At 31.4% G+C, this 71,409-nt stretch overlaps 1 protein-coding gene across 1 annotated transcript; it reads right to left on the reverse strand.

The window, feature by feature from the left end:
- Positions 1-569: 569 nt before the first annotated feature.
- On the reverse strand, positions 570-59,151 carry LOC134710621 (proprotein convertase subtilisin/kexin type 4-like). The gene is made up of 18 exons (XM_063571004.1): positions 59,068-59,151; positions 52,135-52,251; positions 49,215-49,295; positions 48,594-48,722; positions 44,317-44,381; positions 42,372-42,460; positions 40,611-40,783; positions 38,808-39,011; positions 36,505-36,608; positions 35,375-35,484; positions 34,112-34,229; positions 33,256-33,560; positions 32,269-32,325; positions 31,098-31,529; positions 29,978-30,031; positions 27,577-27,662; positions 2,053-2,194; positions 570-982 (listed from the first exon to the last, which is right to left on the reverse strand). The coding sequence occupies exons 1-18, from the start codon at positions 59,149-59,151 to the stop codon at positions 570-572; spliced, it is 2,763 nt and encodes a 920-aa protein (XP_063427074.1).
- Between the last annotated feature and the right edge of the window lie 12,258 nt (positions 59,152-71,409).

A 71,409-nucleotide genomic window follows, 5' to 3' on the forward strand; every position in this document is an offset into this window, starting at 1 on the left:
GGAAAAGAAGTACAATTATAACAAAAAAACCAAACTCCGAGGAAATTGCAAAACGGAAATTTGTTCTATTAAAATCCTCCTACAGGTCATATGGATATTTTGAAATAAACCAATAGAGTGTTCAAGGTTGTTTTTGATGTTTTGATTTATATTTTTTTTAACTGTACAACATTTTGGTTAGAAACACTCATATTATCATGTACGCTCTAGAGTTTACATCAACTTGTATTAAATATTCAATCGTTGGCAACGATAAATTATAATCCAATTTGTACAGTGCTTAGTGTTTTTGGTTTTTTAGTCTAAGTGATGAAAGACTAAGTGATGGTAAAATTATTTACTCCCGTACATTTTGAACTCCGATTTAAAAATAGATCCGGAATTGTGCATAAATTTGGGATAATTCTTTGACTTACAAAAATTGTTACTCAAAAATAAGACAGTTGCAAAGTACACTGTATTTCTACATTTCAATGGTTGGAAAATATTTCTAATACAGAAAGTAATCAATAATTTACATTTTTTTTCTACTAAAAATAAGTTTTGTTTAATATTTTTAAACAATGTTATCATTGACAGATCCTTTGAACATCCATAATTACTATAAATATAACAGGAACAACCAGTACAATGATGCCGACTATGCCAATATTTCTTGAAGACTTCCTCGGATCATATGCAGACATTTTAGTGGCTTTGTATGAGTTTGTTCCTTTCTTGTCTATAGAAATTGCATTCCTTAACAAAGACAATTTTTCTGTTAGTTCTTCCTTCGTCCAAATAGTGTTATTTATTTGCATACAGTTTGCACAGGAGCAGGCGACGGAATTGTTATTTCCATCTGGTGATATCTGGGTAAATTGTGCTAAGCTGGTGATTAGTGGTGATTGAGCTGCAACAGTGGCTTTCACTTCTTGAATAACTGATGATCTGTCGCTTGTGGTTGATGGGTAACTTCCGACTGTTGTGTCGGGTGAACAATCTGAAAAATATATATAATGATAAATCATAGTGTATTAAATAAAACGAACAGAAAAGGCCAACAATTGCAAATTGAATTTAGGTATTTGACATTATTTGTTTAACTAGTACTTCCATTTTGACTTGTGTACAAAATTTTAGAATTAAGCCAGAATCAAGTTTGATTGGTTGATTATATCATTATTTTATCTGAAGCACTAGGTATATATTTTTCTTGTTTTGAATTTGATTGTGTACTTTATATCACGTTGTGTTTTGATAAACATTTTATAATGGAGTTAAAATTGTAGAGCAAGCAAAGAGCTACTCTAAAAATTTCAATATTTGCGTTCTGATTATTGTTCGATCAATATCTGTTTTGACTAGAAAGCGTTTTTCTGTTTACCAAAAGTGAATTGAAAGTAACAGTATTATAACCACATATACACTCCCCAAAATGTAAATCCATTGTTCCAAAATAAAATTATATATTTTTGTATGGATGTATTTGTCCGTATACCCTTGAAGTAAAATGAAATTACCCTAACTTAACTGGTTTTGATAAGTTTGGTTAAATTCAATGTTTTAGATGGCTTGCTTGATATTTGTTCAACGACTAAGTGAAAATATTACAGGCATATCAGGACAAGTTACTATTACACGATTACACGTACAAGCCTACTGTACTACACTGACACGAAGACAAAAAAAGAACACGTTATAAAAGGGACTTTTAGACGTACTAGTTTTCAGTTCCAGTAAAAAAAATCAACCCGTCCATAACCAACTATATTTACACAAAGCCGATGAGTAGTCTATCCAGCTTCAAAATGTCTCTCAAAATGCCAATAATTGAGTTATTAGTTTGAACTGGTCAGAGGAATTGAACACTTTACTTTACGACACAGACATAACTGGCCACTAAAGTTCAAATGAATGAATGAAAGCAATTATAAGCAATGTTCGTCCTCATCAATGAGAAATCTCTCCACCTTTGTTTGTCTTTATTTTATGAAACAAAATTCATTGTATTTAAAAGTTGAAAATCTGTAACAAAAGCATTATTAATATGTGATATCACTAGTACTTTACCTATACTATATAAGCTCAGTCTATATTTGCCTCCACAAAATTCATTTGAATTTCCACCACAGAGCTCATTGCATTCACTTAGTTGTGCTTTTACAAAACTGTCATTGTTGGGTGCATGGCTACAATAGCACTCTACACGTAACTGTAATAGATTGAAACATTGTTATACCGTTATGTATTTAAATTGTATATTAATAAGTATAAAGCTTTTGATTGATCGGCATTGAATCTATGCAGACATGAGTTAATGCAAATTGTAATTGTATGTAATGTGTAATGCAGCATTTTTTTTCATTATATGTAATTGTAATATAATGCATTACTTTAGAAAAAAAGTTGTGTAATTTCATGCATTACATAGCATAACATGGCATTACCTTTTTTAAAAGTATAATGTAGCTTTCAGAGATTGTTGGGGATTTAGCTACAGCAGGATATGAAATGTCTGGATTAATTAAAAAACAATCATTTGGATATTGACTTTTATTTTATTTGAAAAGCATTACTACTGTAAAAGTGTTTTATTGTTGTCAAAACATCAATGAATACCTTGCCATGATTAAATAAGAGAAAAGTTCACCATTAGTATAAACAGTCATTAGTTTATTTTGAAATCAATCTTTAAAATTTCACCATTTCGACACTTGGTCATAAATTATAAGCTCTATTTTATATTTTAATTAGGAAAGAAATAATCAGCTAATATTTTTCATTATAATTTATTAAACAAATGTATATATATAAAAGTAAAGTTAACATTAGTTAAAATCAATATTAAAATGTATCTCTGTAATTTCTTTTTAGAGAAAGCACAGATATGTACACATTAAATCCTTTCGAATGTAAAAAGGAGTAGGTCCGGTAAGGATCTATCAAATATGCCAAATAAACGTCACTTTTTAGATGTTTTTTGTCAAAAATGAAAGTGGCCGCATGCGTGTTCCTTCTCAACCTTTATATATGTTTTGTATTATCATCAAATACAACTAGCATTTCAATATTATGAATGAACACGAATGCTGCCACTTTCAATTTAGACGGAAACCGCTCCAAAATTAACCAAAATGCTAACATTTTGAAGATTTCAGTAATTAAGTATGACTTAATAATGCTAGAACGTTACGCGATATTTGTGTATTGTATTGTCAACAGCTCATATTTTTGTAGCAGAAGCATTTTACTTTCCAAAATATAGCTTAAAGATTACATTTTTACAATTTTCTAAAACTGCAATATTTTGGGGCCAAAAAGGGGTCTTACTGAACCTATTCCAAATTTAATAGTTGTATTACATAGACTTTAAATTTAATATGTATATGGAACAGTTATTGCATATGGTTGAATCTTTTGTGACTTTATGATGTTTTTAGATATGTTTAATTTTTTCTCACTTTATAATAACTTTAAATGGGCACTAGCTATCAAATTCATGTTCACCGATTTTGATCAAATTCTCATCTTGGATTTATAACAATGTTAAACATTTAACCAAACTATTAAAAGTCTCAATTAATCAATTAACAGGCACGAGTATGAAAATGCGTAGCTTCTTCTCGAGTGTTTTTTAGTCTAAACGCCATCTCATTAGTTATCGAGTTGACATCTAAAGTTATCCGATAACGATGTAAACATAAATATAGATATAAATAGATTAAGCAAACTCGTGCTGTTATATTGTTCTAGGTCTATTTAATTTCATATTTTAGATAAAATCAAATATTTATCATCGTTTTTATCTCTATAAAAATGGGGATTTTTGTGTGGATCGAATCAGTCAATCATATGATTTACCTTTGTTTCACTTTAAAGATTGACATTGTGTTCCTTCAAATAACTAAACACATGCAATTCACGTGTTATCCATCTCAAGCTAAGGGGTTTAATTGAAGTTCACATGAATACGACTTCAATGAGGTCGAATTATTCATTTGCTAGTGAATAATTTATCATCAATGGTTTTTATGCCCCACCTACGATAGTAGAGGGGCATTATGTTTTCTGTTCTGTGCGTCCGTTCGTCCGTCTGTTCGTTCGTCCGTTCGTTCGTCCGTCCGTCCGTCCGTTCGTTCGTCCGTCTGTCCCGCTTCAGGTTAAAGTTTTTGGTCAAGGTAGTTTTTGATGAAGTTGAAATCCAATCGTCTTCAAACTTAGTACACATGTTCCCTATGATAAGATCTTTCTAATTTTAATGCCAAATTAGAGTTTTTACACCAATTTCACGGTCCACTGAACATGGAAAATGATAGTGCGAGTGGGGCATTCGTGTACTGAGGACACATTCTTGTTTTTAGCTTATTTTGACAAAATTCAACCATACTGGCTGCTAAAAGCGAATTATTATGCCATTATTTGCATTTCATTACTGGTTGAGCTAATACAAAATATATTGATTTTTATATTTCTCATAGCTAGTGTCCATTCGTCAAGTGTGTAATTCAATACATTACTTTGCAAAAGTAAATGGAATTTAATGCATTACCCTGATTGATGCATGTAATATTAATTGTAATATAATGCTAGCTTTGTCAACGTAGTTGTAATATAATACATTACATTACAATGTAATTCGCCCCACTCCTGAATCTATGACATGTTCCTTTATCAATAAACAAAATAAAAAAAGAGGAAATTAAGAATCGTTTAAAAAATACCCTTACGTGGGGTGCCCTTATTTCGTGATAATGATTGGTTTTTCTTCTTACTCCACATATATTAAAGGATTTTGACGTGTCAGTTCTTCCTTTAAGAGCTATTTTTCAAAGCGAAATCACCAAAGATACCAATCAAAATTAGGAACGCTAGACGTGTATTTCGATTACAGTATTCTTGAAAGTGACGCTCAAATCAAAGGGTAAATAGACAACTAAAACATGTTTCTAATCTGACAATATTACACTCGTCATTATCGGGTGTTGAAAAAGCTAAAACCATATAGCACACATTCAGGTTTAAGGCTCTAAATTGACAATATGTGACTTTTGGTCAAAATTAAAACGTTGAAATGTGGCTACTTACATTTCAAATGAACAGTTAAGACAAACAAAAAATCAAATATTTTCTGATTTTGTGTTTTACATCCCTTTACGCATTAATGTCTCTAACCACCAATTGAAAATCCGTATCTGTTCAACAAAATTTTGCAAATTTCACTGATTTCAAAATACTTTCCCATAACAAATCATAAACTAGTAAATTTGGGCACAACATGGTCTATAAATATTTTTCTCTCTCAGCAACAGTTTTATTTCTACAAATTTTAAGTTTAGTTTAAGTAAACAATGACATCAACAACACTATTTTGTAGTTACTTTTACGTTTTTAATTGGAAGGAATAATTGGTGATCTGACAACTATTATAGAGATATAAATCGTCCTTTACTCTTTTAATGAGCACCTGGGGTTTGAAACCTTTACAATAACCCGAGGTAGAAGATCATAACCTCTCTAAACGGCAGGGTTGTTTTAGTTTCATTAAACAAAACTTATAACAAAAAAAATGTTTTACTACTCTAATTGATTCTTTATTGTTTAACAATTAAACTTGGTGTACAGAATTTCAATAAGTGTTCCTGTTTAATTACCGCTGAATACCCAGGGAGAATATTCATTAACATGATTATAATTAACTAAACAAATAAATTGGTTTAATTATCTGAATACATTAAACTACAAACTATTATGATTATAGTTGTTACAAATATTCTTTGCTACTTCACCAAAAACAAATAAAAAATATCTACACCAATTTTATTACGGAAATTTACAAAGCTTATAACAATATTGTTTTTTAAGAATCAATTATAAACAAGAAACAATAATTGGTAACGACTATTAAAGAACAGCTAATCAGGTAATTCGACAATTAGTGCTGCATTACAAAGAAAGAGATTTTATAAAATCTTAACTTCACCACGCTTGAAACTATACGTAGATGAGATGTCAACATATTTTATTCAAGATATGTCTAACGTGCTAACCACCATTCTATCAATAGTAATTTATAGTATTTACTAGTAGAGTAATATAAATATTGTGTTGATATATATATACATTTAGCGTTATTAGGGGAAGTGTTGAAATATTCAGGTTTTTCCCTAATAACAATACTTCCAATTTTCCAATTTTAAATTAAATATTTTTATACTCTATGCTTTACGCTGCAATTCACAATGTTTAATTGATATAGTACGGCGGCTTTGTGAAAAAATTTGCACATCCTGCTACAAGCATGAAATTTGGCAAAGACCTTCCTCCACCATTACTCTTTTATTTCAGATAAGGAGGCATTTCAAAAAAATGTCTCACTTCCGGTAAAATCCAAAATGGCGGACGTCATACTTAATTCAGCCCAATATCGAAGGCTAGTGTGTAAAAATGTGTTATTATCATTCTACTATCATAATATTTGGAACAAACCTTTGTTTTGTACTACTTTTGGATAACTTAAATAGATTAGATGTCTTCAGAAATCCTACTTCCGGTTAAAATCCAACATGGTGGACATTGTACTCAAATGAGCTTATTTTTAAAAGGGTGATTGAAATGTGTTTTAACTTTTTGCTACTATCATTGCATTGTGCAGGAACCTTTCTTGAGTGCTTCTGATCGATACAATGTATAAGACATGTGTCTTAAAAACCCTTACCTCCGGTAATATCCAAAATGGCGGACATAGAAATATCAATTTATTATTCAAATTTTCAACTTTTTTTAAAATGTAAAGAAAATTATTTTTTGTTGTGCTGGTCATAAAACTTTTGGCTTTAAGTTATCCCCAAAATCACTTATTCTATCATGTTGTAAATGTTTAAATATAAAATTGACACTTCCGGTAAAAATATGACGTAAATTTCAAAGATGAGTCCTCAGTCCATTTCTTCGATGTAGAGTTTTGGATAGATTGATTAAAACAAAATAAAATAAAATCACTATAGTACTAAAACATATATAAAAAAAAATATTTGGTCAAGAATGCATGTTTATTCACATTCACCAACACATGCACACAAGGCAGTGCACAGGAGACCCGATTTTCCACATTACAAATGACCGCGGCATCCTTTATTACATCCACAATGTACAAGCTTCTGAAAAAATGATGAGGCCTCAGAAAGATTTTTTTTAAAAGGGACCTTCTTTATCCCTTAACAATCCATTAGTTCCTGGACTAGGTAGCATAAGAGCCAATCACAACCTCGTCTCACGAAACACCTGCATTAGTATATTGCACGTTTTACTTGGTTGAAAAGACTAGACCAAGTTGTGGGAATAGCCTCACTTATAATTAGCCTACCCTTTTGTGCAAAAAATGATTTTCTTGTTAATCATGTTAGCTTCATCTGAAAAGTTTGTGCGATCTTAAAGTAAAACACTGATGATTTTGGCTGATCAATCATCATTCTTTATGTTAAAGTCACATCTTCAAATACCATCAATGTCTCCCATGCAGTCTTTTTTTTCCTTTTCAAGCAAAGAGAGAACCGTATCACAACCTGTAAAGGTAGGGGTCAGAAATAAGTATGTGTGATCACTAATTGCCTAGTGCATTTGAAAGGCCATTGATAGATATTAATCTAAGGATTTTTGCCTCCCAAAACACAATCAGTAGTTCGTCTACACCTATGTCACGGAATAGCGAAATAGTGTTGACAGCATCATCAGTGACTGTTAATCTTGACTCGTTTAAGTTCGTGTTTCACTGCATCAGACACATGCACCATGATTTTGGTTTCTGTCTCTTTATGTGAACATGGTGCTACACCTGAAATACATCACGTGGTGGATAAGATAGAATATCCTGAGCATTTGTTGCTACAACTACCATACTCATCAAAGACTTCATCCACTCTTGTTACAGTTTCAAGGTATTTTATTAAGGTAAGGACATAATACCCAATCATCATACTCGTTAGGAAAAACCTTGACACTGTAACAACAGTGGATTTAGTGTCGTATGCGAACATAGACAATACTGGTAGTTTGAAAGCTGCTAAAAGAAGCAAGAGCAACATTTAGGGGAAAGGATATACACAGACGAATCCTGGGTTAAAAACATCCTCAAAATTGGCAAAGTTTTCTAAAAGATATCGACAATAATAAAGAACTTTTAAGTTTTCATTCACAGCAGCTTGCTCAATACAATTTTGAGTCCAATGTAGTTGAAGCAACAAATGCTCAGGATGTTCACTGTTATCCACCACTTGATGATGTTTAAAGTTTAGCACCATTTTTACACGAAGAGACTGACACTATTATTAAGATCGATGTGTCTGATGCAGTAAAAATTAAAAACACAAAAATACTGAACTCCGAGGAAAATTCATAAAGGAAAATCCAAAATCAAAGGCAAAATCAAAAGTCCAAACACATCAAACGAATGGATAACAACTGTCATATTCCTGACTTGGTACAGACGTTCTCTAATGTAGAAAATGGTGGATTGAACCTGGTTTTATAGCTAGCTAAACCTCTCACTTGTATGACAGTCGCATCAAATTCCATTACATTGTCAACGATGCATGAACAAAACAAACATACTCAAAGAGTAAAAATGTCAAAAATAGGGGTACAGCAGTCAATATTGTGTTATCATCTTAATATTACTATAAAAACAACAAATGTAACGAAGAGGCACAAAAGGCATACATCAAATTTAACATAGTTACTCATTTTGTTTTTCTTATACGACTTTATTAATCTATTTAAAGTCTACCCGTAAAGGATAGAAGGTTTTCAGTACTGGTGTAAAATTGCGCGTTTGAAATTCGCACAGGTAGAAATAAAAATAATTTTGTCGTTCGGAGTATGACGGCATACATACATACAGAGTCACGTAAAGTAGATTAAAAACACTGACTCAACTGAGTCATGACTCGAACAGTCGATACTGATGTCATTGCTGTTTCGCTATTCTGTGACATAGGGGCAGACAAACTTTGGTTTGTTTTTGGAAGGGGAAAAGCATAAGATATATACCCATGACCTTTCAAATGCACTAGGCATTAAAAGATAACACGTTTGCTGGAAAAGGAACTGCGTTGGTGAAATTTATGGACTTTGAAGATGAGACATTAGCATTTAGAATGATGATTGACCAGCCAACATCACCATATAGATTTGATAAATTTAATGTCATTGAAAACGATACGTGGTTTTGTTGTAAGATCGAAAAAAAGAAACAGATTAGTTAACTAGGCAAAAAAATATGTGTTCTTAGGATTTTAATGATGTGAAAAACAATACGACAGTCTTTGTAAATGTGGGAAATCAGCTTTCCGATTGTGAATTGCGGCCTAACGAGTATGCTGATTGGGTATTATGTACTTACCTTAAGAAAATACCTTGAAACTGTAATACGAGTGGATGAAGTCTTTGATGCGTATGGTAGTTATAGCAACAAATGGTCAGATATTCTTTCTTATCCATTACGTGATATATTTCAAGTTCAGCACCAAGTTCACATTTAGAGGCAGACACTAGAATCATGGTGCATGTGTCTGATGCAGTGAAACACGAATGTAAAGGAGTCATGATTCGAACAGTCGTTAATGATGATGCTGTCACTACTGTTTCGCTATTTTGTGACATAGGGGTAGACGAACTATGGATTGTGTTTGGGAGGGCAAAATACTTTGGATTAAAATATATCATTGGCCTTTCAAATGCACTAAGCATTCAGTGATCTGACACACTTATTGTTTTCCATGCCTTTACCTGTTGTGATACGGTTCTCTCTTTGCTTGAGAGGGGAACATACTACGTGGGATACATTGATTGCGTTTCAAGATGTGACTTTAACATAACGAATGATGATTGATCAGACTTAACCACCGGGGTTTTACTGTAAGATCGCAGAGAATTAACAGATGGGTATAACATGGTTAACGAAGCAAGAAAGTAACTATTGGTGCAAAAGGGAAGGCTTTTTGAGGCTATTCCCTCAACTTAGTCTAGTCTTTTCCAGCATGTAAATCATGCAATATACTTAGAAAGGTCTTTAGGGAGACGAGCTTGGGATTGGCTCTTATGCTACCCATTCCAGGCGGGGAAAAAGGGGATAACTTTTAAAAAACTCTTTTTGAGGCCTCATCATTTTGTCAGAAGCTTGTACATTGTGGATGTAAGAAAATATGCCGTGGCCATATTTAATGTGGAAAATCGGGTATCCCGTGCACTGCAAGTAGTGCATGTCGTAATGATCGTTATTTTTTGCCGAAAATTGTAGTTATTTTAAATATGTTTTAGTACTAAAGTGATTTTTTTTTTGTATTAATCAATCTATCCAAAAATCTACATCGAAGAAATGGATTCAGGACTCATCTTTAAAATTTACGTCATATTTTTACCGGAAGTGTCAACTGTATATATAAACATTTACAACATGATAGAAGCAGATGTGCACAATTCGTCTGAAATATGCTTGTAGCCGCCGGACTAATAGATCTAATCTTTCCTTCAATAGTGACTTTCGTTTTACATTCTTGTTTCAATCTCTGTCGTTTCGAATTTGCATTGATGTTTTCATAGTATCAAATGAAACGAGTATCAACTTGTTTCCAATGATTATTTTCGTTATTAAATTGTGTATAGTTTATACCTTATAAAACAGTTGGTCATATCAAGAAATCTGACGGTAGGACGGAGTAGTGAATTAACTAACCAAAACTCATTGTTTTCTTGTGAAGTGGATAGCGATATGAAAATGCAGTAAATAATAAGTTATGTATTATTTTATTAGTTAGAATATATTAAGTAAACCACAAAATTACAAACAAATTATACACTCGCATGGTCAATATTGGTGGGGCAGCGGCAAAAGACTGTTAAATATTTAATCTCAGACAACCAAAGATTACGCAACACGAACGCTACATGGTTTTAAACTTAGATTCTTCAGAAGTATAAGAATATCACTCCTGCTCCTATCGTGACACCTGTTATGCTCACCTACTTACATCTTTCTGTGCAACAGTAGGTCTGGTAATCAGTAGATGGGTATTATTTGCAAAAAAATGTGAATGATCGCTCTAGAAATCATGTACTTATAACATATTTTATTTTAAATGCATATACTCATAAGCATTTTCAACTGATGTTTGTAGTTTGTTCTTAAGTTGTACTGTTACACCACTGAACCCCGTCAGGGGGTTGGTATCCTGCTAACATGTTTAACCCCACCTCATCCTGTATGTATTTGACCTACCAAGTCAAAAGCCTGTTTTTCAGCGGTTGTCGTTTGTTAAGTGTTACATATTTGTTTTTCGTCCATTTTGGTACATAATTATTCCGTTAGTATTCCCGTTTGCATTGATTTACATTCGTCATTTAAGGGCCTTTTATAGCTGACTATGGGGTATGGATTTTGCTCATTGCTGAAGGCCGTACGGTGATCTATAGTTGTTAATTTCTATGTCATTATGTCTCTTGTGGAGACTTGTCTCTTTGGTAATTATGTTACATTTTTTTTTATATACATATATTTATAATGCAATATAAGTTGATTAATAGGTCAATGCAAATTATCTATAAACAAATATCTGCAAATAAGAAACATTTATAATACGGAAATCACGAATATCATCATGTACAACATTAATTGATTTTAAAAGTACCTGAGTTCCCATAAAAGTAGCATCATTCAAAAATGAACAGCAAAATGATGCACACATATCATTGGTCATAGCTTCGTCATCAAGTCTTCCGTATGGTAAGGTTCTAGTTGATGATTTGTCAACATAACATCCAATGTATTGTTTTCCTGTTTTGAAATGAGTTTTGTTTATTATAAAGCAAACAACGAAACGTAAAATTTGACAAATTGTTTTATGAATCCTTGTTGATTTAGAAAATTGATGAGAATGCTTTGTAAATAGGCATTCTTAGACTGAATCAAATGAATTCGCGATATATTTGTCACTGCCCATAGCATGTTACTTATAGTTTAGTAGTTGTTATTGATTTCATATCAATGATTCACTCAATCCATTTCAAGTGGATTGAACCATTTAAAATTACTGTTTCACAGATGACGACATATATCTTCCAGATGTCACGCCCTTTTTTCCTTGAATATATCCTACCGAATAAGACTAATCAGCAGCCTTTTAATTACATGGACAATACGCATGGTGCCACATGTGGATTATGATATGATTACCCATCAAGAGCACCGGTTATCATCCACGTTTTTTTCTATGGAGTTCGTGTTGCTCAATCTTTATTTTTTCGTTGTGTTTTGGATACTGTTGTTTGTCTTTTCTTCGTTTCCTCGTATTTTGCCATGAGTTTGAATATTCCTTTGTTTTATCATATATTTAGTACAAAATACAGCTATTTTGTATATCTAATAAAGGTTGTTTTTCCAGTCTGTATCACCTACCCTGTATCGCATACCCCGTATCGCATAGCTAAACCCGTATCGCATACCCCGTATCGCATACCTGTTTTTTTTTTTAATTTTTTTTTTTACATAAAGTAAGTTTTTTGTGTTTTTTTTGCTTAAGAAAAAATTTCCTCAAAATAGGTCAATTTTTTTTAATGACGTCATTGTTTGGTATGTAACGTCACGAACGTCAAGTTTTCATATTGTATGTTACGTCACGAACATCAAGTGTGCATATTTTTTGGCACACTAAATGCAACTATAAAAAATACAAAACACTCAAATAAATACAATAATAAACAAAATATTTTTTAAACATCAGCAGGCAAATGGTTAAGGTAACCAAGATGCTTTGTATAAGCAGTTATTTTAAGGCTTTGAAACAAGACAAAAGCAGAACTGAAGGTAACCCAGTGCTAATCTATGGATCAGAAAACAGTTCAGAAGAGTATTATATATTAGAAATATATGATAAAGCGTATAATACATGGCAAAATCCGTATCACATGCCGTATCACCCTCGACTTATATCATCCCTCGGGCCTAAAGGCCCTTGGGATGATATTGATGTCTCGGGATGATACGACATATGATACGGATTTTGCCATGTATTATTCTCTATATATTCAGTCTCTCATTACCAATAACCAAAACATGTCTCATGTGCTATTAAAACAAACGTCATCGACCGTATGAGATAATAAAGTAAGTTCAATTTCGAGAAAGTGTAATTGTTCTTTTTTCGTGTATCGTTTGTCATAAATCTTCAAAGGGACACTAGCTGTCAAATTCTTGTTCACCGATTTGACTAACATTCTCATATTTTATCACCATGTAAACATTTATCCAAACTATCACAAATCTAACATAAACAATCTATAGAGCAAAGGCACGATAATATGTAGCTTATTTTAGTGTGTATTTTAGTCTAGACACCATCGAGTTGACCTCTGATGACCATATACTAGTGATGTGAACATAATTATAATAATAATTAGATTACACAACTCGTGCGACTAGATTTTTTGAAGGTCTGTTTAATTTCATATTCTAGTTTCATATATATTGTTATCATCGTTTTTATCTGTATAAGAATACATTTTTTGTGGATCAATTCAGTCAATTAAATGATGAACCTCTGTTTCACTTTTAGTATTGACATTCTTTCCTTTTAAATAACTTTACACGTACAATGCATGATCTATCCATCTCTAGCTATGGGGCTAAATTGAAGTTCACACGAATATAAAACATATAGAGAAGGCATCGATAAACTTGTCGATGGTTCAATGTTTCAAGTCCAAAAAACATGGAACATTGCAATGTGATTATGTGTGATATATGTGACGTCATGAAATAAAATACTCACCAACAAATTAAAAACGATAGTGTTTGTTCTACCTAGTCAATGTTTTAAAGATAATTCTTTGTAAGTTTGGTAAAAAGATCTTGATTTGGAATTAACACTAGAAGAAGACACTATTTTAGAACCTTATCGAACCTTCTCCAAAACACAATAGTTTGTAGTAAAACGTAAATAATCAATTGTGTGATATTTTGTCAATAATAAACATCCATCGTATGCTTGTTAAGAAAAGTATACCTCTTTTTTTCAATTTTGTCTCACTTTGATTTTTCTTTGATGTCTTTTCCTGACAATTAGCTTCATTACAGAACTATCAAGGCGGTAGTAGTTTTACCAATGTTCAAATCAAGTAAAATAATTATAAAATATATTTCAAGGTCATAGGCGAGAACCGGGGGAATAGTATGAACTTTAAAAGAATCGCGATCGAATGCGTTTACAAGGTAAGCACATGCTCTACTGTGCATCACTCGCTATATTGTTTCAAACTTAATTGAGATCACATAATAGGACACAATCGATCAACGATTATACTGGTAACTAGCTATATATATAGGTATTAGACCCATTGGATAATGGACTGAATGCTGAGATATCAATCTTCAAAATCAAATAGAACATGCTGTTGATCAAACTGTCCAGCATAGTAATGTTATCTTCGTGTATTTGTGATTAGAATCATTCTGGTTCTTTACAAATGAAGGCGTTCATGACCCTGTCTCACTTTTGTTGACGAAACTGCTTTAATAAATCAGGTGAGGTAGTCGACCTTCACCTTACGGGGCTAAATTATATTCGAATCCCGGTAAGGGAAGAACAAAACATTTGATAACACAAATTAACAAAGTTAACATTGTTGGGCTCATGTTTGGACGAAATATATACACATAATGTATTTTCGGTCGTATATCACCATCACTGGTGGTGATTTGATTAATAAAATCTATAGTAAATTTGTCACTGGTTCAGACATACTTATATATAATTATTTCTGTGACTGCATCTTACATCAATTTGAAGGATCTTTAACAGTATAATTCATCTGATCTGTAACATTTACATCTTCATGCTTTATGTATCATGTACTATGTACTGTGTTACGGCGCTAGATTAAAACTGACGAGGAAAGGAAAAAACGGCAACCGAAAGATCTTTTTTAAGAGACAAATATGTCGAGTGATCTAGCGCTTCGGACAGAGTGCAATTTGATTGAGTACCACCATATTTCAGAATCATTAGTTCGAATCCCGTCGAGGGGAGAACAAAATATTTGCTAACGCAAAATGTACATATCTAACATTGTTGGGCTAATTCCCATACGTATCGGTCGTTACGGCCTTCTTCATTGGAATAAATTACAGCATTGAAACAAAAATTACATCGCATGAAAACATTATGTTATAATAATTACTATGACGTTCATTTGCCGCTTTTCTTCCATATGAATATTTTAATTATCGTTCATACATAGTGTTGAGTCAAAAAGTCTTTTTTAGTTTTTCTGTAAATTTCTGTTCCAAATACTCTTTATATGGCTGTAACTTTTAATATTTTATCGAATGATTTTGCTGAATGAATATATATATACAATGTAAAGGGGTCGAAAGTGCGTTAACACTTTTGATTCCCGGTTTGTATATAATGCCAACGAAGTATAGTGTATATTGAAACATTAAGTAACAATAATTTAAATAGCACGACCAAATTTATGCAAACTCAAAAGTGTTCACGATTATATATACATGATATAGCAAACAAAATGTTTGTAAGTTGTTTGTTCCCTTCACTTAGCACAACCTGTAAAATTAACCAATAAACATTTGGCAAAATACTTAAACCAAAGCCATAAGTGGCAGACCTACATCATCCTGGTCAAGAAAATATGAGAGAAGTTTCAGCAACAAAAACTAAACAAAAATAATTTATATGTGTGCGCAGTACCTGATTTACTAGTTTGACAACTTACCTGTTGCATCGAAAACAATATTATTAGTTTTTTCAGAGTTTTGCCTCAAGCTGTACTGAATAAATCAACATTTAAGTATCTTGATATGTAGAAAGAATGTTTCATGTAAAATGAAAATTTATAGTTAGAAAAAGCAACAAGAGTAGTTATCAATCAAATACAATAAACATTCGAAGAAGTTGCGAACATTTTCTTTTATTATTTGATATACCTTACCTATTCCGTATACTCCAAATTTCTCTTCTTGAAAAAGTAAGAAACTAAAAATAATATATCTCATATGTAAAGGATTCATCGTCCTGTAGTAATTAGTTGACGTTGATATTATATTGCTACAACAACCTATGTTTGGTACGTTATCCGTTCCTTGTGGTTAAAAAGTGATGACAATATAGTTGTTCATATTCTTTACAATATCACCAATACAATTTGTTTCTATCATATATCTAAAAAGTTATAAAACATCTGAATCAAACCTAAACCTACATTCTAGAACAAATATGTACAGTCAACTTCCTGTAGAAACCGCACAGAAGCTTCGCCTATTGTGCTGATAATCGAAACTTTTGATAATAGATTTCAAAGTTACAATATTGAAGCAGTTAAATATAATGTAAGTTTCTACTTGGATTGCTCGAACAAAGGTTAGTTTGAAAAGTTATATCCGCAACATTTACTTATCGAGGTTTGACTAAATAGATTGATTGTAAGCTATCAGATTATTTTTCGTCATTGCACATTTAATCTGATGAAACAGCAAACTGCTATTGAAGGTTTTAAGAATTATTAGGTCTATGATTACATATGATGTGCTCCCTTTAACGAAAAGCTGACCAATAGAGTTATCAGAATGAACACGGGAAAGCAAAAACACTTTTTATATTTCTACTGTCATTTCGATGGATATTAGTTATTTAACGTCTCAACTCTTTTTCAGCGACATGTATTGCAATCCTATTATATCAAAATTGACGTATAATCTGTAATTGTATTGCTTGATTACCTTTGCGGATAGCAATAGTCACTTACCACTACGCCGCATATATTATCCCCGGCTTGGTATATTTCTAGGACTTTAATTGCTTAATGCATGTCGTAACAAAACCACTAGCCCGTGAGTATTGCTAACCCATATCCACGGACGTTGCTACTAAAAAAATTGGGGAAATGCACGCACATTTTGCTTAGTGCCATAGTTGTTCCTTATGAAATATCGAATCCTGTAGATTATCCATGATATCTGTATCCATATCTATATCAAATACTTAATCCACTAACGATTTTATCTTATCAAGTCGATTATTTGCACTAGTTTTAGTAAATGTATCAATATTTTGCCACATTTTCAATGAATAGGACTACTGACCTAGCTATGCAAATGACCCACGTTGACGTCACACCGTTTATGATGTAATCTTGCAACTTTAGACGCCAATTCGATCCAGTTCACTTTCCCTGTTTCTAGATTAAAAAGGTCTTATGTATGTCTACCTGTACCCTTCACTCCGTTAAAAATATGTCAAAATCCCAAATTTCAATAAAAATATTTAAAAAAGGAAAAAAAAATCACGTTACTTTCACGTTAAACTTTGTGATCGAACTGCTCTAAAGTTAGCCAGATTTGGACTAAGACCGGGGGTAAATTCGTTATCTACATTCATATCCGTAGATAATTCAATACTCTTCAGTACACTGTATACCCCTTGGCTGCGCCTCGGGGGGTTCTTTGATAATTTAGGGTGTTAAAATATCTATGTATATGGATATGAATGTAGCTAACTTATAGTTATCCACCAGAATCCCTCAGTTGTAATGTTTACCTTGGTTTGTATCTTGTTAATCGATTAATGAGATTTAAAGATGGATAAAATACTAACAATATATTTAGCAGGTTAAGTGAAAAGATGTGATTTGGCCGGTATCTCAGATATGTAAGATTTCGCTCTTCCTAATTTAAATCATTCAGCTCGAAAAAAATTCATTTGAATATTGATATATATGTTTTGAACCATATCCTTGCAACAGTACTTAATGAAAAATTTAACATAACAATTTGAATATTTATGCAATATTCTAAAGAAATCGTAAACAAATCTTGCATTGTTTTCTGAAAATAATAGGAATTTTCAAAGTTTTTGTAAAGCAAATATTATCTATTCTTAGGAATGAGTAGTTTAAAACATATTAAAGAATCAAATGTACTGCAATAGGAAAGATTTTAGAATGATCTCAACAACACCATACTACACATAAGTAGATATTTTCTACTGAAAAAAAAATCAATATTTTTTAAATACTTATCGACATTTTTGTTTGTTGTTTAGTTTGGAATTTAGATATCTTTCATGAATATGTATTTTACAAAAATGAATGATTGGTACTGTCAATAGTTATCAAAGGTACCAAGATTATATTTTTTTCACGAGACTCATCAGTGATGCTCAGATCAAAATAGTTATAAAGCTGAACAAGTACAAAGATGAAGAGCATGTAGGACCCACAATTCCATAAAAATGTGCCAAATACGGCTAAGCTATAAGCGACAATAGATTGAAATAGAATTGCTGGCAGATAACACATAATAAAATCGTTCTTTTTGAAAAAGATAAAGAAACGACGATAACTCGTTGTTTGGCCGGATTGTTTAGATTTTGTAAAAATAGAAGTGAAATATACCAAAGTGACATTAAGGTGGTACCTAACACTAAAGGGAGATAACTCTGTAAAGTTAGCTAAACGTTTTAATGATGTTGTGTTGTAAAAGGAATATAAAGTTTCTCAATGATCAAAGTTGGTGTTTGTCAAACTGCTATATAACCAGTGTAACTTTGACAAAATTTTATGAAAATTAAACGAGCCAAATTAATTTTAGTGAAAGTGTTGGATACCACCTTAAATTTGAAACAAAACCTGACAACGTCATTGCAAAAATGAATACTATACATTACTTAACAGGGGAAACTAAACACTGTCAAATTGTTAAAAAACATCCATAAAAAAAAATGACTTAATGCTATTTTTAAAAAGGAATCTGGTAATGTAGCTTTCAAATTTGATAAATAAGTGTTTTGTTTATTCTTTTCTGCTAATAATGTGAGTGTTTTTAAGTGAAAACGTTCATTGTTTATTCTTCGATTTTTTGGCAGATTACGTTGTGTAAAGTTTTGTTTAAATTGTTATAACAATGTAAGACACTTTATATTTTTGAATTGCAAATTAGAAACTCGGAGTACAGTTCTTTGTAAAATAGTTTCATAATTGTACTCTTTATTGCTTTTGTTAGTTTGCGGCCGTTACCAAAAATCATTGTTATTAGGCGGAATCACTTTTATGTGAAATTCATTTTTGTTCTGTAATATTTCTATAAATATCAATTTGATTGTTTGGTGCAGGAAGTTATGCATATTATCAAATGTTCTAACTTTACGTACATTTGTAGTAAGCATCGTTTTGAATCTTATAGATATGTAATGAGTGTTTTTCAGTGAAGATTGTTTAAGTAAACTACATGTATAAGGGATTTTAAATATAATACATTAAACCGACAAAACCAACATATATGATAACAATTTCACAAATATTTGGAATCAGCATTGGATAAGCAAAGTTTTAATAGTTATCAAAGGTACCAGGATTATAATTTAATACGCCAGACGCGCGTTTCGTCTACATAAGACTCATCAGTTAATTGTTTGCATATTTGTTCGTTTGCAAAAGGAGAAAAATCAAAGCACAATGTTTACTGTTGTGCAGCTGTTTTTGACATTTTGTCTACTCTGTTTGTTTGTTTTGTTCATACATTAACGTTAATATAATGGAAATTTATGTAAATGCCATACAAATGACAGGTTAAGCTAGCTATAAAACCAGGTTCAATCAATCATGAAATATATATAAGAAAATGACTGTACCAGCAATGTGACAGTTGTTATCCAGTAGTTTGATGTGTTTGACCGTTAGATTTTGCCATTTGATACATGTAAGGGATTTTTCGTTTAGAGTTTTCATTGGAACTTGGTACTTTTTATGCATACCTATTTACTTTTTGTTATATTTTCAATAATATTTGATGGATTTGATAACGTTATACAAATATCAATTTATTTAAAGTTCTGAAGTATTTTATTCGAGTCACTATTATCATGTGTAAAAGGCTTAGCCGAATATTCATTGATTTTACATGTGGGTAAATTTATCTACTGTGGGTAAATATTTGGAATCAGCATTGGATAAGCCAAGTTTGCATTGTTGGCATATTTGTTTGTTTGCAAAAGGAGAAAAATCAAAGCACAATGTTTACTGTTTTTGACATTTTTGTCTACTCTGTTTGTTTGTTTTGTTCATACATTAACGTTAATATAACGTCATCATAATTATATACATTTTACAGGTTATAGTTTTGTTTATACTTATCATGATTTGATTGGATTTTCTATGTTTTAGCGCATCTTTATGCACCATTTTTGGACTATTTCGTGCCGGTCGGTGTTTATTAAAGGAGGAAGACGGAGTGCCAAGAGAAAACCATCAACCTTTGATAAGGAAAGTGACAATCCTAATCAATTACGAGTCGAATGTACGCGCACGAGCATGATTCTGTCCCAAGACCTCGGTGTTGACTAGAAATGATTTCATTAGTCACTATTTAAACAAGTAGAGGCTCCCCATTTACAATGAAACAGAATAAACGATGTTATTAACACTATACTATCTTAATATAAAATAATATCAATATATCACAAACGACATCAGTGACGTGTAGGCTGACGGCCCTGGATAGGCACACAATTAACACGAAGTGGCACAAACATATACAAGATCACCGGCCCCCTCCGAAATCTGTCTCAGCAGAGAACAGGATAAAGTGCATTAATCAACATTTTATTCATACAATAGAAAAAGAAGAAAATACATAAAAAAGTACACAACGCATTTTTTCAAAGCACTCTTCATCGTATGTATATATGTATGTTTAACAGTTTAGTGAACTTTAGATGTGTACTGTTTTTTTCTTAATTGGGGTGGATCACTTACGTATATCACAAAATGTGCGTACTAAGAAGCCGATTCATTATCGCTTTGACAGTTAAATCTCGGAAAATGCCTTATAAATAAACGAATTTCTATTATAGAATCTCTCTGATATCCTGATTGGAATATTGGTTTCATTAAACTTGTGCCAATTTGTGTTAAATGAAGATTTTTATTTGCACCAAAGGTATTTTACAAGCATTCAAGGCATAACAGTGATATTTGGTTTTGGATACATGTAATTGAGAGGTGATAGTAAATATTTAACCCTTCATGTTTTCTGCTTTTGCCTACATTTCGTAAATTAGAACATTTTAAAGCGTATTAAAACTAAACGAAATGGGTTTTGTCCATAGCCGTAGGTCATAAAGTGACTTTATTTTGCTTACAGATAGATTTATTGGAAAATGTTGTCTCAATGGTAATTCTATTACAACTTTTCCCCTGCCGATGATCAGAAGAAAACAGATTGGGAGGAACGTAGTTTTAAAATGATTGTGCGTCTTTTGTCCTTGCAATTTTCTCATCTCGGTGTCCGATGCGTTAACCACTTCACCACTGCTCTCTTTTTACATCTTTACATAATCTAACATTGATTTTCGACGGTTTCATCCAAATCTAAATCTAAAAGCATTAAATACATTGTTAGACAGATTCGTCGCCTTCAAGTTTCAGCAAATCATGTCGTAATAGAGATCACAAGCTGATTGATCCCACTGTTATCTTAGAAATCAGTGTCAATAATCAGCAAATGTATTCAATGGCAGGATAGTGAAAATATTTATGAGGTAAGTTTGTTTTAAGTTATTATAGCCTTCTACTGTTGGTGTCCGTCGCTCATTCTATATTTTCATAAAATGTTAAATGGTAAATTCGCAAATAAGAGTTTGTAAAAAAATAGTTACACACAAAGAAACTAAAGATGGACAGGATGTTGCAAATTGGCATCGTATATTTTGCAAACCGAAATTGGTAGAATATCATCAATGATGCTGAAATAGTTGCTACTACATGTATATCATTAAAGAATTATCGCATTTGTTTTTTTTTTTACCTCGGGTGCTTATCACATTGCATCCTTGAACTTATGCAACATATATCTTATAATCATCGGGGTCAATTTTTTTCATTTAAGTGTAATTATCATTTAACATGTATGCAAGATCTCAATACCTTAATCGCTTGATTTTGCGAAACTTGGCATTTCGTTTACATCAAAAACACAAAAAACATTTTGCGCAACAATATATATTTCATTTCCACAACATGTAACGAATAATATATATATTTTTTCAATTTTAAGTTTATATTATATTTGCCATGAGATGAGGGACTTTCCGTTCTGAATTGTCCATTTTTGTGATTTTACTTTTTATTAGTCTTGTCAATTTTTCCACTATTGTGTGATCACTGGGAAAAGTTATTATGATTTTTAGAATGATAAGTTCATATCAAATAATGATTCAGGTAAAACATAATACAGCGTAGGCTGTATATTGTGGGATTACACGCTCTTATAACCCGTGTAAACCGTGGCCGGGAATAGTGTGAACAATGATGAGGCTCTAACGTAAAATAGGTGGTGTTCATCGTAAAAAGGTTTCACTATCCCCATGTTAAGGGCAGTGTTTATAGACTAACAAAACTCCAAAGAATCTATTGCTAGTATGCGAATATTTTCTTATCGTTAAATCACATCTTCGCTGATAATTGGCTAAACTTTTTTATCTTTGGTTTATAGCTACAAGGAAGCAATTGAACCATAGATTCCAATTAATGTAGTTGACGTCAATTCTTTGTGTTCTTTGAAAGAAGAAAGGTTTTATGAACGTTACCAGAGTTTTTATTGGGTATTATGGAATATTCATGTATGTGTCCCACAGATGGTAACGAATATGTGTTTTTTTTTCGAACATTTAATAAGAAGGAACTTGTGGATAGTCGTCTCATTGGCAATCATACCACATCTTCTTTTTTATATTGTCATAGATTTGTTTTGATTCCAGGGACACCGAGAAGGATAGATAAGAAGCGCTTCTTTTGTTATTTTTACATTGTACTTTTATTGTGTCTTTATGCGAAATTCATTTCTAATAGAACACAAATATTAAAGCTTTCTGTCTTAATCGGCAACAATCCCTTTGTTGGCTACTGCATTGAATATCAATAGTCGTGTTTTATTTTCGATTTATAGCACACACAATTGTTGTGGTAGTTGCAAATAGATCAACGGTTTTATTAACAAAAAATAAAAAAAATATCACAGTTACAGTAAGTAATGTACATAAAAATCATGCTTTTAAAATTGCAATCGTCACATACGTAAATATATCAAAATAAAGACTTCACGAGAACCCGCGTAATGCTTTATAAATATGTTAAAAATGTGTAAAAATGTATGCATCATAATTTCAAGCATGTCAATGTTGTTATATACTTAACAGCACAAATAACGCACTACATCGTACCATATGTAGAAGTTTCATTATTCTTGTATTTGCTACAACTTTAAGGAAATATATCATGTTTTAAGTATTTTCCATAGTTTATTGAAGATTTTACAAATTAAAGCAAATATTTTAGTTTTGACGAAGGATATTTGAACCAAAAAGTTGAAAATCAAAAGTCTGAGACTGGTAAATTTCAATTGATGATTAGACAATAACTGGATTGAAAAACTGAAACATTACATCAAGAATGTCCTGTTTTTACAGAATTATGTCTTAATGACCTCAAAAACGTTATGTAAATTTTTTTACGCATTTGCATTATTTTTCTAAAGTTACATGCGAAAGACAAGGTACGATGATACCTGTGTTTCGCCCTCCTATCTTATAGGAGCTTTCCAAATCAGAATTTTAAAAATGAGAAAAAAGTTCAAGCACATGCATGACAATAATGTTTTGCTATTTTATAAATATACATCGTACCATGATAATGTGGATCAAAACTAAAAGGACTGTTGATTTTGAATGATACCTTCATGTAGGTAAGAGTGTAATATATTACATGTAATAATCAAGAGGGGATATCACCGTACTCGGACATAGTTTTCTATTTCCAAGCCAACCAGTCTTTGCCTTAATCCTGAATGTCATGTGGAAAACAGCTGAAAATCTTAACTAGATCAGGTTACATATTTTTGCGACAGTAGTAACAATTGAATCCTTTCTTGCAAACACATGAGTGTTGCTTCTTCGCATTACACATGTATCAGTTGAACGGTTAAACTACATCCTATTTTTTTACACTAGCATACGCAAATATATGCACTCTACTCATAAATGTGTATATATTGCATTTACCATGTTTACATAATATACATAATATACGCATTTGCCTTGTTTTCAATTGAAAAGACACAACTTATATTTATGAGATTCAAGCAAATGTAATAATACATGTACATTTTGGACACCATAATAAAATATTATAAACAATACAGTATTAAATCATACCTACATATCACGATTTGCATATTATAAATAATAATACAAAGTGAATATCACAATATATAGTAAACTATAAAAATACCACAGAAGTGTTATGTATTTCTAAATATGGAATCATGTTTTTCAATGTCTTGTCAAAAGGAAATGCGTGGAAATGTTTGAGCATAATAGGATGAAACTGACCGAGTAGTGTTAAAAAAATTGAAACTTATTCAGATAAGTATAATATCTAAAACGAAGCAAACAACACATTGAAATTATCTGATAGATCGTTTCTGAAGACTGAGTATGATTCTTGCTTGTAAGGACATATTGACATTCTCCGATAAATCGTTGGCAGAAGACCGATTCTGACTACGGGATGGCGGGATAATTTTCCATTCTCCGATATATTATTTGCTGGAAAACGATCGAAACAGTACAGTGCAAATCTTCAATGTTTCTTCTAGTGCTTTACCTTAGTAAAGAATAAAAGGAAGTTTTAATTTTAAATGATGAAGTTCTTCAATTTGGTGTTTGTCATAAGAATGCAAATGTTAACATTGCAACTATGAATACATGTGAAAAGGTAAGTAAAATTATGTCTATTTAATACAAAATATTTCAATGTGAAATTGTTTATTTTCCCTTGTTAAAGCTGGTTAAGGAATTCTCACTTCGAACGGGATGAAAGTCTGTGATTTATTTTTTCATATATCGCTCCATAAAAATTTGAATTACCTATTTCTAGAAAACAAGATGTTAGCTTAAATTTAGTTACATATAGCAAATAAATGATTTGAGCAATCTCGTAAACTTATATAATAAGGTGAATTTAAACATTGTTTAAACATGTTATTTAACAATCAAATTTAAACAAAATCAATAGAAAAATAAATAAAAGTTACCTTAGAAAATTATTCAATTACATTTCTAATATAAAAAAAGGAAATATAATAAATGATTATAAAGAGAGATAGGAGCTTAACACAAAACCCATAAAACAATGCTTAACACATATTATTTAGCATGTCTCCTTATTTTCTCAGCACAATTGCAAACACATTGGTACCAAATTTACGTCTCATTGGAAACAATACTTAAAGAATTGAGCATATCTTTTTATAACAGCAAATATGTCACTCTAAAATTTATGCATAAATGAACTTTGTATGCACGTTGGTTCACATTTTAGATCTATCAAAGTAAAAACAAATATAGGAGCTCGAGCTTGTAACACTAGCTTCTAGACAACACATAACAACCAAGTGTTGCTCCAGATCAAAGCATAAAACGGTTTTAACTCTTTAACTTCAACGTCGAACATTTTATATTGTTAGATTTATGTAAATATACAGTTACAAATTATCTGATAATTGAGAAAGAAGTATTCGTTTGATATTGTCCGGATGTCACTGTTGTTTTTGATTATGTGTATACTGATAGCACTGTCCAGTGTCATCTTCTTCCTATATTGCTGGATGTACGGCAGGTGTTCCAGCAGCGGCACCACCACAAACCTAAATTAAAAAAAGAAATATGGCGCCCATGAAGGGTTTGATGTGAATTTGTTACAAAGAGTTTTCTGTATTGGTACACACAGAGATATTCTTTACGTCTTTTCTGTTTAATTGATGTTACTACTAATTAAAGGGCATTGATATGTTATAAAATATAACTATCTATTAAACAAAAATCACGAGGTCCAAATTGTCAGCCGCCATCACGTAAAAACGACGAATCAAAGCATTCAACTTTATATATAACTTATATAGTACAAAGGTGTAGATTAAAAATTTCACCACTGCAGGCCCTTTCGTTTTCCACGTAATTAATATTGCAAATAATTAAGAAGTTCCGAGCCAAGTCCGATACCGATACCAATAGTATATTCACCTGTCACCTGTTACCTTATCTGTACGTTCCGCATCTGACTGGCCCACCATCAAACGGTGTATTTAGGATTAATTTGATATATACTCGGGTCATAATCTCAGGGTTGACACTACTGAATTGTCAAAATTTTACCTATTGTAGTATTTTAATCAGTAAAACTTTCCAAGATAACAATACGAATTCTAGAAATTTCTGGACTAAAAATAAGGCGTATAGGTACAGTTTTCAATTTGTTAGCGGGCATGACGTAAAACAGCGAATCAAAGAATTCAACTTTATTTATATCTAATATAGGACAATGCTGTTTATTAAAAAAAAATTCATTCAAGGACCTTTTGTTTTCCAAATAATTAATATTACCAATAATTGATAAATTCCAGTTCGACGGGTTCAAACAGAAAGATTCGAAAGCAGAGAAAACTGTGTATCTTATAATCGGCATGTTTTTGCAGATGACAATACTAATAATAAAATAAGGCTTGCGCACAGTTATATACTTTAATTCAGTCACGGACCCGCGATATTACGGGTGTATTCTAGTAACAATTAAGATGCAGTTGAAATCGCGAGTTATAAAATTGATACCAACGTGAGTAGTAATAAGTCAATGTTTACATATAAAAGATGTACACATAGAGTGAACTTTACGTCTATTCTATTTCACTGGTTTCTATAATTTACTTGTCAATTACTAACACATGTCTTTGTATCTCTAAAACAAAAATTATTGCATGAACACAGACCTTACTCATCGTTTTCAATGGTATAACAGTATCACAAGATAAGTGATAACTGATATCGTTAATGGTTACCATGATTATAATTTAATACGCCGGAGGTTTCATCTGCATACATGTAGGACTCATCAGTGACACTCAGATCTAGCATTTGTTACTTCTCAATGTTTTCCTTTTGTATATTAGTTATTTATGTTTTGTTTTGTAAATTTTAAAAACAAGCTGCTAGAATTTTTACAGAATTACGGCGTAATTCTTCATGACCAAAACGTTATATTGAATAAGAATTAGAAACTCTTACGAATAGTCATTATAAACGTAGGATTATACTATTCTATAAACAAATCAAATTGGATGACACCTCCAAGCTTTTATGAGCCAGTCCAGCCATATCTTTCAAGAAAAAACCCTTAAATTTTGAGGAATGAGAATAACTCTTTTCACTCGCCTCTTGCTAGAATATTTTAATAGTTCCATTCCTTCCACTATAAGATTTAGAATAGTCTTCCTTTGAGATTACAAAATTCCCCAAGTTTGGTTTTATTTAGAGGTGAACTGGACAAGTTTTATAGGACTGATTATATATCTAAACCTTTCAACTATAGGATAAAGAAACTTCAAATAAGTCATTGTCAACTCAGAAATAATGTTTGTAACCTAAATTCTCAATCCTTTTCATATCTTAATGAATGAATAACATATGTTTAAAATCAAACCTTAAGTATTACAAAGAATGCGACAACAGCAACCACTATAGCAGCACTTGTCACTGCTCCAGCTATAACAGCTGAATCCTCGTTCACTGAAAAAGAACATTACAGTTAAGAAACGTATATAAGAAAATGCCTGTACCATGTCTGGAATATGACAAATGTTGTCTACTCGTTTGATGTATGATTCATTATCGTTGTTTTTGTTGTTGCATTTCAGAATTGCTAAGGTTCTTGTTTTTCTCTTTTGGTTGATGTGTTTCCATCGGTTAGAGTCTGTTACCCGGATTTGTTTTTTCTCACTCGATTTATGACTACTTTCCACTGCTGTTGCCTTTGATTGACGAAAGAACTTTTAATTCCACTGTTTAAACATCATTTGATTTTGACTATCTTCACCTCAAGCTTTAAATATGCGGCGAAAGGTATAAAAAAAAATTGGTTTGCTGGTGGTTAGAAATAAGCATAGTAATTACCAGAAATTATTCACGAAATAACCTACGGAAGCTTCATATTTATAAAGATATTTGAGCTTTATCTAATAGGGAGTTAAAAAGAACAGCCACATACACAGCATACCTTCCCTCGCTGTAGTTGTTTAATGACCCTATTTGTCCTATACTATTCGAAATAATTCGTGGAAGCCATAGATTGTTGGAAATTTACACATGGCCTGGGCCGTAATATTTGTTAAATTTATCCCTCGTTAACGCTCAGGATAAAACTCGAATATCACGGCCCAGGCCATGTGTAAATTTCCAACAATCTATGGCTTCCATGAATTATTTCTTAAATAGATATAGGGAGATGTGGTGTGAGTGCCAATGAGACAACTCTCCATCCAAATAACAATTTAAAAAGTAAACCATTATAGGTTAAAGTACGGCCTTCAACACGGAGCCTAGGATCACACCGAACAACAAGCTATAAAGGGCCCCAAAATTACTAGTGTAAACCATTTAAACGTGAAACCCAACGGTATAATCTATATAAACAAAACGAGAAACGAGAAACACGTATATATTGCATAAACAAACGACAACTACTGTACATCAGATTCCTGACGTAGGACAGGTGCAAACATTTGCAGCGGGATTAAACGTTTTAATGGATCCAAACCTTCTCCCTTTTTCTGAAACAATAGCATAACATCACAACATAGAAAAACACACGATAAAATATCAATTGGCAGACTTAACTCAATCAATAATGTATGATTACACAATGAACGAATAAATTTGATCTACAAAATCTGAATACAAATGCACAGTTAATTAAATATTAGGGACAAACATTCATGACCAAAACGCTAACAAACAAATTCAAACAAAGCCATGGCAGGACATCACTGAGAAATATTTAACCAATCAATATTCACTTTAGAAAAAAAAACGGTTTTAAAAAAATAATTATAATCTTGAAGTTTATACAAATCCCTATATTTTGTCGAAACATATTTTGCACAATTATCTTTTTCTCTAATTGTTAATGACGTCTTGGATGTTGGATGTGAACTGATATAAATTTAAGTCATTAATACATGAACATGTTATTCGGTGCAAAGAGCTTTGCACTAGCTTTCAGTAACTATGAAAATTCTAAGCTAAGTACTAAGTGTCTTTATATAGTGGTTTTTTGATTTGTATCGACCTTTTAAGCTAATTTTGCCTTTTCAACTTATATGTACAGTTCGTTTTTATGTCATGCTGTAACACTACTCTCCAAGGTAAGGACAGGGTTTAGCACCCAAAGTTATGATTTGCATGCCACATAATGTATATGGCTGTCCCAAGTCAAGAGCCTGTAACTTAGTGGTTGTCCTTTTAAACAGTATATCGTATTTGTTTTTAATCATTAGTTTATTCTTACATCAAACCGTTAGTTTCTATCGTTTGAAATTACAAAGATATGAGCAAATGAGCTCATTGTACGTCATCACCGATGAGCAAAGCTTATACCGCAAATTCAGGGAGAAAAAGGCAAAAAATGCGTGTAAAATAATTCAAACGGTAAAAACAACTGCCTAATGTATGTACAAAATAATAAACGAAAAACAAATACGTAGCACAGAAACAAACAAAAACCACATATTTAAAAGCTCAGGACTTTGAATTTTCCAATTGATTTGTTCAATCATTTCCCAAAGGAGGGTTATCTGTAAAACATTATCAATGAGAACTAACTGTTTACACAGAGATTTATCGAATATACATTATTGAGCTAGTATAATGATTTGTTATTAAAGGTACATGCCTTATAGTTTAATAAATTTTGTAAACAGTAAATTTATAATATAACCATATCAATTCAATGGTAGTTTCCATAATACTGACCTTATAGCAAAATGGACATATCAACTATGTAACACTTTGGATCATGTATACCGTTATGTACAAAGTGTACTCACCAGAACTTGATCTGACATTGTTGTTGCTATTGCTTGTATTCATGGAGTTTGTTTCTGTTGTAAATAAAAAAATGTTATATAAATTATATATTAGTTAAAAGAATGTATTCGATGCGAAATAAATATATATATATATTTAAGGATATTTTTGGAACACATGTTAATAAACATAATGAATGAGAATAACACAAAGTATGAACTCCAAGGCATCTCAAAAAGTAGAAGTCTATAAAAACTGACATTATCCAACAGACCATTTGAAAAACAACTGCTGTTATCTCTGACATGGTGTTAGTATTTTCCAAAGAAAATGGTGGATTAAACAAGCGTTTATAGCTAGCTAAATTCCCTTTTGTAAAACAGTTGTTCATAATTATGTTATACTGACAAGATTTGTTGGGCAACCCAAGGTAATCTAACAAAGACGACAAACGAAAAAGATGTAGCAGATAGTAAAGGAGTAGGTTCAGTAAGACCCCTTTTTGGCCTCAAAATATAGCAGTTTTACAAAGTTGTGAAAATGTAATCTTTAAGCTATTTATTGGGAAGTAGAATGCTTCTGCTGCATTAATATGGGCTGTATTTGACAATACAATGCACATAAATCAGGAACTAGCATCATTAAGTCATGCTTAATTATTGAAATCTTCAAAATTTTAGTATTTTAGTTAAATTTTAGATGGTTTCCGTCTGAAATGAATGTGGCCGCATTCGTGTTCATTCATACTATTGAAATGTAAGTTGTATATGATGATAATACATAATATATATTATTTTAATATTATAAAAGTTGTATAAACACGGATGCGGCCACTTTTATTTTTGACAAAAACCATCTGAAAAGTGACGTTTTTTGGCATATTTGATAGATTTTTCATATTAAAGCTTGAATCAGAGCGTTTATTAATGACTAAATCAGTTAAAATCTTTCACATAAACTAATCGAATCAATTGAAATAGAAACTTAAGTGTTTAAAAAGTGTTTCGTTAGATGAACCTGAAATTTGAGGTCAAAATCGGCCATTACCCAACCGTCTCCTTTTGAGATGCCCCCCAGTAAATTATCTCTAAATATCAGCATCAGTGTAAAAACTAAATTATGAAATACTTCACAACTTACCCGGAGTACTGGATGTAACTGTAGATGTTAACGGATTATTTTGTGTTGTTATAACTGTAATTTCTACATTATTTTGGGATGTAATTTTGGTATTAAATGTGGTTTTTGTTGTTGGTACGGTGTCTGTTGTTGCTTTTGTTGTTGGTACGTCAGCAGGAGTTGTTGCCTTTGTTGTTTTGGTGTCAATAGTTATTTTTGGTGGTGTTAGATCGGCAGTAGTTGTTTTTGTTGTTGGTGCGTCAGCAGGAGTTGTTGTCTTTGTTGTTTTGGTGTCAGTAGTTATTTTTGGTGGTGTTACATTGGCAGTAGTTGTTTTCGTTGTTGGTGCGTCAGCAGGAGTTGTTGTCTTTGTTGTTTTGGTGTCAGTAGTTATTTTTGGTGGTGTTACATCGGCAGTAGTTGGCTCTGCTGTTACGACGTTACTTCCTTGTGCTGTAAATATAACAACAACAGATTGAAGATTGATGATTTCTTAACATATAATAAAACGTTATAAGGTAGCCAACATCTGGAAATTCTACATAATATCCCTTTTTAAGAGCCAGCATTAGAAGTTTATATTAACCCAACAATTAGTCAATAAATTTGTCAAATACTTTTCGTTTAAGCGAATATAAGCATGTCACTGGTGATGTATCTGTCATAGAGTTGTCACTTGTTTAGACTTATTACATGTATAGAATAATTATTTATGTGACTGAATCTAATGATATTTTACGACAGGTAATTTTACTTTTCTGCAATCAATTGCATCCTTATGTTGTATATCTCATATATTTTTTTACAGCTAAATATTCTTCTGACGCGAAAATGTACCAGAAGGCCACCGAGAGGTTATTTTTTTAATAAATGCATTTTATTTGACTGAGTGATTAAGAGCGGTGAAACAGTACAGGCTGTGTTTTCACGATATCCAAATATCAAAAGTTCAAATCCCGACGTGGGAAAAACAAAAATTTGCTTCCACAAATCTGCAGATTAAACATTGCTGTGCTAATATTAAAGGTTATTATATATGTATATAAAAATATCACATATGTAAATATTTTAACTATTGAAAAATTAGATTGTATTGAGTTAAATGAAATTAAAATGATTTCATGTATTAGCGAAGAGCAGGTTGCTGGTTAGAGCTTGAACTGCTAGTAATGTGGAATCCAGTAATACCCACCTGGCCAGGGATCTGTTGTAGTTCCGTAAAATGTAAGGGTCCAGCTGTCTAAGGTTACTGGAAAAATAATGTTAATCCACTAAGACATGCATTTCATATTTCTATGCGTTATTCATATTCAAACAAAGTTAATGAAAAAGAGAAACATTAGTAAATACAGTAAGATAACGTGTATAAAAGACAGTATGATGATAATGATAGAATAAACGAAAAACAAAAATATGACACGACAACCACTAAAATTCAAGTCAGGAGCCTAACATTAATAGACATACAGTATGTTATTTTCACACAAAGTTGTCAATATATTGGAACTTGATGCGACTGTAAGTGAGCGATTTAGCCAGTTTAAAAACCAAGTAAGGAATAAGACAGTTTTTATCTATTTGTTTGTTGTGTTGGAGCTTTTGAATTTGCCATTTGATAAGGAACTTTTTTTTTAATTTCTCCTACTCCAACCAATAATGGCATATTTTGTACAGTTGTCAACTGAATGTTTTACTGTTCGGGGCATACATTTGTTTTACTCTTAACTAGGGGAATCTTCTGCTATGTTGTCTTGGAATGCATACGATTTATACCTGCTCTAAGAAGCATGCCCTTTTGGCAATATATTTCAAACTTTAAGATTAATACTATTGGTCCAACTCGATTAAAAAAATCGACCCTAGATAAGCAAAAATCGTTTTTTTAAAGTTTGTCGAAAATAAAATTACAAATCATTTAATATCATATTCCCAAAATTGCTAAGCAGAATATTTGTTTCACTTTATTTGCAATAAGTTTTTATAGCTTATAATACTTTTTTTGATTTCGTATTTCATTTGACCTAACAATTGTTTTTTTTTTCTAACGCCATTGATGAGTCTTATGTAGACAAAAACGCACATCTGGCGTATCAAATTTAAACCTATTTGTTATTCGTATGAGAATATTTTATAACGCTTTGATATCAAAATTACAAAAGTTAAAATTGGATTGTGTTACCAGTTGCAATTGCTAGCTTTGGACTTATTTCCAGTGTCCAGATTCCAATTGGGTTTTCTTTCCAAAATACTGACATGAAATCCCAGGTTAGACTTCCTGCTGCTTGATTATCTATAGCATCCGTATTTCTGTAGTGCAAAAGATGACTTTTGGTACCAGATGGAGATACCAAATACAGCTGTGTTACACCTCTGAATCCTGTGTAGGAGAACGTAATGTCAGCTACCACGTGTTCAAGATAGTTTATCGACGAACAGTCACCAGATGTTACAGTCATTGAATCAGAGACATTAGAAGTGGTGCTCCTGAAAGGTATATACATAATACTGTTTCAACAATTTTAAATGAAACGCGTACGGTGACTCGTATTTGCTTACATATACATAAAGTGGTCTCTTGTGGATATTTATCTCACTGACAATCATAGCATATATCCTTATTTCAATGTCTATTTCAAAACGTTTCAATCTTTATTAACATACGCCTGATATTTTTTCATACATCAAACAAGAAAAACGTTCGTCGATATACAACTTAGACTATTTGGATACTATCTTATTACTTTGAAATCATTGTCAGGACAAACGATTGGCACATTTGTCATTTGAAATTCATGTGTTTGCCTTGGCTTCAAAGACAACATACATATGCAAGTTTGCCTGATCTAATTTTTGATCAATAACATTTCAAAATAACTAAAGTATTCATTTCCAGTACAAATCAACACAACAATGAGTAACTGGTCTATAATTCAACTTATTTTAAGCATCTGTGTATACAAATTTTAAAAAGCATACAAACTTTTTACATAATTTGTTAAGCCCTTTGATCAATATAATCTAAGATGAATACTCACAAGGCAGGAGATCTTGTAGATGTGGTGCATGTTTGTTGTGTTGGTACTGTTACCCAGTTTTTACCATAACTCACCATAGCATAAGCGTCTATTAAACCAAAACCAAGAACCTGGCTGACTAATCATACAAAATATAATGCTTTTAGTATTCTTCATTTAATCCCCTCTTTTTCAGACTAAAATACTGATAAAGCCAATGATGATGATTTAAAGTTGACATTCCTGTTTAACATTAAGATTTGTTCATGTTTGCGTCAAATTCCATACATATTGTTTAGAAGAATCATAATATCTATTACTTTTCACAATTTGAAACGTATTCTCTTTTTAATTTATAATATCATCTTTCCCCAGTCATACCTGTTCAATTATTTTCATCTAATCTGGTTTTACACATGATTTGTATTTGTTTTGCGCAACAATACAAGTACCATAATTGACCTAGGAATTTCTAACCCTTCCAGATCATCTACATGAACAGCCTACACCTTGTTATCATGGTGTGTTATGTGTTGTGAAAATATTTAAATTAAAGCTCGAACTTTAAAACTTATTACTTTAACTATCGAGATTGGATAAATCCGATAACTATCGAGTACATGTAACTTTGTAAGAATCTGTTTCTCTAAGGAGTATCAAATAAGCTTTTATTTTTGACGAATAAGAATTCCTCTCTAGTGTCTTGCACATGCCACAGAGTTAACACTCTCTGTAAGAGATGTTATCATCGCCTTTTTATTCATCCAGTGTGCTTGTACAGGTTATGACCATTTAACCCCGGCAATAATTTACTGAGGTAATCGGCAACCACACCCAGAATAAATATTTTTATACAATGGGCCCAAAAATGGTCAAACTGCCTACGTCATTATCAAATCAATTCAACGTTTTAAAACTGTAGCAGTTATTATAATAATACAAAAATGTTAATAAATTTTATCCGGTCCTTCATAATTTTTTATGTAAATCGCCCCAATATTAAAAAGCTACAGACAAATTCAACAAATATCATCTAAGATTTTGTATAGAAGATTTTAGCACACGCACAGTATTGTTGATGGTGTGAAATACCATGGTTACAACTGTGGTGCTTTGATGACATAATATTATTTACCAACAATCAACAACGTGTTAATGTAAGTAATTTATAGAATAAAAGGTGAATGCTAAATTATGGTTATGTAGATCTGTTCGAGTGCGCATTTGTACTCGTGTAGATCATCCTAGATCCGTTTTTGATATCCTTATCACTCAAACACTCACATTCTTTATTTGCCCCGTTCATTGTCCAATCAGAGTAGGTGTCACTCAAACCACTCCTATTTGATGTGAAAACAATCAGGTGCTGGATGTCTCTCCAAGTTAGGTCAGAACTTTAAAAGAGGGATAAATGAAAGAGAAAATAAAATATATCATTAACAAAAAGTAACTCTAAACATGCTATGTTAACATTTTTAAGTGAAAAAATGTAATACCGAGAACCTAGCATTATTTTATCAAAATATTCAGTGGTAGTCGTTATTCCTCGGAAACATATTGTTTGTTTTTCATTTAGTATTGTTAACATAAATGTTCATACCATTAGTTTTCATGTTTGATATGGTTTAAATTTGCCATTTCGGGGCTTCTTACGCTCAGTATGTGGTATTGCCTCTGCTCATTGTTGAAGGCCGTACGGTGACCTATTTTTTTAATTTCTGTAAATTGTCTCTTGTGAAACGTTGGCACATTGGCAATCAAACTACATCCTGTTTTTATATTATCTTTGCCATCAATGTTAGATAAATAAAAATAATGGATAAAAGCGCTCAGTATGGTCTTGCCTCTGCTCATTGCTTGGCCCCTACGATAACCTATTTTGTTAATTTCCATGTATTGTCTCATGTGAAACAATGGCACTTGGAAAATAAATAAAAGTGACTTAAAAACTACTGTGCTTCCAGTCTTGTGGAAATCAATAACAGTGACTTAAACAGCATACTATGCCTCCAGCATTTTTCAGTGTTTGGAAAATCAATAGAAGTGACTAAAAGCACTTACTGTGCCTCCAGTGTTATTGAAATCAACAGCAGTGACTTGAAGAACTTACGTGTTAAAACAATCAGTAGTAGTGACTAAATGTACATACTCTGTCTCAAATGTTAGGGAAATCAATAAAAGGGACTTAAAGAACTTACTTTGCCTCAAGTGTTAGAGACACGAAAAGCAGTGACTAAGGGAACTCACTTTGTCTCCAGTATAAGACAAATACTTACTTTGCCTCCCGTGTAAGAGACTTTATTCAATTGGGCTGAACGAACTAATGTTGCCCCCAGTGTTACGAGAAATCCAAAGTAGTGACTATAAGATTTTAATTTGCCTCCTCATTCAAATAAGGTGACTAAAACACTTACTTTGCCTCCAGTGTAAGAGCAACTATACCAGATACTAAAGGTGCTGAGTACGACGTCCCTTGGATACCATCACTTTTACATCCTGATCCTATTGTAGTAGTTGTCTGAAATTAATATATTTTGATTTAAATGGAAGATGTTTTTGTTACAAAAGCCAATTTTATTGTTTATATATCATTAGACGTCTTAGTTAACTGGATATGTTTAGTTGTTCATATATATATATGTATATGTATATATAAAGTTCGAATCCCGGCAAGGGAAAAACAAAAAAAATGTGAAAGCAACTTTACAGATCTAACATTGTTTGGCTGATGTTTAGACGAGTTGTATATACTGAATTTATACAGCCATGTATCATTACCACTGCACGTGATTTGATTGATTAATCTGTTGTAGAGTTGTCACTGGTTTAGACCTACTTACAGAAATTACTCTTGTCAATTTTTTTCTTCGAGTGTAAATATAGTTAACGGTGAATAAAAATTAATGCTATGTGACATTTTTTTGAAAATTATCCGTTATACATGTAGTTCTAGAAACCATTTAAAATGATTGAATAAACCACACGATTGCTTGGACCTATATTGTTTTTTATTTGACTTCCAGCAACAAATATTTCGGATATTCTAAATCAAAATGATCGACACTATCCCAAGACTGGTCTCTTTCTCTTTCGACAAGGTGGTGAATACTTACCAACTGTATATCTCGCAAACATGCAGACTCTACGACAGCATGGATCTTAATGGAAGAATGATTAAGCTCGGGTTATATCTCTGCTGAAGGTCCCCTTTGCAATCGATTTGACCAAGATTTATACAAACCAAACTTTATATACAAGTACGTCTGAACCAGTGACACAACTACGACAGACGTTTTCGATCGAATCACTAGTGATTGTGATACAAAGCTGATAACATATTCTGTATATTTAATTCGTCTTAATATTAGCCAAACAATGTTCGATCTGAAAAGTTGCCGAATCATTTTTTTCTACCCTGACCTAGATGCTGCTGAGATATCGTGGCACCAAATCGCCTTGCACTTTACCCTCCGCGTTAGACTACTCGCCTACCTTGCTTTACACAAAATAAAGCATTCGGTCGGTGGCCGGGTGTTACCTTTCCTTCTTTATTTAGGGTCGTAACACAGTACATGATATATAAGGCATGAAGATTGAAATTTACTGATCAGCTGAATTATCTATCGTAGAGAATTTCATACATATATATAATATTAGGTCAATGTCAGGAAAATGTTCCATGATAAAATTGACATTATACAAATTATAGCTATGTTACTATATTTAGAAAAATAAACACAACTATTTGCACTATAAATAGATTCTACCACTGCATCGACTGTAATACGATATATATCATCTCGTGACAGTTAAATTTCCAAATTTTTAAAAAACCCAAGGCTTGCCGATATAAGATTCAACTGTCGAGGAGAGTGGATAAATATCGTATTACACGAAATTTTGTGGCGGAATTGTTTCTCTAATTGCTTTATAAAATGTGTAGTCAAGTGTATTCCTTCTTTTTACATGATCTGCAAAAGATGTTTACTTTCTATGTGACGTACTCAATAATGGTCGCCTTTTCATCTTGTCAGAAAAAGAAAGTCAGAGCTCTCGGAGAAAGAAAGAAAAAAATACGTCATAATCATTGACCAATGAAAAACTGGGAACAAACGTTGCTTTACTTATAATAATCAACACGTCAGGGAAAGGATAAATCGTGAAAGAATTAGAGAAATATTACTGATCAAATTTTACGAAGATTTAGACTTAGGTAAGTTGTGGTTCAACGAAGACAAAGATTTATGCAGATATTGTTTGAATAAATGCCATTCTATTCTCAGATAAGCAGAAGCATTTTTCATTGCTGCCAAATGTTTTGTATATTTGCTTTCTCATATGTATAGTTCGAAAGGTGCTTAGTGAAGGGTATTCCCTGAAAATATTTTGTGCTTAATAACACAAGTACGTGTAACGGTTGCCCAGTAAAGAAATTCTTAAACGCCCTATAAATAGAGAGGACATGCAAAATACTAGTGGTCTCGTTGGAATACGAACGTAAATGTGTCGGTCAACACAGATCAGTACTAAATTCGCAATTAGATAAGGTCATAATAATAAATATCAAAATCAATTGAAAATTTGAAAAAAGTTCTAATAAACTCATGAAATCAAATACCTACTATTAATAAAAAATATACGCGCATAATAGATGGGTTGCACACTATTGATTACCGTCTCTGCAACTCCCTCCCACATGGAAAAATATTAGACTTACCAAGAATCTGTCATCTTGGCTGCCACCATATGCTACAGCTAAGGCAGGAGCACATACTTCTGAGTACCATGCATTTTGGCCAATCTGTGCACTAGAAATGGCTATAGTATATATACTATTAACATATCCGTCACCATTACAGTTGTCCTGTGTTCCTCCATTACCGGCTGACCATATGTAAATAGCACCTTTGCCATTCCTTCCCTGCAATGTGTTAATTGTTGCAATAAATATTGAATACCAAAAAAAGCTCTAAAAGGTTTTTATTGCTCAAAAACTATCCCGATTCCGACGGTAAGCGATGACCCCTCTCAACCTTTATAAAATATGTTTAATCAGCTTAAATTGTCGAGTAAATAGTCGGCCTAATACTGGATTTTCAAAAACATTTCATTGCATTTAGAGATGACCAGAAGTACGATTAGCTAGCATGGGTGTTAAGAAGGGCATGCTTTATGAAAGATCTGAAGATTGAGTCAGCTATCTTTCTTCTAATCAAATTGATAATTATGCAAATAAAAAAATGTAAAATATAGTGAATTTCTTTTAAACATGCACGTTTTAATTACTCAAAAATGCAGACCGTTGGTTTTCGCGTTTGAATTGTTTTAAACTAGTCTTTTTGGAGCCCTTTTATAGCTTGCTGTTCGATGTGAGCCAAGGCTCCCTGTTGAAGGTCGTACTTTGACCTGTAATTGTTTACTTGCACATTGTGACTTGGATGTATATGTGTCTCATTGGCATTCATACCATATCTTATCTATATATCTCAATCAGACAAGCTATGAAACAATATAATATTACATCAGTACGAACATACATTCTCAACGTCGACATCTATCATTTTCAGTATGTTTTTAGGTAGATAAATAATATGTTATGATTATAAAATGTCAATTTGTATTCAATATAATACGCGTTTTTTTTCAATTGACTGAACGCATCTTCCTTCAATGTTTCATAATTAAACGTCTAAGTAATGTTTTATAACTAGTATATCCAACCACAGAAGTGTAACACAAATTAAAAACACATATAACATAAAATATACAGATGGTTTTTTTCCCCAAAAAGTCTGCATGTCTTTATTTTTTGAAACCAAAGAGTAAGGTATGCCTCGTCAAAGTTATTTGTAGATCCCTATTACTTGTTTATTTATTTCAAACATTATAGTATATCTTTATCCATCACTATTTTCAAGATAATGCCCCAAAACACAAAAGTTCATGAATTTCCCTAAAGGGCAATAACTGCAGAACGATTTTAAAATTCGACACTCGATCGATTGGATAAACCGACAATCCTTTCGAGTATCTCCCAATTATAGTGTCATCTGTTTGCGCGTTATCTACTTAGTTGATACATGTGATAAAGGTTATGCCTTTATCTTAACAAAACCATTTACGGAATCATTGACAACCACATGTTAATCATATTTTGTTTAAACTATTGGTCTAGAAAGGGTGAAATTGCAAAAACATATAAACACAAATGTAAGTCTACCTTAATTCACTTTTTTTATTCAACTGACACTATAATTATTTTACCGTTTTTTTTCGGTTATCATTCAATTATGAAAAGGTTACTAGGATTAATATATGATAAAATTTTAGAAGAATTAAACTGAGATATACAATTTACACGACGTAGATACGTGTAGAACATAATCAAAAATGAAATTACTAGCAATGTGCAACTTCTCAAACGTCAGGACACTTTATATTTTTGAAAAACTAGATGTCAATATGTAAATAAGACATTAACCCAACGATACAAACAAAAAAGATCAAAATAATTACTTACATTAGTCACTCCATTTAACAATGCGTTTTTTGTCAAAGAACCAGGACCTTTAAAATCAGTTCCATCAGTAGGTCCCCAGCTATTGCTGTATATATCAACATTTGTTGAATAGTGAGAAAGAGCTTGAGCTTCTTCTGAATCAGTAATAGCATGTGGGCCTATTATTCGAACTCCTTTAAAAGAATAAATCTTTTTTGTGTAACATGAATAAGGCGAGAAATGTATATTGTATTTTAAGCTCCGACGACATCAGTTGGTGATTTTCTGGTCGCAAATTAAGTTTAAACGCGACGCGTTAGTGGAGACTGTAAAATGTTATTTTCGCCTATCAAATCACCAGTTGATGCCATCTGAGCTTAAATACAAAATCGTTATCTCCATTTAATGAAACTGGCAGAATACAACGTTAAAACATGTATTTAGAATATGTCATATATCGTCTGCGCGTACGTTCCATATAATCAAATTTTTTTTTTTTCAAAATTTTAATATTGTTTCCCCTTTTTGTCGAGTTTGCGTCTATCAACAGAAGTAGTCGATATACTGGGTTCCGAGAAACCATTAAAACAACTCATCAACCCAGTTTCTCAGCTTATTTTAGTAAAATAGATCCAGATTGACTGCTTAAAGTGAATTATAATTTCACTATATCATTTTCAATAATGATTTAACAAAAACAAATGAATTTTTATATATGCTAATGCTCCTATAACAAAAAAAAAGGTTCATTTTAGTCTAATAACTTTTTAAGAGTGCTCACTAATCTTCTATAGTTAGTATAACCCTGACTTTTGATAAGCTGACCATATTACAGCATTGCTTTAGGAGTTAGTAAATAGGTGTAAAAAATCATTTTAAAATTTGTAATTACTGGTAATAACTGGACCATTTCAGGAAGTACTTGTATTTACTAAGTGCATCGGGGTTTACATGTAATTCCTAAATTTTAATTATTACATGTAATTCCTAATTTCACCTATTTACTGTAACATATATACAAAATGCCAACTGCGAAACAACAACGACAAACACTACGGGATATTAAAAACAGTGACGCATCTACGTCATTTTTGAAACACTGTAAAGATTGTTGGTTTGACAACTGTATTTACAAAGTGCAACCTTTATAGTAATTTTTAGTATTATGACGGTTGCAAATAGGTAGTTAAATGTGTACCCCTCAACACTTATAGAAGCTCTTATATATTTGATCTCTAAAGAACACAGCACTTTATAATTTCGTTTTGGCAAGAAGTTTGATAAGTATTTCTCCAAAATGGTGAAAGAAAACCCCAATAACTAGACACAGGCTAGATACATAATGCTTATATTACAGCGTTGATAAGCGTTGACATCACAATCCATTACTGTACTGTTTATCGCAATAACAGTGTATGTATCAATAGTAGAACAAAGGATATTGGGTATTCATCCATGACACAAAGTTAGTACATGTACATGCACAACAACAAAAACAGTCAAAAAGCAAATATAAAGCATTTTATTTGCTGTTCTTTATCTCATTGTCACAGTACCTTTAGCACGGTTCACTCAAAAGTCTCACCTCCATGTAAATAAACGGTTGTTTTTATATAATTATTTATATATCGGCTCTTTCTAAAAAATTCTTTTAATCATTTATGAATTAAACCCAAATTGTAGTGATATATTATTATATTACAATATTTTAATATATCATTTTAAATTTCTTCCTTATCTAGCTTTTTGAACTGATGTAATACTCTGTACTGTCACACTCACCTATGAGAGTGGAACTAAATGCGACACCAACAACACAAAGGTTGTTATCTTTCACCGCTGCAATTAATCCACTTACTTGTGTACCATGACTGAAATAGAATATGTCATAACTTGTGTGTCAGGACTGAAATAGTATATGTCATGATCAATTGTGTTCCTTGACTGAAATAAAATATGTCATATTAATTTGTGTACGGTACCATGACTGTGAACATAATATGTCATGATGATGTGTGCCATGACTGAAATACAATACGTCATGATAACTCATGCACCAGGACTGAAATATATAATATGTCATTATAACATGTGTACCATGACTGAAATATGATATGTCATGACTGAAATACTATATGTTATAATAACTCATGCACAATGACTGAAATATATAATATGTCATGATAACTTGTGTACCATGACTGAAATATAATGTGACATGATAATTAGTGTACTGGTACCATGACAGTAAATATAATATGTCATGATAACGAGTGTACCATGACTGAAATACAATATGTTGAGATAACTTGTGTACCTTGATTGAAATATATCATATGTCACGGCAACTTGTGTACCATGACTTAAATATAATATGTAATGTTAACCAGTGTAAAATGACTGATATATATTATGCAACGGTAACTTGTGTACTAGAAATGAAATATGATATGTGACGATAATTTGTGTACCAGGACTAAAATAATATATGTTATAAAGTATTTGCAATGACTGAAATATCATGTATAAAATAACTTTTGTACCATGACTGAATTATGATTATATTTTGATTGTCCTTTGGTACATTTTTGTCTTCTTGTCCTTTTTTGTGTGTATTTGCCTAGTCTATACGTCTTTTTGTTTATCTTTGTTGACATATTTTTTTGGTTTACAAAGATTTAGACTATAACACTATGTTGGCTGTTGTATCCCAATTTGTTTACCTATTATCATGATTATGTCTTTCTGTTTTGTTTAGAATAATGGTATCATTTGCGACTTCCATGCAATTGAACGATTTAGTTTGCTACAAAATCAGGTCCAATCAACCGTTTCTACAATACAAAATGCCTGTACAAAGTCAGGAAAATGACGGTTGTTTTCCTATCGTTTGAATCTTTTCATACAATACGTTCCATTAAGAATGTTCCATTTAAGTTTGTATTTTCGCTGTTTTTAATAAAAAAAAAATATAGCTGATTTACTCCTTTAAATTTGAATTTAGTATTAAATTATAAGGAATGACTTCATTTTTTTTGGGTCAAATCGAATAACTAATCAAAAAGTGGTGCAAACTTTAATATAACCTTCTAAGTGGGTTATTCGGTGTGCACCACATTTTGTATGTATTTTTTCATAGACAGAAAAAGTATTACAGTCATTGATTACTAATTCATTTTCATATTTTTGACTTTTGACCCGAGTTTTGATATTTTTTCGACAGGTTAGTAGTAGGATATCCTGGTTCTCGACTGATTACGAGCAACCCAAAGTAATAAATCAAATATATTATCAGTGCAATTTGGGGGGATAAGTTAACCGGTTTTCGATGACCATGATGACTTAGTTATTTATATAAAGCATTAAACAGTTAACTTTCCCTCAAAATCTAGATTTTGAATTTTCTAATTTGTGTTTCTCTTGCTTGACTACAAAGATGTCATACCACACAGAAAGGTTACTTGTTGAAAAAATAAAAATTTCGGAGTCAAAAGTTGGTAATATGAAAATGGTCGCTTGGAATGATAAAATACACGGGTCATTTGAATTTCTAAACAGACATATAAACAGTCTCATCAATTGATGTTGTAGTTATTTAAAGTATTCATAATATTCAACAGAGTACTGTGACATAAACTATAGAAATTAATACTTTATCAATTTGGTACATTAGAAGTGGCCTTTTATATATTTTGTTTTTAGTATATAAAGCAAACTTAATTCTTACCCGGCGCCTGCAGGTGGTGAAGGATCATTATCGCTAGTATAAATATCTATGTCATTAACAGTATCCTGAAACACAAAAGTATGAATTAATGAATATCACATAATAATTTAAGACTCTCAAAATGATATATCTGAAAAACATGGACTCTCATGTGTAACATAGTATTCGGGCGGCTTAGTACTGAAATTTGACATAATCATGAAATGGTGATACAAGCTTAGGATTTGACACAAACGTTCTTTATTAAATCTTAGCATAATAGAGGGGTAGGCAACACATGTTTGCACGGTGGCCATGTGGAATTTAGAAGTGACATCATTTTACTAAATAGTAGTGATTGAAAAAAGATTTACAACTGGTTTAACGTGGTTGAAACTCTTGAAATACAACTAAAAATGACCTTAAAATATGTTAAACAGACAGGAATTTGAAAATAATTTTAAAGATAAACACAGAGGTCGAATGATGTATTCCTCTTCAATATTTTCCGATGTATTTCGTTTTAATAACTACCGGAACGCAATGTTTACAGTTAAGGTCAGCTCTATAACACTTGCATATTCAAGAATACGTGTTCATCAACGTTGTATTCCTCATATTGCAGCAATGTCTGCTTATTGTTGTCAATGGGTTGTCCAAAGCCCAATTGATGTGTTTCCTTTACACATCCCCAATCAATCGGGATAAGTTCTGTAAATAGTGTTTATGTGTGAATACCTGTCCACACATATGACCAACTTGAAATGCATCTCGTGTAATGTGCTAAAACAGGTAAGCTCTATTGGTTGGAATAACGTCATACTGTGTTTATTTGCATATAAGCACTTCAAACTTGGAATCGTTCATGGTACGTACAAAATAACAACACAAATACTATATCAGCTTAAGTGACCAAATGCCAGTTTGTGTGATTAGTTGTATATACCCCTCGGTTACGTCATCAATTATTCTCCACGTGTATCATGCTGACTGCTTTCCATTTTGCTCTTCCAAGTAATGACAGTGTAACATCCGATGAACGTATGAAAAGGGCAAAGTCAATGCAGTTCTGGCCATCAGAATGATCAATTTTGCGAATCTGAAGCCATTGCCATCCTTTTCCAAATGCAACCCAAAATTGTTTTTGCTAGCTAGTGTCTTGAATAGAGATATAATAAAACCAACTACATCAGTTTCTGAGCTGATGTCAATACTGACGTACATCCCCGTCAAGCTGCACATCTGTATGAAAAACATTATTGCGATTGCTTCCTAGTGGTTACACTGACTAAGATTATCATATGCATTATAAGAAATTGTCTAACCATCTTTGCCTTTTGTCACAAAAATAGATTTGTCAGATTGAGCTGAGCATATTATTTAGTCAAAGAAATGAAACAATTCTTGTTGTTTTCGTCCACTCAAGGCAAGCTTGCCAAATTGTTTGGATTTTTTTATGTCCATTATATTTCCCTGTATCTAGAAACCCTTACTCTACTGGTTTATGTTTTTAGACTTAAAACCAAGAACTATTTTATAATGTTATATCTGTACCTGTCAACCTACTTATACCCCTTCTGTCAACTTATCAATAGATATTCATGGTTTTGAATGCGAGTTACATCTCTAAGCAAAATAAGAGGTTCTGTGTTTGTTTTTGTAAGCTATCCAGGTTTCATGTTCAAAAGCTTTTAGAAGGCAAGGCTACGTTTTAGATTTTTGTAAACTTTTAGATAATATTAATTAATCCTTTCTTATTCTAACATGTTCTTACATTTGATATTTAGAAATAGAGAGTATATAATGGTCAAAAAACGGTGATGTCGGTGTTATTTAGCTACGGTTATGGTCTATGTTGAACCGTAGCTGTGGTAAACACTTGGTCTTCAAATAGATAAAAAAAGCCACATCATTCATTTAACGTTTAACTACAGCTTCTTCCACTTGAGTAACGGGTAAATATTTCCAGTATCTGATGTTAAAAGATGCATAACCTATGTTGAATCATGTATAATTAAACTTTCTCTTCCACTTTTTTTTCAAAGAATATTATCCAAGATGCACACCAAGTGGTATATCAAAATCAGCGGGGATGTCTGTGTTGTATAGCCACCTTCTGGATGGTAATTAAACATTAATAGTTGTCCAGGTGAGATAAGAGTCGCCCTTTATAAACGTTTTTTAACTGCGACTGAATATCATGTCTCTACTCTATCAATTTCATCAACTGCAAAAACAAGATATTCGCAGAGACCATGGAACTATGAAATGTTGTCCTTTAGAAGCTTTCTTGCAGCATATCGTTTCAGCGGTTGTTGTCAATTGCATAGTGTCATTTTCATCACAAGCAAATATATCTGCCTTTTGTGTTTTGCTTCCAATTCTTGCATGTTTTAAGAGGCTTGTCAGGTGCATACACTGTGCAGAGTTAACACTTAGTAGTGTAAAAAAAACGCAATCGTTCGTCGTATAGGTTTGCTGGATAGGCTCACCAAAACACCACTGACTATTCTGATTTTGTTTAGCTTCAAAGACAAATGTTACCTGCTAAACTTATGTATCATGAGTGAAACTGTTTTCAACATCAATTTTTCTCTTATATGGTCTCTCTCTCTGTTGTATACAACGGCGAGACACGAAGGGTTATACTTAATGCATTGTAATATGACATCATCATTGATTTATTTTCCAAAAGCTGTTTATATTGTAGTACTGTTACACAGCCAATTAATCATTGTTTCATTTTCATTGTCATTACCTCTCTTTGAAATTTTTCAAAGCACTATGATTTTAAAAGAGGGACGAACGATACAAGAGGGACGGTCAAATTCATAAATCGAAAAAAAAAATGACAATGCCATGGCTCTAAATGAAAAGGACAAACAGACAAACAATAGTACACATGACACAACATAGAAAACTAAAGAATAAACAACTCGAACTCAACCAAAAATAGTAGTGATCTTAGGTGCTCCTGAAGGGTAAGCAGAAATTGCTCCACATGTGGCGTCCGTCGTGTTGCCTATGAAATAACAAATCAGGTAAATAGTAAATTAAAAACTCTTGATTTAATAGCTTCCTTGTGAGCAACAACCCTCTATCAAGAAAAGCATGATAGGAAATACAAGCACGGGAATATCGTATCAATTTAGATATATATATATATCGTATGCAGATGCTTATGGAATGTTGCTACATATATAGAAATGGAAAGGTACACAATTAGGAAACTGAAATCATCTCTCTTTTTTCGATTTTAATTGTTTTCAATCGATTGCTAGATGTAATTCAATATATGAGATAGACTCAACTGTATCTGTTGTGTCCTTACGATGCCACTGCTGGTGGACGTTTCGTCCCCGAGGGTATCACCAGCCCAGTAGTGAACACTTCGGTGTTGACATGAATATCAATAAGTTGGTCATTTTTATAAATTTCCTGTATACAAAACTTTGAACTTTTTGAAAAACTATGGATTTTCTTATCCCAGGCATAGATTACCTTAACCGTATTTGGCACAACTTTTTGGAATTTTGGATCCTCAATGCTCTTCAACTTTGTACTTGTTTGGGTTTATAAATATTTTTGATTTGAGCGTCACTAATGAGTCTTAGGTAGACGAAACGCGCGTCTGGCGTACTAAATTATAATCCTGGTACCTTTGATAACTCTTTACTTCTAGTTCGATGGGATATCATCGTTCAACATAGTCACCAAATTTTGAATTATTTAGTAAGAGAGCATAATCTTTATAAAGAATATTGCTAACTTCTTTTTTTTTCCTTCTAAAGAAAATCCTGTATTGAGTGAACCTCATAAAAATGATGTCAAATCATTGCTGACATTTGATTTTTATAGGCAAAAATCTTAGAATCATATTCAAAACAAGTTAGCCACGGTCATTAATTAACTACCTTAATTATCCCATTATTTATATATATATATTTTAAGTTAATAAACGTATGTTGTATGCGAAGCATAATCAAAGATAATCGTCTGTATCATCCATCCATCCATGACGATATAGTCAAAGAAACGAGGGTCTATTACAACGGATTAGACAAATATGTATCTTTCAAGTATAATGAAGTTTTAATGGTAACATACTGACTTTTTTTTTAAATAAGCCCCGTATCAGATTTCGATCAAAATAGTGCCTCGAACTGATCTTTAGTGAATAAATTGCGGTTTAAGCTTGAAAGGAATAGGATATAGATGAAAAAATAGGTTTATATTTTTTGCATTTTTTTTTATCTTATTATATATCATTATCAATAAATGTCATATCTGATACTTACAACATTTGCAGCAAGATCAGGATGATCTGTTTGCAATCCGTCGTCCAACACTGCAATGACGATACCAGAACCAGTGTAACCTGCTGACCAGGCGCTTTCAACTTTCATTGTTGGTGCAACATCACCATTCTGAAAATGATTTCTTTCGTGCATTTAATTAATTCATGACAATTGTGTTTTTTTTAAGACCATTACATTACATTTTGGATATGATTTTCCTTAAAATAATTATGAAATAATGTGACAAGGGTTATCTTAATAAATCATTAGATGATATAATTATAAAGATGAACGTCAAGAGATTAAAATGCTAACTTGAACCTTTGTGTCTGGTGAGCTAAACTGACTATTAACCCTAAATGCAAAAAAAATAAAAATACAAGAAAACATAAAGTTAAAGACCACTTGGTGTGGGTATACAAACCCCAGCAAAGAAACATTGCATTGTCGAGTTGATAACTAAATTTTTTTTTTGCAAAAAAAAAACTATTTATGTATGACATTGTCTTGACTATTTGTACTCTTTTTCCATAAGACATCATTAAAAGTTTGTATCTCTGAAATTAAAAATTACTTTTAAATGAATAGTTTGCTGGTGACATTTGTAATTGAAGAACATACCAAATGCCAAAGATTACTCCATTCTGTATCCAAAGTTCTTGTTACTCTGACATGGCCTATTTCTTGTTGTACCCATTTGATCTACAATTAAATATTAACCAACGTTAAAATACGAATGTAGTCATTTCGGTGTGCCGGTTTTAATACATTGAACACAGCATTTATTATAAACATTATTCCAATTACATGTACTTAGCATAATCAAGATCAAACTTCCAAACTTGTCTGTGCTCTGGAATCAAATGGTACTGTTCTGGCATTTTCGCCGATTAGTTAATATTGTTCTGATAATGCTTTACACTGATTTCAATTTGATTGAAATACATAGCATATGTCCACATACCTTACATTTGTGAACATGCAACTATTTAACAACACATCGATCTAAATAATGTTCAAAAACATTTTGAGTGTCTGGTTTTGTCCAAATGGTACACACATTCAGAAACTGAGCGCTACAATCTTTGGAGCATTGTAAATAATGTATAATCAAAGCGTGTTTTTTAATCAAATTAAAATAATCATCAATTGAAGACAGCAACGTTGTGCTATACATATGATTATCTAAAGGGTTCATTGTATGTTTTATACCTGAACGTGCACGTGGGACTCGGGATTACAGACGTGAGTTAAAAGAAACGCGAGACGATTGTAACAGACGTGGTACTAACGTACCAGGACCGAACATTAACAGAAACAAGAACTGATATTCTCAGTAACTATTGACTTTATATTACGTTTAAACAACACAGTCCAGGATTATTTTGCCGAAAACAAACTACATGTATAAATATAAACCATACCTTTACATGAATACATTTTTATTTGTTGTCAACTTACATTTCATATAGTTATATCCAAAAAGTTAAATCACAAAAATACTGAACTCAGAGGAAAATCAATTTGGAAAGTCCATAATCACATGGCAAAATCAAATAACAAAACGCATCAAAAACGAATGGACATATTCCTAACTTGGTGCAGGCATTTTCATATGTAGAAAATGGTGGATTAAACCTGGTTCTATAGCGCTAACCCTCTCACTTCAATAATAGTCTCATCAAATTCCGTTATATTTACATGATGCGTTAAATAAAAAGTCACAATTAATAATATAGTCAAAATATGGATACATCAGTCATCATCGTATAACAATTTTAAAAGGAACAATTTAACAGAACAAAAAAACATCTACTATCAACGAACACATTGATTGATTTGAGTGTTTGACGTCAGAAAATGTGTATACGTCACATAAATTTGTCGTTCAATGTGCATACAAACAATTTGATGCAATTAACATAGGTAATGTTAGCATACAGAGTTAAAAAATCAAAAGTATGTAAGAATAAGATACAGAAATAGACCGAGATTAAAACTAGTCCAAAAGATATAGATAGAATTTATGAGCATCCAAAAATAGTGAATTCCACTACGCGATTGAATGATTTTGACGCTTGTGGTTCAACGTATATAGTAATTCATAATAGAAATATATCATAATGACATATAATAGACCAATATCATACTGACGGGATCTTTTAAAGTACAGAGTCACGTTATAAGAACAAAAGAAATACAAAGAGTCGCATATATAAAGAACAAAAGAAATACAAAGAGTCGCATATATAAAGAACAAAAGAAATACAAAGAGTCGCATATATAAAACAAACCACCAAAAATATTTAAAGCCAATACAAACACATTGACGAGATGTATAAGTACCGAGCCACGTCAAACGGATATCACATAAAACCATTCAACAGTGAAAGTACTATTAATAATAGAACAAAGACAAATGAAAGAACAATATATAAAACATGTTGTTAAGATGAAAAACAACATCAGAACGCAGAGTATATACATCAAGACAATCGCGTATTATTTGAGAAGTTGATACAGAATGTTTTTCAACAAGGTCTTGGTACCTTCCGATGAACTTTTTTTAGAAAAAGAACGAGACGTTCTTTGACATACCCCTGGTTCATCAATATAGGCTTATTTCAATTTGTTTTATTCAATTGCTATTAATTCTAGAGAAAGGGTGAATAACTTTAAGATTTATTGTTGAACTATGTTTTGGCCTCAGTAAGATATTAACTCCAACATTTATGCTCTAAATGGTATCAAAGAAACAGAGCGTGACTGCTTAATGAAAGCAGGTCATGATAAAGATAATACATGCCCTTTATTCAAGAGACCATGACATACACTTTTTTCTAAATTTCTTTTCACCTCATGAGAAAGAATAACTATTAATACCGTTATATGTAGAGATAGACTTAACACAATATAGAAACATAGTCAATGAAACTAAATTTTATCAGAAAACATGGCAAAATTTATTAATCAACAATTTAATCCATTAACCTACAATTGTATGGAGTAACATAGGAAAAAGGTTCGATGATTAGAGTTGTTTGGTTCAGTTGATCAAGATTTGTAATTGAAAATATGTTTCAGTGTCAAACTCATTTTTTGTAAAGGATTGAACGCATTTTTTCTAGAGATTATTACAAATGTAAGGTGAGAACTTGGACGATTAACTAACAAACTGAATGAAAGTTCGAAGATGGAGGATAACACCAGATCGACAGAAAATATTTTTTTAGAATTCTTTTTTTTGTGTATGAAGTCAGTGATTATTCATATGACTTATTTGATCTTATGTAAATGAGCATTGGTTTTGATTAATTATAGTTGTGAAATACAAGTATTCGTGAATTATAATAGCTGTGTATTATGAATAGCTGTTAATTACTGTAATGATCAGCTGGAAAATATTTTAGCGCATTTAACCAATGTCAGTAAATAAACTCATCATAGATACCAGAATTGAAATTTTATTTTTACGCCAGACGCGCGTTTTTTCTACAAAAGACTCATCGGTGACGAATGTAATATACATAAATATTCTTACCCCTGGACTTCGTCTCAATAAATTGACATCAGTGTCTTCTCTTAGAGTACTTAGTTTTTCCTTTGTTCTTGTCTGTCGGATCTGCGCTTTAATATATAATTCTTTTCCTATCCGAAACTGAAATAATTCGAAAAAAAAGGTGAACATTCATTCTACATTTGTTCATTCTAAAATAATATCAATTACATTTTATTTATAACTTATCACTTTGCGACGACTTGCTTAATGCAATACTCACATAAGTGAAATTTCAAAAACGTTAATCAGTGTAATCAAATTGAAAAAAAAAAATTCACATTGAATTATGTCAAATGATTTGCTTTTGCTGTGATCAACTCAAATGCTATAAACGCATTAAAGATACCAGGGCTAAAATAACAGTTATCAAAACACCTCCCAGAAGACTAAAGTTTAAGTAGAACATATGTGGTGTTTTTTTTAAGACCAAAAGTATCAGCATTTCCTGCTCCTTCAGTATCACATATCTTTAATTCATGACAAACAACATTCCAATGATACGTCGTTTCTATGGTACAAGCCATCCATACGTTCATCGAACAGTACAGGTAACGACAATTTGCGTCACATTAAAACATAAGTCAAGTCATGCACTTTAAATAATTTTTAATAACTTTCCATTCTCAATTTTAATTTTACTTTTAATAGTTTACAAACAATATATACTTATACAAGTTACATATAAGTATAAAAAACCTTGGCGTCTTTTATGATAATGACTATATTTTTCTTTTCTTTGATCTTGTCAAATTTTGAATAAATTATGATTTAAGAAACAAATTAAAATACACGGCAATGAATTGCAGCAACCACAAAGTCGATTAGATAAAAATTGTTTTGCATGAAAAATCAAGAAAGTACTTTTGGATGGATGCCGAATATCACATTTTTTTTTATTGGTTTCTAATTAAAACGTTTAAACAATTGTAGGCCAATGCACGGCCTCAACACGGAGATTTGGCTCACACCGAACAACAATCTATAAAGGGCCCCAAAATTACTTTGAAAAACCATTAGCATATATAGATATCTTAAAAGTACAGGTAACAGAAAATAGCGTAGTGTTACATGTACTAGTTACGATTAACCTAGTATAACAAGTATAAGAATGTTTTATACTGCAACTAGTTGTGTTTATTTCCTAAATGCAGTAACATAGCTATATTTGTGCAATGTCAATTTCATTATAGAACACTTTCTGAACAATGTGGAGTTAAATAAGGGATGAACATAAGTTTGACATTTATCTTACGATTTAAAAAAATATATTCATTTATTAATATAAGTTGCAGTATGAAAACAAAAGTCAATGTAAAAAAAATATTCGTTTTTACAACAAATACTGTATATAGAACATTTAACATTTAATTTGTTTGGCATTTTTCCGAAAAGCCGCATCATGTGTTATGATTTTAATTGAATTGTGCGGTCAAATGTGAGATTAAAATAAGTATTAAGATGAAAAAATAGAAACAGATTTAAATATATATCAATCAGTGATATTAAACACCCACACAGTCTTTTATGATAGATCATTGAATAAAGAATTATAAGTTTTTCATGAATGAAATACAAAACACTTTAAAGGTATGTGGTGATACACATGCTTGAACAGCACTTACAAAAATGTGTAGGTTTATAGTTCACGCTAAAATAAAGTATAACGTTATGTATATACATGTACTTTTATTGTACAATGAACTCATCAGATGAAGTATATATTTGATATAAACATAGTAATAAACAATTTTGTATGGTACCTGGTCATTTATTGTAATGCAAGTGAAAGTGAACCAGGATTCAATTCACCTTTTTATACATAACGAAATACCTTTACCAAGTCAGGTACATGACACACGTGTTTAAGTTTTGATATGTCATTTGATAAGGGTCTTTCCGTTTTGAATTTGAATTTGAATGTATAAAACAAATATAATACGGAAAAACAAAGCTATATGACAGAATAATGGTTAAGATTTGAAATTAACCTCAACATTCTGTATCTAAACACCGAAATATAAGAAATATAACCTCTACATGTTTTATTTAGACGCAGTAACATTTGTTGCAGCAGTATCTCAATTCATGACAAACCACATTCCACAGTCGCTGAAATTTGATGCCACTGTCATTCAAATGAGAGATTTACCGTTATCATACAAGGTTCAATTCACCATGTTCTACATTGGAAAATGATTGTACCAAGTGAGAAATATAACAGTTGTTGTCCATTCATATGATGGGTTTTATCATTTGATTTTGCCATTCGATTAGGGACTTTTCGTTTTGAATTTTCCTCGAAGTATTTTTGTGATTTTACTTTTTATCTATGATACAATGTATCGAAACCGTACATCCAGCGAACAGCAAAGGTGTATATTACGGTAATAGTCTTCACATAAAAAAATATGTCGGGTCATAATCATTTAATAGTTTACAATTATCATTATACATACTTATTCCAGTTACATATTAGTATTAAAACTTTGGCTTCCTTTATGATTATGACTATAACTATCTTTTCTTTGATCTTGTCGAATTTCAAATAAATCATGGTTCCAGGTTAAAAGAAACGAATGAAAATACACGGCAATCATGAATGCAGTAACCACAAAGTCGATTAAATAAAAAAACATTTAACATAAAAATAATAAAAAAAGTACTTTTGAATGAATGTCGAATATCACTAATGAAAACTCATTTCGCTTATCGCCTCTTTTCATAACTTTCTTTTAGTATCCGAAGTAGCTTTAATGCTCTGCAAAAGTACAGAGGTATCCCAGGAATCTCATAATAAAAAGGTCAACAGTTTTACTAAATACCTTCATGAACTACACAGTTTTAAGAATTGCTAAATAGGGTGGGTGTACTTTTATTTGGAGCTTAGGACATATCAGACATTTAAAACAAAGATTACCTAAAAATCGTTGAAACCAATTACAATTACTCTTTGCGATTACATGTCGATAAAATATCAAGGGAAATAAAAAATCGTATTGAAAGACAAACAGACAATAACATTGGCAAATGGAGAAAACAACGACAAATAAATACACGGAAACAGGCAAACTATGAGTACATAACATAGTACACACAAAAAAGTGCAAACAAACCCCGGATGGCGCTTGTATATGCCTCGGAAGGGTCAACAGTCCATGCTCCACTATCATCGCAATTGTGCAGCTTCTTGACAAGCAACATTATGTTGATACACCGCGTGTGATGGTACGCGGTATGCATATAGCATATATAGATATATCAAAAGTAAAGTTAACAGAAAATAGCGTTGTAGTACTTGTTACGATGAACCTAGTATAAAAATATTTTATACTGCAACTAGTTGTCTTGATCTCCTAAATGTAGTAACACAGCTATATTGTGTGCATTGTCATTTTCATTATTTTTTCTTCAATCAGGGGTTCAATAAGGGATGAACCTAAGTTAAAAATGTGTGTTACGATTTAGAAAAAAAGTATTTATTTATTAATTTAAGTTGCAGTATGAACACAATATTTGGTCAATGTAAAATGAATAAACTTTTTTGTAAAATGATATTGTATATATAACAGTTAACATTTAATTTGTTTGGAATTGATCCGAAAAGCCTCCTCATGTATTATGATTTTGATTGAATTGTGCAGTCAAATGCGAGATTGAAAGAAGTACGAAGCTGAAAAAAATAAAGTCAGATTAAAACATATATCAAAAAGGAATATTAAACACCCACACAGTCTTTTATAATAGATCATTGAAGAAAGAATTATAAGTTTGTCATGCATGAAATATAAAACCATTTAAAAGTATGGGGTGATACACATGCTTGGACAGCACTTACAAAAACGTGTAGGTTTATAGTTCGCGTTGAATCAAAATATAGTATAACGTTGAACATGTACCTTTATTGTACAATGAACTCATTAGAACAGTAAAAATCTGACCTGGACATAGTAATAAGCAATCTTGTATGGTACCTTGTGCTTTTTTGTAATGCAAGTGAAAGGTGTAGTCAATCTACCATTTTCTACATAACAAAATGCCTTTACCAAGTCAGGAACATGACAGATGTGTTTGAGCTTTGATATGTCATTTGATAAGGGTCTTTTCGTTTTGAATTTGAATTTTGAATGTATTAAACAAATAGAATACGGAAAAAACAAATATATGTGACAAAATAATTGTTAAGATTTGAAAATAACCTCATCATGTTGTATTTAGACACCGAAACATAAGAAAATAACCTCAACATGTTGTATCTACCTATATATATATATATATAGACGCAGTAAGATTTGAAAATTAACCACAACCTGTTTTATAAAAACGAAGTAATATTTGAAAATAACCTCTGTCTCATTTGCAATCATACCACATCTTCTTTTTTATATCAACATGTCACAGTGCAACTAGACGAAACAAAGATTCGAAAACAAACCTCAACGTATTGTTTCTAGACGCAGAAAAATTTAAAATCACCCTCACCATGTTGTATCTAGACGCAGTAAGATTTCAAAATTACTTTAACACGTGTAATCTTGACGTAGTAAGATTTGAAAATACTCTCAACATGTATCAAGACGCTGTAAGATTTGAAAATCACATCTATGTATTGTATCTGGAGGCAGAAACATTTAAACGTTTAAACAGTAAGATTTGAAAATACTCTCAACATGTTGTATCTAGACGCAGCAACATAGAGAGAAAATCAACTTCAACATGTTTTTTCTAAACGCAATAAGATTTTAAAATTACCCTTATCATGTTGTTTCTAGATGCAGTGATAATTGAAATAAACCTCAAAATGTTTTATCTAGACGCAGTAAGATTTAAAAATCAACCTCAACATGGTGTTTCAAAACGCGATTAGATATTAAAATAACCACTATCAAGTTGTATCTAGACAATTGAATTGAAAGTAACCTCAAAATGTTTTATCTAGACGCAGTAAGATTAAAAAATAGTACCGTCAACATGTATCAAGACACAGTAAGATTTAAAAATACTCTCAAGACAACATATATCTAGACGCAGTATGAATTTGAAAATAACTTTAACATGTTGTATCTAAACGCAGTAAGATTTGATAAATCAAACTCAACCATGTCAAAAGGTTGATCTAGAGAAAGTTAGGTTTTAAAACACTCTCATCATGTATGGAGACGCAATAAGACTTGACAATAGATTATATCTAGATGAAGTTATATTTGACAAATAACAATTTAAAGTCAATCACAAATTAACTTTTACACTACGCTTGATTAAAGTAAAATTTGTTGTCCTTTTATTATTCAACAATAATTAACAATTCATTGTATTATTGGTCAACATGATAAGTGTTAAAAATTTGTGTAGTCTTGTATGATAATTTGATAATCATGTGTTCATATTGTCGATAAAAATAGGTCCATGGTAATTCGATAATTCTGAGTGATTTTCTCCACGTCGCAAATAAATTTATTCTATTGATAAGATTGACAGGCGACATAATCATAAACAGAGATGACAATCATTTCTACAGTTATAAAGAAGATTAGTCGTGCTCTGAAAAACATTACTTACACGAATGAGAGCAAAATGGTCAGGTTTTGGGATTAAAACAGAAAGAAAAAAGTACGGCGATTCATAAAAACAGTGATAATAGGGAATACACTTTGAAACAGAAAAAAAACACTTGATATTTTGTTAGAAATCTTAAACAATAAACATTTTCTAAAAAAGTGACTTTTCCTGTTTATTAAAAACGTTTTTTTTTAAATTTTTAATAGAAAAGCAATAAAATAATCCTGTACACGTATTACTGCTATGTTATTTTCATAAAGTCATTTAAGAGTGGCGTCATATTCAATATGCCTGTCGACGGATCTGTATTTTATGTGTATCACCCGTAAATTTACTAAGAATAAATGCACGCAACAATTTATGATTTATACAAATCATGAAAAATATCCTGTTTTTGTAAGTTCATGTAAAATTATGTTAAAATTTTTCTTCAGGAATCAATGTGAATCTCAATTCAAGTGAAATACACATAATCATTTTCACGTGAGTTTTATGTATAAACTGGTTTGAGGGTAATCTCGTGTGCAATTTTCCATATGAATTTCAGGTGAGATTCATATGAAATGCACATGAGAAAATTCTGCCTGTGTATAGGAACAAGACATTTTTGTATTTTAACTCAATGTTGGGTTTATTAATTTCCATTAATTTTCAATGAAAAAAATAAGAAAATATTTTTAATTTTAACTCAAATAATTGCTTTAACAATTTAAAATCGAATAACGTATCGAAAATAAAACATGCCTCCCCTCTTGCAACATCCTGGATTTCTACCAAACTTCTACAAACAAAAGCTTGTTTACGATCAAAAGCTACTTTTTAGAGGGAGGGAAATTTTGAAAATATGTGTTTTCTGTTTTTCCGAATATTTCTTATAAATTGACTACGTTTTTTCTTCCGGTTTGCATCACATAGTATGCAGTTGAAGTTTTAAAAACATTTATAAGATTAATAAACCATACTAAAATTTTACCAAATTGGACATAATCTACTATCTAGAGGGATTTGTTTAATAAGTATCTCCTCATTTAAGTTGAGCTTGCAACTAACAGCATAAGTACGCGAGACATTGGGTTCCAAGGAACCTTATAATTTTTTTTATGAGCGCTCTTTACAGCTTATATTACATTAGAGTTCGTTAAAACAAACGAATATTTCTTTTGCTCTAACTGTTCGTTAAATTTGTATAACCTACGATGAAATTTAAACTTTATTAATTACTTATTTCATCAAAATCATCAGGATTAGGAGAATTCCTTTCCTAACATATAGGTTCTACTACAATATCTTTACAAAACTCCCAAAGGAACTCTAAATTCTTTTATTGATGTTCTCCGTCTAACAGCTAGTTTATCCTACCTGATCAATATACTCAAATCCTGGATGTTCCTTATTAAACCATAGATTAGGATCGTCATTTCTTGATGTTGTGAATACTATCATATTAGTGAATTCTCCATCTCTATAATCTAATCTTCTAAAACCCAGCACCGAATGAAAGACATATACACTAAGAAGCGAAATATACATTTTCATTTTTGTAATTCAAAAGGCTAGTGTTGAAATTAATCTAATATTTTTTTTTCGGAATATGTCACGTTAAGAATATGAATATAATCGTGTTATTGACCCAAAGACTTTTTAATATTTCATCAATAGTTCAATATACATCCATCTATATATAAATTATTGATACACTTCAGAAACTTTGTCATTGGCTAGGTGAATTTGTAAACTTTTTTTTGTACCCTTAGATGTATATGATGTATCTACATTAAATTCAATCAACGAAGCACATTTATGATTTGGTGTTATTTCAAGACGTAAATTAACAAATACCGAACTCGAAGAAAATTCAAACATGAAAATCTATAAGCAGATGGCACATTTAAAATCCTAGCTCATGAAACGAAAGAAAAAACAACTTTCATATGCATTGCTTGATATAGGCATTTTCTTATGTACAAAATTGCGGATATAACCTGGTGTTAGAGATGGACCTCTCACCTATGTGAGAGTCGAATACAATTCCATCATAAGGACACCCTTGTGTAAACGAAAAAAAAACATACATGATAGGTTAAAGTGTCATAAATACGCTTCATTTTTCGCCTTTTTGTTTATGACATTTGATAGATTCATTGCACTAGAATGTGTACAATTTATTTTCTATTGATAATGTTGTTCTATGGCAATACATGTACGTGAAAATACAGCTAAATAGAAATACGAACGGCAATATAACGAATGAGCAGGTTAATTATGTTATCGTCTTATAAGTACATGTAGCTGTAAGTTTTTAGAAATCATGATTGCAAATTTTATATAAGCATTGTTATGTTAATTCATTTAGTCCTTCCTATAGTAGTTCCAAGTGTCAGGAAGGCAATATTTCAAATGAACAGCTTACTAATTTTGGTCTTTTGTCAATATACGTAGCTGCCAGAATTATGAATATTTGTCAGCGATATTTTAAATGAGCAGGTTCCGTGTTTTCACATCGTCTTTTTTTGCAAGAGCTGTGACTGCGCAACTGTTCCGATGGTATTATGGCAATTTTTTAAATAAACGGGATAAATACTTTTTTCAGTACCGGTGAATGATCAGACTGTAGGTTTCAAATGACAGGTTAAGTAATTTGTTCATTTGTCAGTAACTGTGAGTGTTTATTATGGTGTAAGAAGGCAAGATTACAAATGACAGGTTAAGTACTTTTTTTCTTTTTTCACTAACTGCGAGTGTATAGAGTGTAAGACGAAAAGATGTCAATGACAGGTTAAGTTCTTTGTTCTTTTGTCAGTAACTCTGAGTGTTTATATGGGTGTAAGAAGGCAAGATTACAAATGACAGGTGGATTATTTTTTTTCAGTAACTGCGAGTGTTTAGGGTGTTAGAAGGCAAGATTTCAAATGAATCAAATGTCAGTAGCAGTGAGAGTTCAGAGTTAGGAACGGCAAGATTCTGAATATGAGCAGGTTAAAATGATTTACCTTTTTCAAAAGCGACGTGAGTCTAAGAGTAGAACGACTATATTTAAAATCAGCCGGTTAAATCAAGATTAATTCAGAACGGACGGATTTTCACGGATGTCAAGTTGGTTCAATATTCAACATTCAACATTCAACATTCAATTTTTTTTTTATTTTTTTTTATTTTTTTTTTTTTCTCGTATCCATTTTCAACATTCAACATTCGATTTCAACATTCAACATTCGATTTCAATATTCAACATTCAACATTCAAATCTTTTTTTTTCTATTTTTTTCTTATATCCATTTTCAACATTCAACATTCGATTTCAACATTCAACATTTGATTTCAACATTCAACATTCGATTTCAACATTCAACATTCGATTTCAATATTCAACATTCAACATTCAATTTTTTTTTTTTTTTTTTTTTTCTCGTATCCATTTTCAACATTCAACATTCGATTTCAACATTCAACATTCGATTTCAATATTCAACATTCAACATTCAAATCTTTTTTTTTTATTCTTATATCCATTTTCAACATTCAACATTCGATTTCAATATTCAACATTCAACATTCAAATTTTTTTATTTTTTTTTTATTTTTTTTTTCTCGTCTCCATTTTCAACATTCAACATTCAACATTCGATTTCAATTTTGAACATTCAACATTCAATTATTTTTTTTTTTTTTTTTTTTTTTCATATCCATTTTCAACATTCAACATTCGATTTCAACATTCAACATTCGATTTCAATATTCAACATTCAAATTTTTTTTTTTTTTCTCGTATCCATTTTCAACATTCAACATTCGATTTCAATATTCAACATTCAACATTAAAATTTTTTTTTTTTTTTTTTTCTCGTATCCATTTTCAACATTCAACATTCGATTTCAACATTCAACATTCGATTTCAATATTCAACATTCAACATTCAAATTTTTTTTTTTTTTCTTTTTTTTTTCTTTTTCGTATCCATTTTCAACATTCAACATTCGATTTCAACATTCAACATTCGATTTCAATATTCAACATTCAACATTCAATTTTTTTTTTCTCGTATCCATTTTCAACATTCAACATTCGATTTCAACATTCAACATTCAACATTCAATTTCAATATTCAACATTCAACATTAAACATTCATTTTTTTTTACTTTTTTTTCTCGTTTCCATTTTCAACATTCAACATTCGTTCTCAACATTCGATTTTCAACTTTCAACATTCGATTTCAACATTCAACATTCGTTTTCATTATTCAACATTCGTTTTCAACATTCGATTCTCAACTTTCAACATTCGAGTTCAACATTCAACATTCGATTTCAGCATTCAACATTCGATTTCAACATTCAACATTCGATTTTCAACATTCAACATTCCGTTTCAACATTCTACATTCGTTTTCAACATTCAACATTCGTTTTCAACATTCAACATTCGTTTTCAACATTCGATTTTCAACATTCAATATTCGTTTACAACATTCAACATTCGTTTTCAACATTCAACATTCGTTATAAACATTCGATTTTCAACATTCAACATTCGTTTTCAACATTCGATTTTCAACTTTCAACATTCGATTTCAACGTTCAACATTCGATTTCAACATTCAACATTCATTTTCAACATTCAACATTCGTTTTCAACATTCGATTTTCAACATTCAACATTCGATTTTCAACATTCAACATTCGTTTTCAACATTCACCATTCGTTTTCAACATTCGATTTTCAACATTCAACATTCGTTTTCAACATTCGATTTTCAACATTCAACATTCGTTTTCAATATTCAACATTCGTTTTCAACATTCGATTTTCAACTTTCAACATTCGATTTTCAACTTTCAACATTCTATTTCAACATTCAACATTCGATTTCAACATTCAACATTCGTTTTCAACATTCGATTTTCAACTTTCAACATTCGAGTTCAACATTCAACATTCGATTTCAACATTCAACATTCGTTTTCAACATTCAACATTCGTTTTCAACATTCAACATTCGTTTTCAACATTCAACATTCGATTTCAACATTCAACATTCGAATTCAACATTCAACATTCGATTTCAATATTCAACATTCAACATTCAATTTTTTTTTATTTTTATTTTTTTCTCGTATCCATTTTCAACATTCAACATTCAACATTCGATTTCAACATTCAACATTCGATTTCAATATTCAACATTCAACTTTCAAATCTTTTTTTTTTATTCTTATATCCATTTTCAACATTCAACATTCGATTTCAATATTCAACATTCAACATTCAAATTTTTTTAATTTTTTTTTATTTATTTTTTTCTCGTCTCCATTTTCAATATTCAACATTCGATTTCAACATTCAACATTCGATTTCAATTTTGAACATTCAACATTCAATTTTTTTTATTTTTTTTTAATTTTTTTTTCATATCCATTTTCAACATTCAACATTCGATTTCAACATTCAACATTCGTTTTCAACATTCAACATTCGTTTTCAACATTCGATTTTCAACTTTCAACATTCGATTTCAACATTCAACATTCGATTTGAACATTCAACATTCAACATTCAACATTCAATTTTTTTTTTCTCGTATTGATTTACAACATTCAACATTCAACATACGATTTCAACATTCAATTTTCAACTTTCAACATTCGTTTTCAACATACATTCAACATTCGTTTTCAGGATTTGAGCATTTGATTTGAATATTCCATCATTCGTGATTTGTTTTCATTATTAAAAAATTCAATATTGTATTTTTCACTTCACTCTACCTAATATGTTTTTCAACGATCAATTTTAAGATGCATCATTTGTTTTGAACTACGGTGATAAAGTAATCAAAGACTTTCAAATTACATTGTTTATATCTTTGATAAAGATTAAATTGTTACATTTAGATATGAAACAGATCACAAATTTAAATTGTACAATATAATAATACATGAAGATGGTACAAAAAAATAGATTAATACAACATGACACTAACAAGGGAGGTAATTTCATTTTTTAAACCGACAAGAAATATAGCCCGTTAAACTTAAAGTATAAATTCACAGGTCAGAGATTGATTAAAGGATCAATTTTTTTTATTTAATCGGAGATTATGTCGACGGATCATATACAACAGTCTTTTTCAATCTAAAAAATAAGGGTGCGTGATCTTCAGTTTTAAGTTTGGAGATGATCTAAGATGATTAGAAATAACAGTGACTATCCTCTATTATTATTAAAGCATACCTACATTTTTGACGAGGGTTACCCGGTAGAGATAGAATTGGAAAATGGCGCAAAATCTTTCATTAGGAAAGTTTCTTTCGGACCCTCTCTAAATCTAAAGCGCAAGTTTTGTTTAATTTATTTTTATAAGTTCTGGTCTCGGAGTAAAATATATAGATACACTGTAAGACTTTTTATCACAAGACATTTATAGGATAAAGAAAAAAAACCTTGTTATCCACATAGTCAAGTGTATGGCTATGGTTAGTTTAAACAAATTAATTTGTAGTGGATTGAAAATGTTCTTTTGGAATTGGAATCGAACTAGGAACCTTTTGAGTTCGTGTTCCGGTGCACTAACCTTTGTGCCTATTTTTTTTTAAGAATAAGAATACTTTATTAATCCAATTGTGGACCCTTGTGGGTTTTTTCATACAATGATTACAATGATTTGTTATAACAATGAAATAATAAAATGAAATACATGTCAATAGAACACTGAACAGTTATTGCATGCACATGGAATAGAAAGTAATATGGGAGACAATCAATTTCTGTAAGGATTATTCCCCTTAAAACAGATATGGTGTTTTGAGCTGCACGAAAATGAAGTGCAGCCCCAATTGATTAGATATATAGACTTTATAAGTTTGATTAACTTGTGTCTCATCCCTTTTGCACATTTACGCAAATAAAATATGTTTAAACTATTAGATATACTAGTAAGGGTATTTTTCTCCCATGTACACAGAGCAACCAATTACCAAGATATTTATGTATATAATTATATTTCTTACACAATTGCAAGAATATGATAAGCACCTTAGAATTTTGACTGCAGTTTATTAATGCATATATAAGCATTTACATATTAATAGATGAAATATACATACACATAGATAGAGAAATGTGCACTTATATTTAATTTTTGAATTTGAAATATATATATGGATAAACTAAAAGAGATTTAGCCAGAATTTGTGGATCTAAATTCAAAACTCTAGATCCATAAGAAAAATACTTAACTTTTTATAATGGGTATAAATGGTCCGGTTCCGCGTATTTATTTTCCCGAAAAAACAATTACAGGGCTACCGGTCCTTGCCGATATTGTCGCAAAACGTTCTTTGAAATATTCTTCCGCATGTTTTAACATACCTAAATCATCCCAATATCTGAAAGCGTTTAGAAAAAAGGCCGTATAATGGTTTATTGCGGAATGACGGGATGACAGAATCACGGACTAGGGTAAAACTATAAAGCACCGACATCTTCGTTGCAGGGCCATAATTATTTCTGCAAGTTCACATTTGAAACCCCGAGTACACGAAGCTTTCAATTGTTTTTCCATTCGGAGCCTATTAAATATGAATCTTGCTCATTTGTGAAGGCTATATGGTGACTTAAACTAGAAGGTGTGGATGGCGTTTAAGGAATAGAGAATAGCGGGGTTGAATATTAGAGAAAATGGAACAAAAATAAATAAAATAGAACAATGAGGTGTTCAAATATAAAGAGAATAAGTTAACTGGCAAAAAGTGTAAAGAATAGAGAAAAATGGCTCACAACATTAAAGAGTATATAGAGAAAAAATGCTTAAGGGTTTCGCGGAACCCAGTGTCTAACCTACTTATGCTGTTAATCGCAGGCTCAACGAAAGAGGAATAAAATCAATAAAAATATTCCTCTTGATACTATCTCATGATTCTAAGAAGCTTCTGTTCACGTTTGGTAAAAATGCAGAATGTTCTAAAAACCTTAACTGCAGACTGTCCGTAATATAATAAGGAAGAAAAACTAAGTTCATTTATAAGTAAAATACATATACACAGGTACAAAATTAACAAAATATTCTTTTAGATACAATACATTTTGTTCTAGCTTTTGATCATAAACAAGCTTCTGTCCAAGCTTGATACAGGTCCAAAATAGTTTAAGAAAGTAAATAAAATTTCAAAACTTTAACGACAGAGTGAATGTTATGTTTCCTGGCAGAAAAACTAAGTCCTTTTTAAAAGTAAAATATGAAAAAAATGGAATTTTATTTTTCCAAAATTTACTTCTGGATACTATCTTATGATCATAAACAAACTTCTGTCCAAGTTTGGTACAGTATAGTTTAAGAAATTTATTAAAATTTCAAAAACTTTAACCACAGAGTGAATGTAATGTTTCCTGGCAGAAAAACTAAGTCCATTTAAAAGTAAAATATGAAAAAAATGGAATTTTATTTTTCCAAAATTTACTTCTGGATACTATTTTATGATCAAAAACAAACTTATGTCCAAGTTTGGTACAGTTTAGTTTAAGAATTTTTTTAAATTTCAAAAACTTTAACCACAGAGTGAATGTAATGTTTCCTGGCAGAAAAACTAAGTCCATTTATAAGTAAAATACGGAAAAAAATGGAATTTTATTTTTACAAAATTTACTTCTGCATACTATCTTATGAATATGAAAAAGCTTCTGTCCAAGTTTGGTAGAAATCCAGTTTAGTTTAAGAAAGTAATTAAAATTTCAAAAACTTTAACCACAGAGTGAATATTTGTGGACGCCGATGACACCGACGCAGACGCCGACGGAATGTAATATCGTTATGTCTCGCTTTTTCGACTAAAGTCGAAGGCTCGACAAAAATGGCCTGAAGTAAAACTATGGTTTAAGTATTACGGAATACAGAAACGAAAACCCCCACTTTGAGACCATTATACGAGTAGCCTAAAGCAACGCTATTTTGTCCCAAAAATATCATAATAAAACGCATAATCATAGTCAATAGTTTATTCTTAACCCAGACCAGAAAACATGCCTTTAAACATGCCCACTCACAAAATATATTAAAAGCAATTTTTTTTTTACACTTTTTTATTTTTATGTTGTTTTAGAATATGAATTTGACTTGAATTTATATGAGTATATTAAATATACATGTACATGTATATACCAATCTAAGTTAGTTTATATCTAGTTTCTCGTCTTACTTTACAAAAGGCCAGTAGAACTACTTTTATAGATCAGGTTGACTGATAAGCTGTCTATATAAAGTAATGGGACAATGCATGGAATGAAGACATCACCAAGTCACCGTATGCAATATTTAAAAAAACATCCTGAGCTTATCATATAGTCATCAACTAACAACCAACACGGTGTGAGCTCTGGTTTCCACGAATTTATAGATTATAGATCGGTTACAAGTCCAACACGCAAGTTACGTAAAGGAAAGCTCTCTCGCAACAATACACCGGAATGACTTCACGGTCATCTGCTGTAAAAGGGACAAAAAAGTACAGACCCGAGAGTAATCGCAGTTACTGACAGCTAGTTCAAGGCCAATAAAAACAAATACAAAAATCATAAATTAAATCTAAGACAAAAATGTCAATCAGTGCAAATCCAAATCCAGTGGATTTAGTATAAAGACGTTATTAACAATAAATGAAAAACACGACCTTATGCAATGCCAAAGCATAGGTAACAACACATTGTAGTATTTTGATGTGTAAAACAATAATCTTTAATATGGTTTTAAGTTACAGATAACAAAATTACTATTTATACCAATGAGAACAATATTAAAAATATTTTTACAGTGTTTGATTGGTATTGAAAGGACTGCTAAGTTTGCTGCCCCATTCTTTTTTATTTGGCATGCATACACTTTCTTTTACATATTTATTGATTAATACTATATTGCAGAAGTAGTGGCAATATATCTTTAAGTGAAACATGTTGTTTGTGACCTTAGGGAAATTTATTTGGATATGCCGATTATGGTCTCATTGAGATTTACCAGACCTTCTTTCAATTTCAGCACATTTTTTACGTTCCATTTATGGACTTTTAAATTATATTGTTCGTTCTGTGCGTCCGTTCGTTCTATACCGTTTATCCGTCTGTTTCGCTTCAGGTTAAAGTTTTTTGATAAAGGTAGTTTTTGATGAAGTTACAGTCTAATCAATTGAAACACAGCACACATATTCCATATTACAAATTGTGACTTGGATGGAGAGTTGTCTCATTGGCACTCATAACACACCTTCTTATATCTATATAATCTTTTGATCGGTTTAATTGGGGTCTTCAGCTGGCATGTCATTTACTGCTAGTAGTTTAATTTATGAATCAGTTTCATTTTGCGTAGTTTTTTTGTTGGTACCTATTCCGACATCGGACTAGGATTTCTTTTAAACTGAGTGTTTCTGTGCAATTGATGTGTGTTTGTTTATTCTACATTAGCTAGCTATAGTTGTATAGTTTTATAGTTGTCTAGTAGGAGGATTTAGATCTCACAAAGTATGTTTAACCCCGCCTCAATTTTTGCGCCTGTCCCAAGTCAGGAGACTCTGACCTTTGTTAGTTATTTTATGGTGTTTTCATTCTGAGTTGTATTATTGAATAATTGATTGATTGATTGATTGATTGATTGATTGATTGATTGATTTGCTCATTGTACTACAAACAAAAGTCCTGATCATGTGACCAATAAAACTCTACATTTACTTTTGCCTTAGAATTAAATTTAAAAAAAACCAAAAAAACTCAACCTTTTTTAATGTATGTAACTTCTTTGACATTTGAATTCGACATTATAGATTTCCAGGAAATGTTCTGCATAAAACCCGTTGGGAAAGCCTATTGACCCAATTTTCCAAACATTTATTGTAGCCCAATAATTTTGCAAGGTGTTGCAACATGTAGTGTAAAGACTTTACAGCCGATTCAGTGAGTGTGTAGGCAAATGTGGTATTCTTGGTCAATTTGTTTGCTAGCTGTATGGTGAAGTCAATATTAGGTTAGGTAAACTACCCTCCATTAAGAGTAGACTGGTTCGACATATAACCAATCAAACTGTCTGTAGGACTAGGCTTATTCCACACAAGGGTAGTATACCTTACCTAAAAATGACTTCACGGTTTAACAAGAAAGGTAACAAATGATATTACCTTTGTCTTCACATTCAATGCAATCGGCTGTAATGAAAATGCGGAGTTTGTAAGACTAGGCTCAAGCAGCCCGTCGGCAGCATCCAGCTTTCAAATATATATAAGCATAAATTTGCATAAGACTCAAACGTACTTCAAAAAAAGACACCATTTAATGATTTTTTTTAAATTTCATTTATGGTTCATTAGTCATATACAGGCAATAGAAACCGCTTTCAATATACTAGTATTATACAACGTGCAGCACGCTTTACATTTTAAAGAGTCAACAATTGTGTGTGTTTATAGAATTGTAAATACATTTTGTAGTTATGATTATTTTTAAATGATGACAAATTGCTCTATTCTGTGAAATACAAAGCTTTTGGAAATTCCATATTCTCGGCATCCTGTAAAATAGTTCATGAACAGTAATAATTGTTCTGTATTAAAAGAAAAGAAAGTTGCACTCTTGCTTTTAACTTGTTTAGGCCACACAATACTGATTTTATAAAACATTCTACCCCGGAACTAGTGGATTCGCTTAATTATGACTAGACTAAAGGTTTATATTTTGTATTCAAAGTATGGTGGACAAGAAAATTATTATTTGGATTAAAAAAAATAATCCTAGCTATACCCAAATTTTTAATTCTGATCAAGTAGGCCCTATATCTCTAGCTTACGTTTTCGCCTAGTGCAGATAAAAGTATTGCCGCAGAATTGCTTTTATTAACTATCCGGTAAGGGTTGGGTTGGGTATTCGACCTCAAGTTGAGACCTACTTTAGAAGAAAAAAACTAAGCAGAACAACACCCTGGATTTGTTCTACTGTAACCCTCTGCTGTCAAGCATAGTGCGGACAATTTTTGCAACCTTGATTTTTTTTTCATTCGATTTTCATTCGATTTACACATTGTGCGGACAAAAGTATGGCCGTTGAAATGTGTTTGATCATATTTTCGGTAATGGTAAGGTAGGGTGGTTAGCTGAAGTCCAATTGAAAAAAAAGTGGCCTCCAATGTGGTTTTATGAAAAACAATTACCCGCAAATTTATGGTAGTTTGCAAAAAAATAATATTTTTTTTGTTATAATGTGATATGTAATATGTTGGCAAATAATGAAAGCTAGTATCTTAATTAATAGACATCGAAATAAAGAGAAATGGTATGATAACTAATACAAATTTCCCAGAGACAAACTTACATTGATTAAGGCAACTAGTATGATGGTCTGGATTAAGGGTTCTTAATTTCTGTATTCTTTGATATTTTAGGCCATTTTTCTCTATTCTCTATACTTTGTGACAATTGTTCTCTTCTCTTTTTATTTTAACACCATTATTCTAGCTTTTTTTTATTTATTTCTTGGTCCATTGTCTCTATTATTTATATTTTTTGTCAACTATTCTCAAAAACATAATTCCCCATCAAAGCCCTCTAGTTCAGGTCACCATATATATATATAGCCTTCACAAACAAGCAAAACAAAAACCCTATAGGCTCCGAATTCCAAAATAATTGAATGCTTGTCCAGGTTTGAAATTTGTTTTTTAATCAATCTATCAAGAAAAACACATTATCGTCCTCGATGTTCACGGTACTGAAAATACTGGCAGATGGACGTTGGTCATCAATTCTAATAATCTTAGATCGACCTTTCTAAACTTAAAAGTAAAGTTCACGCTCCCGATTCCAGATTGTTAAAGACATTTGATCTGACAACCGCTGTGCGTGTATACTTTAACGACCAGGCTAGTTTTCTCGTCAGTTTTAAAAACTAATTACCTCCCTTATAAGTGTCATGTTGTAACAAATCTATTTATTTGTACCATCTTTATGTATCGTAATATTATATTATACTATTTAAATTTGAGATTCGTTTAATATTCAAAAAATGATAATTTATTATTTATCAAAGGTATAAACAAGGTAATTTGAAAGTCTTTGATTACTTTATCACCGTATTTCAATTCAGAAGTCATGCTGTTTATTTCCTCTACATTATGTTTACATGAACTAGAGTGATTAAATTGCCCAACATTGGGAGAAACATCATGCTCTTTAAAATTAAGTTTCATTGGTTTTAGTGAAGTGAAAAACAAAAATTGAAAACACTTTCGTTATCTTTTAGGTTTTAGAAAAATAAAAAAAAGAAAAACGAAAACACTTGTTTTTCATTTTGGTTTTCGAGAAACCAAAAACGAACAATGAAAACATTCTCGTTTTTTGTTTTATGTTTTTGATAATCGAATGTTAAAAACAAATGTTGAATGTTGAAAACGAATGTTGAATGTTGAAAACGAATGTTGAATATTGAAAACGAATGTTGCAAGGTGAAAATCGAATGTTGAATATGAATGTTGAAAACGAATATTGAATGTTTAAAATAGAATGTTGAAAGTTGAAAATTTAATGTTGAAAACGAATGTTGAATGTTGAAAACGAATGTTAAATGTTGAACTCGAGTGTTGAAAGTTTAGAATCGAATGTTGAAAACGAATGTTGAAATCTAATGTTGAAAGTTGAAAATCGAATGTTGAAAACGAATGTTGAATGTTGAAAA

The sequence above is a fragment of the Mytilus trossulus genome, chromosome 3 (genome assembly GCF_036588685.1).
Source record: "Mytilus trossulus isolate FHL-02 chromosome 3, PNRI_Mtr1.1.1.hap1, whole genome shotgun sequence".
Lineage (NCBI taxonomy): Eukaryota > Metazoa > Mollusca > Bivalvia > Mytilida > Mytilidae > Mytilus > Mytilus trossulus.

Coding starts and splice junctions, on each gene's coding strand:
- LOC134710621 (XM_063571004.1), bottom strand. CDS start 59,151: ATGATAGTATTCACAACATCAAGAAATGACGATCCTAATCTATGGTTT. Junction 39,012..40,610: donor TGTTAAATGGAGTGACTAAT/GTAAGTAATTAT, acceptor AACACATTGCAG/GGAAGGAATGGCAAAGGTGC. Junction 983..2,052: donor ACTGAGCTTATATAGTATAG/GTAAAGTACTAG, acceptor TATATTTTTCAG/ATTGTTCACCCGACACAACA.